Source organism: Paramisgurnus dabryanus, chromosome 10 (genome assembly GCF_030506205.2).
Source record: "Paramisgurnus dabryanus chromosome 10, PD_genome_1.1, whole genome shotgun sequence".
NCBI classification, from domain to species: Eukaryota; Metazoa; Chordata; class Actinopteri; order Cypriniformes; family Cobitidae; genus Paramisgurnus; species Paramisgurnus dabryanus.
This window is the reverse complement of record NC_133346.1, coordinates 13,617,652-13,674,201: the sequence shown is the minus strand read 5'-3', so window position 1 is coordinate 13,674,201 and position 56,550 is coordinate 13,617,652. Positions and strand designations below refer to the sequence as shown.

The 56,550-nt window shown below is 36.7% G+C and overlaps 1 protein-coding gene and 1 long non-coding RNA gene across 2 annotated transcripts; both read right to left on the bottom strand.

Moving 5' to 3' along the window:
- Window positions 1–6,180: 6,180 nt before the first annotated feature.
- On the bottom strand, window positions 6,181–23,949 carry trpc4a (transient receptor potential cation channel, subfamily C, member 4a). The gene is made up of 11 exons (XM_065257818.1): window positions 23,495–23,949; window positions 18,460–18,863; window positions 15,192–15,710; window positions 13,121–13,457; window positions 12,782–12,921; window positions 11,014–11,339; window positions 10,724–10,919; window positions 10,404–10,598; window positions 7,809–7,850; window positions 7,599–7,688; window positions 6,181–7,507 (listed from the first exon to the last, which is right to left on the bottom strand). Exons 2-11 carry the CDS (start codon window positions 18,835–18,837, stop codon window positions 6,965–6,967), a joined length of 2,766 nt encoding a protein of 921 aa, XP_065113890.1. The 5' UTR covers window positions 18,838–18,863; window positions 23,495–23,949; the 3' UTR covers window positions 6,181–6,964.
- A 22,861-nt stretch (window positions 23,950–46,810) lies between these two features.
- Window positions 46,811–48,087, bottom strand: LOC135738304 (uncharacterized). The gene is made up of 4 exons (XR_012337679.1): window positions 47,581–48,087; window positions 47,351–47,498; window positions 47,196–47,261; window positions 46,811–47,120 (listed from the first exon to the last, which is right to left on the bottom strand). It is a non-coding gene; the product is annotated as an uncharacterized lncRNA (long non-coding RNA).
- Between the last annotated feature and the right edge of the window lie 8,463 nt (window positions 48,088–56,550).

Here is a 56,550-nt window from a genome sequence, read left to right as displayed (position 1 = left end):
CCTAGTGTTACTCGTAATATATAAAAAAGATAAGTATAAAGTAGATGGCCACCAGTAATAAAATATTAAACCATTAAATCTATATTATTCACACATTATACACAACTCATTAAAATATAAAAATTTTACTAGTTATTATTAACGAAAATCATTACCTACAGCAGAGTTCATAAAATATCACTGTTGACTATATTAATGAAATGTCCGAAAATGTCAAGAGAAACGGTAATTTCATCGATTTACCAGCAGGTGCCATTGAAATGAATGGGCTTCAGTGCTGCGTTTGGAACTATGCGTCACTACCGGTCACTACATGAAACGCTGTTACTTCCGCATTCCATTCTTACAACGGACGTCTATGTGAGTGTCGTAACTCTATTATTATACGACTCTGGCTAAAACCAGAGAACGCTTCGTTGTCATGGAACCATTATGACATCACACACAGTGTCTATATAATGGGCTTGTTACGCCTGAAATTGTTAACCCTGGGTTATTCTAAACCCCCTGGTTTAAGTCTCCTGGGATGTAATTTTTACTGGTATTCAGGTGTTTTCAGTACAAAGGTGGTGATGAGGTAACGTGTGCTTCAGTTTCTGAAGTCATGCTTGGCTGTCCGTTGCTAAGCATCGAGTCAACATTCTAACCTTTCTTCGTTTCACACTGCATGCGTTTGGGTTCATTTCAGGGATAACCCTGCTTCTATATTACAAGTGTGAAACGCACCTATGGGGCCCTATTTAACGATCTAAGCGCATTGTCTGAAGCGCACAGCGTTGCGCTTAGATCGTCTAAATGGGCGTGTCTGAATCCACTTTTGCTAATTTAACGACGGGAAAAATAGTTTGTGCGCCGATGGTCGAAAAGGGTTGGTCCTATTTTTTAATGAGTAATGGGTGTGTTTTGAGCGTAACGTGCAAAAAAACAATGAGAGTCTCAGCTTTCATCCCCTTTAAAAGCCAGTTGCGCTATGTCTAATACCTATTTAGATGACGGACTTTGTAAATTGAAAAACTAAGCCGAGGAAGAAGATCCCCAGTTTAAGATTAATGTTAAATAATTGTGTTGTTTTTCAATTGAAATTGTTATTTTTTTATTAAAACGTTTAAAACCCGTTTTCTTTTAGTCATAGAAGTAAAAAAGCAGGCTTTTAATTTCTTTAAATGTATGTCTATCCAATATCATCAAAAAATAATTTACAAGTAAGTATGTAAGAAAAGTTTTGTACTCTAAAAATACTTTATTTGTAACAAACAGGAGATAAAGAATTTACAAACGGCTCCCCGCACGTTTCAGCACTTGAACAGCGTCATGAGTTTTTTTTAAGCATTACTTAAAAATGTTTCTCATTTCACCATATCCACAGGTACAGAGTCATCATATACAATAAATCTATGAGGTAGCATTTAAAAAAAAGACATTTAAAAACAGATGCATTTGTTTAAAGCAAAGCATTTATTTACTTACCAGGCTGCAGGTGAAGCAGCTCTTATTGTGCCTTTTAACGTCTCATAATCGGTCCTCATTTATGTCTAAGAGACTCAGTAATAATCGTTTACATTCAATCCTTTAATCTTTCATATCTAAAAGCGTTTTTGTGCTGCTGCGCATTCATGTGTGTGATAAGCAAACCCGCGTTGTCCTCCCGTTTAAAGGCGAATTTTACTAATGCGCTTTTTAAATAACAAAAAAAAAACATATTGCGCCATTGACATTAGACTTTAGACCAGGTTTTTGTTGGTCAATGGCGTAGTCTATTTTAGTTGCCTCAAAATAGCAATGCGCCAACAATGCGCCTGAACACACCTCATTTTCAGACCAGAACGCCCATGGGCGCAATAGGGGGCGCAAATGCATTTGCTATTTAAACAACATGGCGCGAAACATGAAAATGATAATTGCGCAGGGTGAAAACTAGCAAAAGACACTTACGTCGCGCATTGCGCTGCATAGACCTTTCTCACAGTAACCGGAAATACGTAATCGTCGTGTAAGCGGAGTTCCTGTCAAGCGTCAACACACTAGAAAAACATAAACCCGGGCAAGTTTAAAATGGATCAAAGAGTCTACACAACTTCGTTAACGGATTTGCCAAATATTACATTTGCTGATGTGACACGACTAATGGAGGAAAACTTTTTCCATGAAGAATTTAAATTTCTAGGTAAGTAGAGAGCGAGTCTAACTGTTACTGAACTGTTAACTAAAATGACACATTATAAGTCTCGCCGGATAGCCTGGATCCACTTCTGTCTAACTTCACCATCAACAGGGAATTGATGGAACAGATACGGCTTTTTACATTGCCTTGACTGCGGAGGAAATAGATTTCCGCGACGATTGCGTATTTCCGGTCATAAATACGGAAGTTGTGAGAAAGGTCTATTGCGCAGGGTATAAGATAGAGCCCGTAGGGTTAAAAGCGGGGTTTAGAACGAAGATAATAAGATTCGAATTGCTGTACATTTTTTCCATGCATATCACTATCTGCAAGACAGCGGTTTCTGCTGCTTTTAGATGAAACTGCTCACAGCTGTTGGTCAAAATAGTTTTCTCCGTCCCAAAATCCAAACAATGGCCGTTTCTTAAACAGAAGGCTGTATCCTCCGGAGGTCGCATATGCGTCACCAAGCTTGGTTTATTTCAGTTAACTGAGCATTACATCTACATGTCATAAGCATATTACAGCAATTTTGATAAATTACTTTGCTAAAGTATTACCTTAAAGGTATAGCGGAAGATTTTCCCGAATTATTTAAAAGAACCGCCCCTCGATATTTTTTAAAAAATGCTCCCGAGAGGGAACGCCTGTTAAACGCGTGCACGAGACAGAGAGAGAGCGTGCAGGAGCTCAGTTCTTCTCTTCGCTCTGTTTACAAGTTTCTGTTGGCATGTTTACAGTATCTGTGCGGTTCGTGACTTGTGCCAGGGCTAGCATCGCAAATCATAGCTTACATCAACTTTTACCAGCAGTGATTTTAAATGGATTTCTCCAAATAGCATGACAAAATGTACCTTTCCAGTAGAAACTTCGTGTGGGAAGCCCAACCTGTCCTTTTAGCTCACGCCAGCGTGTGAAATAGTCTCCCATAAACATCTGGTCTTGTTTCTTTATTTATAGTCCTTTCTCTTCTTGTCATACAATTCGTAGAGACTTTTTCTCTTGCGACCCTCAGACATTTTGAAAAAAACACAGTGAGAACGCGACCTTCAATGAATGGTTGAAACCGTAGCACAACACACATACACGTGAAAGTGCGCATGTGCAGAAAGCGAACGTAGAGGCGAGCACGTGCGACGGTTATACGTCAACATATAATCAGAATGATTGACATCTGGGATGACCAATAACAGTGGTGATCCACCCGGAAAACGAAAATCTTCCGCTATACCTTTAAGTTCTGCTATGCGTTGCTACAAAGTCCAGCATTTTTCCCCCCTTAAAAACCTAAGGGACTATAACAGGTCCCTTAACGTCACACGATGGCTGTTTTTATGGTTATTTAAGAAAAGTACCAACGCCCATTTCTAACAATCGATCCCTTAGAAAACAGTTATGCGCATTTATTAGGAGAATAGGGTTTGATAGTCAGTCAATCTAAAGTTTGAATTACTTCGAGGTTTTATACATGCGGTACTTTACAGTCACTTGCGACATTTCATTGTATACAAATCCGCCGTCTGTTGACCGGTGTGCGTTGATTTGTTTATCCTACGCTGTGAGATTTTGTAACGATAGCAACCACTTCTCTGTTACTGTGTTTTGTCAGAGACTACTGTAAAATACTTAAGCCCGGGTGACAGTTAAGACCTTTGTTGCAAATCTCTTACCTCAGTTATTTTTTTTCCATCAGGGAAACCCACACTTAAAGGAGCAGTGAATCAAAAAATCTATTTTAACTTGATAATGTTAATTTAATTTGTAGCTCATAATCTGGACCATTAAAGGTATCACTACCTGCTCTTAAAGTTGTTGGATCAATTCAGAATATTTATCTCCTTAGCCAAGAGAGCTATATATGCTAATAAAAGTGTCTGACTAAACATTCACTGGACGAGTGTTGGCCAGACACCCAAGTGAGATTTCAAATTTTCTCATGATTTATTTGATCCACATACTTATAATTGATTACAATCCATTATAGGTACTTTACAGTACACAATCAATACAGAGAGAGAATCAACCTGTTTCCATTGAACCGCCCCCTCTGTGGGAACCCTGCACGCCTAATAGGAACTTTTCCTTTAAGAGAACATAAAGGCCCGTAGAATGGATTTACCACTATGCTTTATTTTATAGTATAGTTTACTTTATCATAAATATTTTTAAATATGTGGAAACAACGCACTTTCATTTGGTGTCCAAGCCGTGAGGTGCTACATCCGCTATTAAAACACAGGCTTTACAACATAAACCACACCTTTATTTAATTTGTCAGAAAAAGCTTTGTTATACATTCACAAAAATACTATCACTTACCACAGGATGTTTAATATCTGGACAGTGCTGAAAGACATAATTTTATAGATAGTGTACCAACAGGACTGTAATTGCTCCATCTCCAGCCATTTTCTTCAGAACCAGGCTGCTGTCTATATCTGGAAACATGTGGTTTAGAGCGAGCTCATGGATTAGGCCTCGAGCGGCCCTTTGGACAAGATGAAGCCAGATGGTAAAGCTTTATAAGCTCCCAAGAATCTTCTCTCCGTTTATCTCATACTCTCTGGCATGGAAAGGTGTGTGGGGAGTGAAAGTGAACTAAGGATAGGACAACTAATGTCAAAGGGATTTGAATAAGGGTGAAATATGACTTAAAGAGTGATGTTCTGATTTAACCCTGTGTGTACATCTACCTCTAGTGGTGCAGGCTTAGCAGTACACAGGGATGCGAATACACAACATCAGGAGCAGAACTCAGTTTCATTTCAGTTTCAATTTATTGAAAAGTTATCGAAGCAAAAAAAGAGCTCTTGGCTAAATATATTTCGTTTTGGGAAGACATCTAAAAGTGAGAAATAAAGGTAGGGAGGGATGAAAACTCATCAATGTCATTTTGTAAAAATTATAGCCTGTCATGCTGTATTATGAGCATACACATATTAAATGACATTTTATTATTTGTCCTATAACTTCACACCTGGTTCAGGTCAACCACGAAGTGATGTGCTAAAGTAGGGGTCATTATATTTTATACTATTATTAGCATACACAGGGCTATCCATTCTTTGTTTTGAGTTAAATAAGAATTAAAATAGGTTAAAATTTAAATAAAATGAAAATCTGTTGCAAAAAAGTTTTTAAGCATTTCGTTTTCTCTCTCTGCAGTGACAGTCTTTAAAATCCCTGTGAGGTCATTTCTGGATTTTAGCATGCATAAAGCAGAGCACGTTAACACAGTGGCTTTGCTGCAGTGCAAATGAGAACGGCTCCTCTTTAAACTTCATTCAAGTGCCCTTGGGCTGCACAATGAAATCTCTGGGGTGCTAATTCAAATAAATTATAGACAAGTCTTTGTACCACGATGAAGGACAGAGAATGTGAAACAGATTAGATGAATAAATCTGCCACAGTTTACAGTCCACACACCACAGTCTGAGCCGTCTTAAAATATTCAATGTCCTAAAAATTCATAGTGGATCACCTGCTGAATATTCTTTATAAAATATATTTACTGTGTGTACACAAAGATACTTTTTTTTATAAATGCAGAAGAGGTCCATTGTTAATTTCATACAGTAAGGATTTCAAAACACACATGCAATGTCTTTAAAGGCTATTTGTTTACATAAACACCAACCAGTGTTATGGATGACCACACAGCGTTGTTAAATTTTTGGGCAAATCTGTTGACTTCCTAGAAAGACATATGTGTTTAATATTTAATAAGTAAAAGTGTATTTACACTATTGTTTTCATACATATGCAGTTCATCTTTTAAAATTATTAATGCCTTCACGAGCTTTGAGAAAATATTATTCTCTGCCTTGCATTTATTGTTACAGTGATTATGTTTTGCAGTATGGAAATTTAAGCACGCCCTCACCATTTAAATTATTGGATTTTGTCATTTATTATTAACAATTATATATTAACTTCTTTGTGTCTTGCTTTGCAGTCAGTTTCAGATTCCTAAAAAAACTTGGAAGATCACAACAGTACTCAATCATAGTACAGCATTAACTCATTTATTTATATTTGTGCATGAATTCATGATCAGTTATATGAGCCAGTAACCTTTTATATAAATGTAGCTTTCAACTAAAATTTTCCTGTACCACAGACTAACAGATTAATAAATGAGTATCTATTGATGCTGTGCAAACTGTACTAATACTGTGCTCACCAAACCTTTATAATCTTCAAAATGAGTACATGTATTATGTTTTACATGGTTACCATAATTTTTTAATATATCGTACTGTAATGATTTTTAGTTGACCATGTGGACCGGATTCCACTATGAAACAACGTATTAACTTTATAAAAACTCGGTCTGCATGTTGTTCGTTCTATCATTATACAATCGCCTCATGCACAATGCAAAACATAGACTAAAAAGTTTAAAAAATTGTAAATATTTGCATAGTAACCTTTATTCAAGGTTGCGTGACAGTAATGACATCTCATATGGTACATGTATAACACACGTACAGCAAAAAATGCTTAATCTGACTGAGTAAGGCAGAATTAAAGTACTAGCAGGGGGTCAGCTATTGCTCCTTCATATACAGGGAGAGGAGAGCAGAGCAATAATAAACACTTGTTATAGTATTAATAGCTGTGAATGACAACATTGGACCCCATATTCATCCTGAAGGGGACAATCATCCCTGAGACTCCAGTACTGCACTTCATGATCGGATGACACAGACAAAGTGCCAGATGCTGGACCTTAAACACATCTGCTACTGGGTTAGAGATATCCGGATCTATGTGTTTTGCTGCATCCATTGTAATACGCTGCTATAAACTGCATCCTTCACATTCCTTGTCTGTCTCATAAATTTGATCACACATACAATGCATTTTTGAGATTTCCTCATCCTTTTCCACTGGCTCCTTTTCGTCTACCCTCTCTGGATCAGGTTTTGTATTTTGAATCTCTGTTGTTTTACAATTGGGGCTCTGTACAACATCATTATTTTGTTCTGTCTCCGATTCATCAGCTTCCTCCGACAAAGAGTAAATCTCACATGGGTTGTTTGTCCCTATGTTGTTCATTTGATGGCACAGTCCGGTGGCCACAGATCCATCAGCTAGGCAATTAAAGCCACCAGACTTCCAAGTACTGGTGCCACCCTCCTGAATGATAGAGGTGGTGACACTCTTCAGGCTTTTTTTCCTAAGTTGACTTCCAGATGAAGAAGGTTTGCACTTTAGAGCACTATCAGGGTATACCAGATTTGAGCCTCCTGCAGTCACTTTTGAGGCTGGCATGCCATGTTTGACACCTTTCATCATTCCCAACACCTCATAACGGAAGCTTGAGATGTCCTGCTTCAGTTCCTGTTGATAATATTAACACGCTGCTCACAAAATATATTTAGGATGCACATCATTGCACTGTAACATTAAAATAGAGCCATTTATAATTTACCTTAAAGTTGTCTTCTGTTAGCCCCTCCTCTTTTTTGGCATCCCTGATCATTGCTGCTACATACCGCTTAACCAGGTTTCTGAGCACTTCCTTAAATTCAGATTCATTTATTTACCATTAGACTAATAACCAGAGTGCCATCAAAAATAACACTAAGCAAAGCAGTAAAAGTGTGTCAGGATGTAAAGTGCACTTTGTAGACAGCATTACCTGGTATTGCCGGCTTATGCGGACGTTTTCAGCTGCTCGCATCTGGAAAAACAGATAAAATAGCTGTATTGATTTTTCAATAAACTTAATTGGCTATATTACAAGGTAACTCCCAGCAGCCGCAATTACTTTGATCATTAAAAAAAAACTTAATTTAAATACGCCATTCATAAGGTTTTTTTGCCAATGACTTACACTCACTTAAAGGATTATTAGGAACACCATACTAATACTGTGTTTGACCCCCTTTCGCCTTCAGAACTGCCTTAATTCTACGTGGCATTAATTCAACAAGGTGCTGAAAGCATTCTTTAGAAATGTTGGCCCATATTGTTAGGATAGCATCTTTCAGTTGATGGAGATTTGTGGGATGCACATCCAGGGCACGAAGCTTCCGTTCCACCACATCCAAAAGATGCTCTATTGGGTTGAGATCTGGTGACTGTGGGGGCCATTTTAGTACAGTGAACTCATTGTCATGTTCAAGAAACCAATTTGAAATGATTCAAGCTTTGTGACATGGTGCATTATCCTGCTGAAAGTAGCCATCAGATGATGGGTACATGGTGGTCATAAACATGGACATGGTCAGAAACAATGCTCAGGTAGGCCGTGGCATTTAAACGATGCCCCAGTGGCACTAAGGGGCCTAAAGTGTGCCAAGAAAACATCCCCCACACCATTACACCACCAAGCCTGCGTAACAAGGCATGATGGATCCATGTTCTCATTCTGTTTATGCCAAATTCTGACTCTACTATGGGTGATCGGGCTTTTACTTGTGTGGCTCCTAAATTGTGGAATTCCTTGCCCTCAGAGATTAGGAATGCAGAATCCCTGGGTATTTTTAAATCCCACTTTAAAACTTAATTTTTTAGAGTAGCTTTTATGTGATTGTTTGTTGTTAATTGGCTTTTACCTTTGTATGTTTAGTTTTAATACGTGTCATGTTATGTGCTCTTTTATTTCCTCTCTTTTTATGTGAAGCGCTTTGAGATGCTGCTTTTAAAGGCACTATATAAAATAAAGTTATTATTATTATTATTATTACTATCTGAATGTCTCAACAGAAATCGAGACTCATCAGACCAGGCAACATTTTTCCAGTCTTCAACTGTCAAATTTTGGTGAGCTCGTGTAAATTGTAGCCTCTTTTTCCTATTTGTAGTGGAGATGAGTAGTACCCGGTGGGGTCTTCTGCTGTTGTAGCCCATCCGCCTCAAGGTTGTGCGTGTTGTGGCTTCACAAATGCTTTGCTGCATACCTGCTTTGCTGCGTAACGAGTGGTTATTTCAGTCAAAGTTGCTCTTCTATCAGCTTGAATCAGTCAGCCCATTCTCCTCTGACCTCTAGAATCAACAAGACATTTTCGCCCACAGGACTGCCGCATACCATTCTTTGTAAACCCTAAAAATGGCTGTGTGTGAAAATCCCAGTAACTGAGCAGATTGTGAAATACTCAAATTTAAATTACCTTTCTTTCCCATTCTGACATTCAGTTTGGAGTTCAGGAGATTGTCTTGACCAGGACCACAACCCTAAATGCATTAAAGCAACTGCCATGTGATTGGTTGATTAGATAATTGCATAAATGAGAAATTGAACAGGGGTGGCTCAGTGGGTAGCACTGTTGCCTCACAGCAAGAAGGTTTCCGGTTCGAGCCCCGGCTAGGGCAGGTGGCCTTTCTGTGTGGAGTTTCTGAATGTTCTCCCTGTGTCAGCGTGGGTTTACTCCGGGTACTCCGGTCTCCTCTCACAGGCCAAAAACACGCAAATTGGAGATACCAAATTGTCCCTCCCCCAACTTATGTATAAATCAACTTGTCTGAATAAACTTGTGTATGGATTACATGGTTCTCGCCATGAATATAGCCGTAGATGCTGGAATGGGGTAAAGAAATAAAGGAAGAAGAAGAACTTGAACAGGTGTTCCTAATAATCCTTTTGGTGGGTGTAAATCGTTCGATTATTACTTAATATTAATTGTAATAAAACATGTGCCATATGCAATGTAATATAAATCTTTTTTGTTTATCCACAAGGTCTGTCTGGATATTCACATAAAAACATATTTAGTGTTTCATGAAAGCACCCACACAGGTTTGAATATTAATAAACATTTTAAAAATAGTTTTTGATATAAAAAATCTGTGTAACACATTATTATGAAGATCTATTCTCACTTTTAACAAGTTGGTTTCCCGCATGGAGTTTTTGAGTTGCCCGCCAAAGCACATTGTTTTAATAGCTTTAGTTGTATTATTATTATTTATTTATGTATTACTTTTTATATTAGCTTGGCTTCTTTTATATATGTTGACATTTTAAACAGTGATAGAACATAAATAAATAAATAAAAACAACAAGTAATAGAAAAAAGTAGACTTTATTAAAAAAGTAACCCTCCAGATTGTTTTATCCATTGTGGTAGCCCTTGCTTACAAAAAGGTTGGAGACCCATACTCTACAACAACTGATACTAAGTATTAATAAGCAGTAAATTAGGAATGTATTGATGCGTAGTTAATTGTGAATATGTGTTCCACATACTGAAGTGTTACAAAATAAGATTGGTAGTGTGTAGTGGATTATTACCCCAAGAGATCCAAATGTTTCAGTTCTTTTTCTGATTTGAACTTTAAAGCAGTGGCTCCTGATCCAGCAGAAGAGGTACCACAATGACTTTGGGCTGGGAATGATGTTGAAGGGAGAGGGCAGTGTGGCACCTTCCTCAAAGTAGCTTATCCATAGTTTAGTCCTGGCAAACTTCCACTCAATGTCAGCATGATCCTATGGACCAACCACAGAGAAGACTGAATATGTTTACATATAATACATAATGTACATCTGAACCCAAAGTGTTATTGTTAATAAATGAAATACTCAAAAGATGAAACATAATTAATAACACTTACAGCAATATGTTGGTAGGAATTGTTCATCATAGCAATCAGCATATTGAGAAGCACCACCAGAGAAATTATGTTGTAGGTACCAAACATTGTAGCTCCAACAAACTCAGTGAACTGGTGATCGGGGGTAACGTTGGTCACGTACAGGGAAACGAGACCAAATATGGACCAGAACAATGACTGCAATGTCTCAAACATACTGGAAAAAACATTTAAAACATAATTATACTATTTTGTAATGCAAGCAAAATTAAGGATTTGCTTATAGATTTGAGATAACTATTGCTTCTTACGTGGTGAATGCATTGTTTTGCGTTTGACACCGAATGCCCTTGCACGGGTCAGTTGCGTTACGTGGAATTTTTTCATCATAATAGAAATACAGCTGATTGAGTCCGTTTGCAAAGGCGAGCAGCACCAAGCAGTAAATGAAGAGAAATTTGAGGATGTCCAGCAGCATTCGGCCAAGAGAGATCTGTAGAGGGCCAAGATGCGAGTTCGCTGTGAAGAGTGAAATCAGCCGTAGAGAGCTGAATATGTTAGCAATGGCAAACAACGCCTCAGCCAGCAAGGTGGGGTGCCACATTTCCCAGTCCTTTCGATCCACACATCCAGTGTACTGCAGAAAGACAGGTGCTGAGTATTAAGTAAGTCATATTTTAATTTAAATCTCATCTGGACATAAATTCTGTTGTGATTGAGCCAAGACTAGACTAGACAGAAGAACAGTAATATATAGAACATTTTAATTTTGGTTATTTACAGCTACAACTTGATGTCAGTCCAACATTGGTTCAAGATGTCAACCCGACGTTACACCTGGACGCCAGGCTGACGTTGGTTTTTGACTAAAACCCGTCATTACAGCTTAATGTCAACTTGATGCTGGTTTTTGACGTCAACCCGACATAACATCTGGATGCCAGGCCGACGCTCGTTTTTGACATCAACCCAAAGTTACAGCTTGACATTGGTTTTTTACGTCAACCAGGCTTGACGTCTGCACGACATTGGTTTTTGATGTCAATCCGATGTTACAGCTTGACTTCAGGCCGACATTGGGTTTTGACATCAACCCGACATAACATCTGGATGTCAGTTCGACGTTGTTTTTTGCTGTCAACCTGACATTACAGTTTGGCATCAACCTGACACTGTTTTTTGACGTCAATGCGGCGTTTCCACTTGACGTCAGACGAGCGTTAGTTTTTGATGGCAACCAGACGTTACAGCTTGACGTCAGGCGGACGTTGGTTTTTGACAAATTTTTGATCAATATCTGGTTGTCAATCCAACATAGTTTTTTGACGTCAACCCAATGTTACAGCTTGACATTAACCTGATCCTGGTTTTTGGCGTCAACCTGGCATTACCACTTGACCTCAGGCCGACGTTGGTTTTTGACATCAACCCAAAGTTACAGCTTGACATCAACCTGACGCTAGTTTTTGACATCAACTCGGCATTACCAGTTGACGTCAGGCCGAAATTGTTTTTTGATGGCAACCAGACGTTACAGCTTGACGTCAGGTGGACGTTGGTATTTGACAAATTTTTGACCAATATCTGGACGTCAATCCGACATTGTTTTTTGACGTCAACCCAGTGTTACAGCTTGACATTAACCTGATGCTGTTTTTTGCCGTCAACCCGGCGTTACCACCTGACCTCAGGCCGACGTTGGTTTTTGACATCAAACCGACTTGACAGCTTGACATCAACCTTTTGCTAGTTTTTGACGTCAACTCGGTTTTACCACTTGACGTCAGGCCGACATTGGTTTTTGATGGCAACCCGACATTACAGCTTGACCTCAGGCCGACATTGGTTTTTGATGTCAGGCCGACATTGGTTTTTGACGTCAACCCAACATTACGGCTTGATATCAGGCCGACGTTGGATTTGATGTCAACTCGATGTTACAGCTTGACATCAGGCCGACATATTTTTTTTTGACATCCACCCGCCGTTGGTTTTTGACATCATATAGAAGATTTAAATTTTGATAATAAAAACCCTGAAGGCAAATTTAAATGCATATAAGCAAAATCATTGTGTTACCTTAATGTAAGCTATAATCTTTAACGAAATGGTGGCCAAATACAGAGAATTCATGACAAAGTCCATGAGATTCCACCAGTCATGAATGTAATCCTGAAACCCACCATCCCACATCTGTTTGATCTCAGCCCATACAAAGCCTGTAAAGAACAAATATATAAAGGAAAATGTATAGCCAGTTAGTCATTATGGTAAAATAAACATGACATTTGAGAAACTACTTTACTTTTAGATCTTAAAAGCTTCTACTACAAAAAATAAATAGCTCAACGAAGACCTTAAAACGCCATTTAAATGTTTAGTGTTTATCCTCTATCATTGCAGCTAATGATATATTACCTAAAACCCAGGGTAGGATCATCCACTCCACAGTGGTGGGCGGTGGGCCTTGCTGTTGAGGCTTATTGGACACCACGTGTTGAGAGGCCAAGAGCAGGAGAAAGAGGAAGGTCAGGTATGAAGCAGTGTGGCATATAAATTTGATGAAGGGTTTTCGAATGAAGAGGCCGTAGGTGCTCTTGGGGGCGATCAGGTAGAACAAAGACAAGAAAGGGAAGAGGAATCCTATAAACATGCAGGTTGTGAACTTGCTGGCCCAGTGTCGACGCCTCCAGCCTGGGAACTCATCATACCAGCGGGATGCCAGCAGCTGCTGACAGTTTGGCTGTGCTACAAACTAACCACAGAAAAAAAAAGAGACAAATTTGGTGCTAAATGAAGTTTGAGTGACAGACAAATTCAATGAGTTTTTTAAGGGGCATGCACACTGTAGATGGTTTTACTAAACTGTATTAGACAACATATTCCCGTCTGTATTATGTGTTATATATTCCTGTGTTGTAGCTCTGCACAATTTTCATTCAATAACAATCACTCATGTTCATAAGGTCACATTCTCTAAAAATGAATAACTTTGTGTGGCTTTGTTATTGCAAATCACTGTCAGTGTGAACACCCCTTATGGGTGCAAGATGACCGCAATACACTCGACACAGTATAAATAAATACCATACACTTTAAAGTTGCTGAGATCATCTGTCGTTTGTCATTTGTCAGTGAAATTAGCAGCACAGCAAAACAATTTGCAGCTTTCTACCATATGAGAAGACTTCTTATGCAGTTGCATAAAAAATGCTGCTGTAGAAAGCAAATAACAGAGCCATGCAATAATAAAAAACAAGTGAAATTTCAAAAGAGCAAACACAAAGACTTGCAGTGTTGTTTGGTTCTCATCATATTTGGCTTAAATCCTTTGAGATGTTGAAAAAGGAGCTTTCTGCACTTCTTTTGAAACCATCTGCATTGCACATGAAAATTAGCAAGCCAAGCAATGACTCATGTGTGAAACACAATTAAATGCCAATTTTGCCAAGAAATGTGGAGAAATTTAATATACAAAAACAAAGATAAGTTGGTTAAGATTGTGAATCTTGCTTTTAGGTTTCATGTCTTAATTTTCTGTTCATACATTAATAATTTTACTTTTATAGCTTGGCTTACTTTAAGATATTGCTTCTGTTAAACCATAAAAGATGCAACAGGTGACTGACAGTCCAAAGGCTTCCACAGTTCAATAACAATAGTTGGGTTTCCATCCACGTATTTTGACACTGAAACTCGGTTTGGAAACACATAAAAGCTATGACTAAGACTACAATGGAAAATACATTGAAAAAGTTTCCTGAAAAAGTCTAGGCATAGCAATTTTGCCAAATTTAAATATTTAATGCATGTGGCCTATATTTTTTTTTTTGTCGTAACTGGTGGGCAATGGGTCTGCATAACTGGACTAAGTGGCAGACATTTTCATTCGGAAGAGACATTTTTGGGTGGACATGGGTTTGTTGTTTATTTATTTACCCATTTACATTTACGTTTTTTGCAATGTATTGATTTTTTAATATAAATTTTATTTGCAACTCACAACACACACACGCACGCACGCACGCACGCACGCACGCACGCACGCACGCACGCACGCACGCACGCACGCACACACACACACACACACACACACACACACACACACACACACACACACACACAAACACATCTGCTATAATGGACAGGCCTTGTAATGTTTATTGTGCACAGAAGGGGGCAACACAAATCCATAAACTGCCTTCTTGCTGTGCTCAGCTGTACAGGTCCCAATTTGTTTAATGTCTAAAACCATTTAATCATCTGACATATACACACTGTGCAAAATACACCACATTGCTTATGTAGCAGGGCAGCAGTCCAAACAGTTAAAAACTGCAGAAACTGCATACAGTGTTTAATATCAGTAATACATCCCTATACTAGAGTGCTGTTCTTATCTGAAGATGTGTTTTAGGCTAATGGCTTACCAGAGATTGCAGAATCCCCTTTTAACTGATATGTGTCAACTGAAAAGCCTTAAACTCACCTCTTTCTGATGGTACTTGATAGCCAGCTTCAGCCTTGCGAGATCATTATTGCCTTCATCCTCTAGTAGATTTAAATCGTCCTTATAGTTGAGAATCAGCTCAAGCTCTCTGGAGCTACGCGTTTGGTCGAGAAGATCTTTGGCAAACTGCTTACACAGTTGAGAGAGCTCTTCGTACTCTGACTTGAATTCATTTTCCACCTTACTGAGCTCCTGAAGCTCCCAGCTAAGCTGGAAGGCGGTCAGGAACGGGTCCTCGCTGGAGAGCGCGATGAGTGAGGGGCTTGCCAGTGCCCGGTAGATGTTTAGACGGGACCGGGAGTGTCGCAGGCTGTCGACGTCCGAGCCGGACACACACTCCATACAGTTACAGCGCACCTGGTGGGGCTGGGGTACGGAAACACCCTTCTGCACCAGCATCTTGATGATTTCATAGTTGTTGGTGTGCGCAGCCAAGATGATTGGTGTTATGTCAGGTGTGAAGTCTGAAAACTGCTTGTTTAGCAGGATAGGAGGAACCTAGAAAGAGATGGTACAACAACATAAGTCTCAGAGGTATTACAGTATGCATTCATGCAAATATACATATATTGCGTACTCATTCACTATGTTTTACATAACCACTGCAACAGTTGACTATATGAAGGGAGTTAGTAAAAGTGATTGCATTCGTTTAAAGCTGTGAATGGTAATGCAAAACATGATAAACAACATAAGTGTAACATGGTAGAAACAAGTGGTGGACCAGCCTGATCTCACGGGAATTCGTATATGTATTTTATAAGTTCGCTAATTTGTTTACTGTAAAAAAAATGCAGCATTAAAGGGGACATGTCATGAAAATCAGACTTTTTCCATGTTAAAGTGCTATAATTGTGTCCCCAGTGCTTCTATCAACCTAGAAAATGTGAAAAAGATCAACCCAGTAGCTTTGTTTTGGTAAACCATTCTCTTGAAAGCATGTGAAAAAATAGGTAATTGAAAATTGGCTCCCCTTGTGATGTCAGAAGGGGATAATACTGCCCTCTTATCTGCACTATCCAACCACAGCACTCCCATTAAGTGCATTTGCATTTAAAAGGACACCCCCAAAATGGCACATTTTTGCTCAAACCTACAAAGTGATAATTTTAACATGCTATAAAAAGTTATCTATGTGATATTTTGAGCTAAAACTTCACATACGCACTCCAGGGACACCAAATATTTACTTGACATCTTAAAAAGTCTTGTGAAATGTACCCTTTAAGTTAAAACTATTTTAAGTTTTGGCCATGTCATAAGTTAACATACATGTTGAAATCAAGTTGAAATAACATAAAAATTAAATTTTTTACAGTGAATGAATTCATACGAAGTAAATCCTACAAAAAAAACAAACCATTATCATCATAAACAATAATCAAACCCTAGTGATGGGGACAAGACCACCTATGCCAAGTCTGAGTCAAGACAGAGTCTTTGAAGGGTCGAAACTAAGTCCGTTGGTTTTCAAATAGAGTCGAGTCCGAGTCAAGACCGAGTCTCTGAGGAAGCATGTCCGAATCGAGACCGAGTCCTTTAGGAGTTGAGACCGAGTCGAGATCAAGACCATAAATACATGTCAGTTTTCATATTCATGATTTAATATCACCCCAGTTAATAATCAACAGTTCGGCCTACAGACTAAGCTAGATTGGGAATTGTTTAGAGGAGCAGTCTTAATGTCTTAATATGGACTATGCTTTTACTATCATTAAAAAAATCCCTACCACATGCATCATCTTCAGAAATCGGTCCAAGACCGGACTCGAGTACTACATCACTATCAAACCCCCCCAAAGTCACAGAGGCAAAAGCAAATTGCACAAAAATGTACGAGTGTGGTCGTACAAATTAATTTAAATAAGCCACCTTTTAAAATAAATATAAATTGCCATTGGGTGGACTAACATGTTTTTTATGGCCGATGCAAAAAAAATTTATTTTGTTCATAAGATATTTGTATAGCTAAAGCTACTGCTGGGGCTGCAAATTTAACACCTCACAATACTGTTTAAATAATACAGCGCACCTGCTGGAGTGATGTTGTGTATAACATAACATCATGTAAAAAAGAGAATAATAATTGGTCATTTAACTCTCCGTTTTACACTGGCTTTAAATCTAAGTGGCATTTTTCAAGAAACAATGAATTTAAGAAGCAGAAAGATTTTTCGAATAAAGTCTGAAAATAAAAAAAATGGGTCACAATAATATGTCAGTCTATCACCACTAGTACTGTATAATATGGTAAAACCACATACAGTAAGTGTCACATTCATGCACATACTGCATCTCGTATGCGGATTCACTATACTTCCAGATAAATAGCTTACTACCAAGCAAGCAAAAACAGAGACAGTGATATGACAGCTAACTATACTGGTGAAATAAACTGGTGAAAGAGTTCAAAAAATAAATGAATTTGGACACAGCTAAAGTGTTGACATTGAATCCCAAACATGAAACTCGGATCTGACAGTTCCTACCAAAACGCTTTATTTAAAATCTGATTTTAATATAGATTGTTAAGAATAATGTTTTTTGCAGGTCTGTTTCCAAAGATAAAAAGGTTGGTTTTTTTGCCTGTCTAAATACGGCTTTCAAACGGCTCAACAATGATTGCATTTTGCTGTCCCACTGTGTTAATATACCTTCTTAAAAGCCCAAGTATATTTAATTCTGCGTTTTACAGTTCTAACGAGATAAATATATATTCTCAACCAGTTAATCTGACAAAACACCTCATTTGCATGTGACTTGATGGTTAGTTTGCTCCACCACACTATGTGGGACTGAAGTCATTAGCAGTCATTATCTGTAGCAGGGGTAATAGCACAGGTCGTGACGCTCTATAAAGTTAAACATTTCCTTCTCTAAAGCACCAAGACGGTAAGAGGGATAATGCAATCCGTCTTTACGCAAAGGCAGGAGAACACTCGCTTTAGGCGCACAGCGCTACTTTCCAAACTTTTAATTAATCAACAAAGTCTACTGGGAAACGTCTCTTTTAAAAGAGGATTAGTATGCGGTGCAATTCTATGTAACATAGTCTGGAACAAGGTAAAGCAGTTTGTACACGTTGCACAAATATGCGGTCATTTAACAAAAGACAAGATTATAAGGAGAACTGGGAATTTCTGCATGTACCGTCAAAGTGAGATAAAGGAAGAATTTGACACATTTAAGAGTGCTAAGGGAGACAAAGTAAACTCTGAAATAAATTGGTCAGTAATTGCTGCCTTACCTGCATGCCCCCGCTGGGCTTCTTATGGTTCAAAAGCAGCTCCACGGCCCCCACCACTTCCTTTCGGATGGCGTGTAGGAGCGCATCCCCCACGTACACGTTAAAACTGAGAAGCAGCTCGATGATTTCCAGGTTTTCATTTTCAATAGCAATAAGCAAAGCCGTACGTCCCAGGGGGTCGATGCAGTTGATGTTGATTTTGAAGTAGATCTCGGCTTCTATCAGAGATTGTTTGACGCTGGCGTAGTCGCCCTTTTCCACAGCGCACAGGTAGGCCTTTTCCTGGGGTGAAAGCTCAGACTCAGCCCGAACTATCCGTAGCGGGATCCGGTCCCGGTATGTGAAGTTGTCTTTTCTGCGAAAGTAGTGCTGTGACATTGCTGCTACACCTTCATGCGAGACGACTGGGGTGGAAGAGATGCGAAAGAGACAGAGAAGAGGGACAAACAGATACTCAGTACAGGCAAATTGAAAGGATGTTGGTTAATGAGGGTAGGAGTCATGCATTACGGAGGAAATGGCCCTAAGTATTGTAAACTGTCATCTCCACACCCAGCATCCCATTAGCATGACACTCAGCTTGCATTTACTGTAGCCTACTTGGTTTTCTCTTGACTCAAAGAACTTTCTAGTTATTAGGTTATTAGATTTGAGCGCTTTGTTGAAGGCCACAATGAAAACCACAAATGCTGAGGTTAAGACACATCAGGAATCTAATGGCCTTCAAAGTCAAAGCGGATGATAGTACAGATGATATACTGTACATTTTTAATCAACCTACTGTATATAATAGTACCCATATACATCAAATAAATACTATTATTAATGCTATCATTGAATATCTACAGGTAGCTGTTATCTGCTGGTGTCTACCACAGTAAAAACAGTCAATGTTAAAATTATAAGACTGAAAAAGTATGTGAATGGTGATGATGCTGAATATGTTTAGTTTTCACGGTTGTGTGAGGAATTACGCCTTTCCTTACTTCACAAATTACCATTTCAATATGCCCTTTAGTAAAATTTGATGTGGGTCAATGTAGATCACATCAGATCACAGGTCATCTACATCAGATCACAGGTCAATCAAGGCAATTACTTATAACTGATGAAATTCGAATGCATGTCCTCTGGTTATAAGCTGAATGTTTGCCATATGGCATGACAAAGATAGTCCATAATATAAAACCATACATAACAAGCCACTATAAAGATGGAGACAACTTGGAGGATTACATTAATGGTTTAAGGACAATGCTTTCTGTTGTAGAAAAAACAGACTTTATTCTTAGGGGTTCTTCACAAAATAATATTGTTTTTGTGTGGTAATATATGGATCAAACCAACTTATGGGTCAATGACGTGACATGCATATAATTGTCTCCAGGGGCATTATTTGGTGTGAGAGACCTGGGTTCGAATCCACTGTGACACTTAACCCCTAGTAAATACATTTTCATTATTTCATTCTTTTAAAACTATTAATATTATGTCTTGCAAACGCAAACTTGCAAAATGGCAGGTGGGGAAATTGTCCTTACCAATTAACCTTTTAGGACAACTATTTCACTTATATCAGTAGCTGTTGGGATGTTGGGAAAATTGAAATATTTCTATCCAACGATTTGGATGTTTCAGCGTGTACAATAATCAAAGGCCCTTTATTAAGAAGTAAACAAGTATAAACAGTAAACATGATATTACATCATCCAATGGACCCTTAAGTGATCCTTATTGCTAAATTAAAGATTTCTCTAAAATAGCTACTTTAAATGTCCAGTGGTACATTTTTTAATTGTAATTAGCAATTATTTATGAACTTGGGATGAGAGGCAAAAATTCCAAGCAGAAGCCTGTTCAATTTAAATGAGTTGCAAAAGGCAGATGGAGCAACCAGGACGTGAAAGGAAGCAATTGCAATAAATGACCCTATGAAATAATAACTAAGATAAATAATAAATAAAGCTAATAAGTTTTTCATTTTTAGAATTGCCCTATAAAACCCGACAAGTTCGGATTACTTTTTTGCGGCAACCGATTACCTAGAAACATTTATGCCAACCAACTTAACATTTTTAAGTAAATTATATTTATAAATTACAATAAACACAAACTTTAATATTTAAGTACACTTAAAAACTATACCCTTAGTTGTGTTTACCATTTGTTTTTTGTTCACAAGTCACACAAACAGACAATGTGACTCATGTGTACGTGCAACCCAATCTCACAGTAAGTCGTGTTATAGTCACAAAATATTTGATTAATTTATTTGTGTTCATGGACACAATTTTCCACTGTTTTCATTGAGCGCAAATGTCTTTTTCATGTCAGTCAACACCAATTTCTATAAATAGTTTTTCGTGGCATGGCTTTCTTTTTCGCGTCATTTTATGTATTGTTTTCTCATTGTTTTTTCCTATTACCATTGTCGCTTGGGGTTGGGGTTAGAATTACTTTTTGTTACATTTCAGTAGTAATGCACCGATACCGATACTGGTATCGGCCTCAAATCCACATTTTCTAAAATACTCGTACTCGTTAAAAGTCCCCCGATACCTGAAATCGATACCACGGTCTGAGAAATGTCTATGTTTGAGCGGCTTGTAAGGGGTTAATGGCTCTTGTGTTGTCCAAAGAGGCAGAGTTTACAACAAACTGGAAAACTAGTCCTTTGTTTTTTTGTTAAATTATATGACTAAAGCTGTTACCTGTAAATTTAAATCATGTTTTTTTATTAAGTACTCGGTATCGGTATTGGCAAGTTATGAAATGCAAGAACTCGTACTCGTACTCCAAAAAAGTGGTATCGGTGCATCCCTACATTTCAGACATCTTAACCCAAACTCCAACTCTAACCCCAACCCCAGCGAAAACAGTTTAAAAATAGGAAGAAAAACATATAGAAACCAATACATAAAATTACATCCTAACCCAAACCCCAATCTAACCCCATGCAACAATGATTTAAAAATATGAAAAACAATGAAGAACACAATACATGAAACGACGAAAAGAAAGTCGTGCCACGAACACTAAAAAACTATTTACAGAAATTGGTGTTGACTGATACGTAAAAGACATTCGTGCTCAATGGCACTAAAATCGTGTCCATGAACATGAATAAATTAATAAACATTTTTTGTGACTATAACATGATTCAAAGCCTAAGCATACTTTTAAACAATGCCAACCACAAAATAAAAAATAGGAAACTCTTCTAAATTTCCTAAAAAAAAATATGAATGTTTAATCATGCTATTGAGTCTTTCTCTATCCTGAAAATCACATAAAATATGACTTAATTTTAAAATAAATGCTCACGTAATGCAGGCTCATGCAAAGCATGCTGGGAACTGGAAATGGTCCTCAACCAATTGTGTTGATTTAATGTTAAAATGAAGTAAATTTGCAGTGCCACACCTATTTTTAGCTTAACTGGCAGATTGAATGCCAAAAAACTCATCACAACCCATAGTTTGTAATTATTTGTTTGTTAAAATGAGGCTGTGGTATTGGCATGACTTATATATAAAATGTTTGAGTTAGCCAAGTTATTTGACTCATTTTATTTGAGTTTGTGGAACTGAAAGCGGTGAAATCGTTGAACACACATAAAACTTTTAAGTTGAATAAACTTTTTTCACATGTTTGAGTACAGTTTACTCATTTTAAATGAGTACATTGTACTGGTCGAGTTTACAGTGGATAATTTTAAATGTCTCTATCAAGTAAACAAATGATCAGTACAATACAGGGAGCGCATATAGACAATAATTGGTTGTAACATCTGATATTTTAGTGCAATCAAAAATACTGTGAAAATGCATTTAAATGCATTGAAATATTGTTTATTTATCTTTCAAAGAACATTATTCCTGACTCAAAAAATATACATATGTAGGCTTATTTTAGCTTGTTTCCTCAGTGACCTTTATACCAGTGTGGACCTCTCACAATTTATTTTGTTAAACTAATGGTAATGACTACACCCTTGCAGACTCATTTTAATTTTACATTAATGCCTGTGGCAGATGCTTTTATATAAAGTGATAAAGTGACATAGAGTGCACTCAATGGGTATACCTGTTAACTGGGAATTGAACCCTTAACTCTTGTGGTATGTGCTCTACCACAGAAACATTTGAATGCCCTACATCCTCTGTATTGCAGTTCAAAGCTAAACATAAACAGTGATTACCCGAAAACTTCATTAATTATCATTACAGCATTTCTGTTATCAATATATTATGTCTGCTGGTGGCTTTAACCTAATGGCATTGCCCAAAGTAAAAATTTCAAAAATGTTTATGATATGCAATTCTCACATTATTATAAGAAGGACACATACCTTTTTGATCTCACAAACTTTATTTTAAAATACTATACTGCAATCGTTTTTGTTTTGGCCTTCCAAAGACTTTTTTAATAAACCAATAAAATTTTACTCAAATATTTGAATAATTATTAAAATAGGATTAATTATTAAATTTAACATATAAATCAAGTGAAATGGATTTTACAGTAATAGGTTCTGATATACGACATTTTCTTAATGTTTTAGAAATGGTGATGGTTGATGAGAACATTACAGACCAGTGCGCACTGCGCTTGTCACTAAAGACAAACAGAGGATGTGTCCTAAAAATCTAGAGAGCTGCCTACCTAGACACACTTCATAAACACTGTTGTCAGATTAGCATTTTGCCCTAATGCGCGTGACACGTAAAAGTGCCTACTGTAAAACGCTGCACGCGCCTGTTATGTCCAAAAGCTGCAGCATGCGCCTACGATTACCAAAACTGCCAACCAGGTAGGGACCTTGTTGTAGTTTTGCGACACATCCTACATTTCCAGCGGCAGTGCTGTAGTTTATGCAAAGCAGTATTCAGAGGTAAATTATTGGAGATCAACGGGTTGTTAGTGAACAGTCCTCCAGTAGGAAACTACAGCAATTCGTTAACTGCGTGGGGAGAAAGCGTGTACAAAACAGACACTGAAACACAGTCACTTTAAAGAAATAACATAATCTCACCTGTTGGTTTTAAACGTTGCACTGACTCGTGACTGATTCCTGTTAACTAACGCACTGTACAACAGGTGCCAGCGCTAAGGGAGACACAGAACCGTTACACTCCAGTCGCCTCCACAGAGGAAAAAGCGCGAAAATGCGCAATGGTCGAAACGGAAAGCAGAAAAATAACATCCGTTATTAGGCACTTTGACCAACGCTTGATCAAAATTAGCGTTCGCGGCGAGTCTCATTGATCCTCTCATTTCGCATTCAAGATGGAGCTAATCTGCAGAGTTTGTCGAACAGAAACATGTTTTTACCTCCGGAAAGTACATCTCTGGGATCAACAATTGCTTATCGACTCGCATATTCTGCGTCCTTTGAAGGTTTCATTGCACTTTGGTGCGTCGTTCTTTCATCTTTTGTTAAGAGTTAAGATTTTTTGCTTACTTGCTTGGAGAGCAGAGCAGAGGATACAAGGTCCTACCTGCATCTCTCTCTCTCTCTCTCTCTCTCTCTCTCTCTCTCTCTCTCTCTCTCTCTCTCTCTCTCTCTCTCTCTCTCTCCATCTCTTCTCCCTCCTTCCTGAAGGAGTATTTGTACATGCTTTGGTGCTATCACAGTTAAATATACAGATGCTTAAGGATTCAGGTCAATCCTAAACTCATTTTGCAAAATTTCAAGTCACACAAACATTGTAGTTGTGCTGTTTTGATCTAAAATCACCCTATAACCATAGTTTTTGGTTTTAAGTTTAATTTGTAATAAAACATTTAAACCACACATTTAACATGCTGACGACACAAATAGTAATTATAATACAATTGGTAATCAATCTGTAATCAAAAAACAGTGTTATTTTATTTTTTTTATAATAAAACCATAGTTAATTTTCCTAAGGGCACTAATAAAGCCTTCTCACACTAATTATTAGCTTACTGTATTAGTTAAAGGGATAGTTCACCCAAGAATAAAAATCCTGTCATCATTTTCTCACCCTCATGTTGTTACAAATCTGTAAAAATTCTTTGTTCTGATGAACAAAAAGGAAGACATTTTGAGAAATGTTTGTAACCAAACCGTTCGTGGACCCCATTCACTTCCATACAAGAATACCATGGAAGTAAATGGGGTCCACAAACGGTTTGGTTACAAACATTTTTCAAAATATCTTCCTTTGTGTTCATCAGAACAACGAAATTTATGTAAATGGTGACACAAATATAAATTTTTGGGTGAACTATCCCTTTAAGGCAATAGTTTCAACAAAAACGCCATTTTATATTAAAGAACTAGTCCATTTTTTTTTTTAAATCCAGATAATTTACTCACCACCATGTCATCAAAAGTGTTGATGTCTTTCTTTGTTCAGTCGTGAAGATTTTTCTCATTTTAATGGACTTTAATGGACCCCAAAACAGTTTTTTTTAACGGAGTTTCAAAGGACTCCAAACGATCCCAAATGAGGCATAAGGGTCTTATCTAGCAAATCGATTGTCATTACTGACAAAAAAATTAAAATATGCACTTTTAAACCACGACTTTTCTTCCTCCGGCTGTGTGACGAAGCAGCGCGACCTTACGTAATTGCGTAGTGACGTAGAAAGATCATGTGTTACATATATGAAACGCACATTTGTGGACCATTTTAAACAATAAACTGACACAAAGACATTAATTATTATCATTTGACATACAACAACGTTGGAAAGGTCCTCTTTCTCCACACTTGTAAACACTGGGGCGTAGTTTCGCATACATCATCCGTGACCTCTTGACGTGATGACGTTTTGCATGAAAAAAACTGTTAAGTGTTGATTTAAGTGTTAAGTGTTGGGGTCCAATAAAGTCCTTTAAAATTTGAAAAATCCTGGAATGACAAAAAACATAATGTCTTCATGACTGAACAAAGAAAGACATCAACATTTTGGATGACATGGTGGTGATTAAATTATCTGCATTTAAAAGGAATAGTTCACATTCATGTCATTACAGATATATGACTTACTTCTTCAGTTGAAGAAAAGTTAAAAAGGATAGGACAGTGGTTCTCAAACTTTCCCCCAAGAGGTTTCATGACGTTAAACAGAATTTGAACAGAATTTGAATTAAACAAAACATATTAAATTATAAAATGTAGTGCTGTTGGTTAGTTGCCTTATTTTTTATGAAGTTTAATTATACAGAAATTTTATTAAAATGAATTGTATTTTATAAAATGCCATAAAACTGGGGCCCCCTGGCACCATCTCGCTAGAACATCAATTAAATAGGCTAGAATTGTTTTCATAAGAATCCAGTAGTTTTTTTACAAATGTCTTCTAAAGCAAAATCATGGGTTATATATAGAAGAATATTTATATTTCACATTTTTTAAACTATAAACATAGGCTTTTAATAAACATACTTTTATGATGGATAGGCTATGTGATTTTTACAGCTTCATTCAATGTCATAACAAAGCTAAAAGAGTAAGGATATTATGTAAAACAACTATTTCTGTTTTCAGCTAATGAAAGAAAGTCAATAAATAATGAGAGAATGTTCATTTTTAGTTAAACAATTTCTTTAAGCTGAAAATGTTAAAGCAAATAATTTGTTTTATCTGGACACAGTAACAAATCAACAGATTTATCTGACTGAAAGGGGGATTTGCCAGTTTGTCTGTTAGAACAGATTGCCGCTTTGGACACCCAGTCTGTGAACCTCTAAGCTCTTGTGCCATTTATTCACACACTCCACCATCAAAACAGCACGAATGAAATATGCACAGACGCTGAGACGATTTTTATCTCTCCGGAGCTACACTGCTCTTTATCAAACTTGTGAAACTGAGTCATAGATCTGGGTTTGAAGCTCTGGATGTAAAGACACCTGCCCTAATACCTCACATCTTTCCTACAATATGTCAGTTTAACAGGTTTAAGCATCACAAAGCAGGCAAATCAGACTGCAATGAGAAGTGAAGCCATTCCTCTGAAAGACCTTTATGTTATCTCAGCGGTCTGGAAGGCAGACTGTTACCTACAAATCAAAGCAGAGCCATAAAGCAGAGTATTACATAACATCGCTGTTATAGCACAAGCGTCACTCACATGTCATGTTCAATCTTCTCCAAGAAACTCTTAGAGCCAAACTTAAAAACAGTTTCTGGTAGTGGTTTATTATTTAAGTTATTCATATTGTATTCACAATAAAGACCTGTCTTTTCTTAACAGAATAGAAGCCTGATGTTGTGAATAATGGCTTGATTTCTATTTCTTTAGGATGTTTTGAAAGCTCACTGGATGATGATGTCTACATGTGAGATAAATAGACTCTCTCAGATGAATTAGGCTGCTTCAATGAGACTATAAGGTAATAAATACAATTTATCTTCATTATGTCTATATGCAAGATATAAGATAACACACCGAAATAAAGTTAAACCTGCTTAAATGTTTAAGCTAAATAAAGCCATCCAGTTTAGTAACAGCAAACCAAATGATGTTAAAAGACTCACCAACAAAGAGAGATACTGCACTGCTTCCCTTTTAGTGATTTTGAAAACTCTATTATTATTTCCTCTGGCTATAATTGCTTTAAATTATGTAACATTAGTGTGAGTAAATCAAACAGTGTCTGTATTGTTCAACCCACTGCAAATTTGTTGTATTGAAAATAAATGTGGTGCAATAAGAGGCAGGACGATGAGAAAACAAACGGTTGAATTAGCCCATTTTTTTGTTACTTGATTTCCTTATGCGAGAGCTTAAAGACCTTTGCAGAAGTTGTAAGGAATAACAAGAAGAGCTCAGATGCAAAACCCTCTAAGTGCATCTGACAGGTTTTCTTGTAAATTAGCAGGCTCTTATGTTAAGGATAAGTAATTACACTTTATAAGGTTATTAGTCAGTAATTGAAATGCCTTATTTTCACAAATGTCTCTGTCATTTCATTGGTACTTAACAAGTGACTGTCTTTTGTTGCAAAACCCTCTAAGTACACGAATATATATATATATATATATATATATATATATATATATATATATATATATATATATATATATATATATATATATAGACAATTTATTATTTCAAATTTATATAAATGTATTATTTATTTATTTGTTTATTTATTTATATATGCTTATGCTTACAAATATGGAAACATGATACAAAGAAGGAATCATTTAAATAAGCAATATTATAATTTACGCATTTGGCAGACACTTTTATCCAAAGCGACTTCAAGCTACACATTTTTATCAGTATGTGTAGGGAGTTAAAAGCCATGAGGTGTTGCACTGCTCATGCAATGATCTTCCAGTTGAGCTAAATGAACAATCCAGTTCCATTTTATTGTAATCAATATCGAATATTCTGTTTATTCTGATCTTAAGTCTTCGAATCGGAGCACTAAAGCATTTAGGGCATGTAATGACACATGGAATTACTATTAAATTGGATATTCTAGCAGTATGTCGGTATTGATTTGCAGGGCAGAACATAAATGTAATGTCTCCCGTTCTTCATTAAAGAAAATATTAGGTGCTTTTATTGAGATAGGGGTAAAAAGGCTTTTTTCAGGCTTCTACAGTATATTCACTGCATCTGTTTAACCCCTATTAGTGCCACAAAGACCTGGGTAATTAAATTTGATTGGCTTTTATCCACAGAGGCCAGACTTTGGTGGCTGCAGTGAACAACATCTTTGGCCAAGCGAGTACTTCTAAGGCAAGCTTTTAAAGCACTCAAAGAGGATGTGCTTTTCAACAAACGGACGCAAATTTTCCCATGATTCGATTATTAAAAGATGGCAGCATTTCGCTTTCATTTCAGCCATCTCACTGAGCTTAATTCCCAGATTTGTCTACCATTTGAAGACTTCTATTATTAAAGTACGACTAATAAATGCTGCACTCGGTGTGCCGGTTGAATATGTTCCTCTCTGTGCTAACTTAAATTTATTTGGCTCTTCTGATTTGAATAGAGCGTTATACAGGCTTTCCCCCCTCTAACTTCACACTGGCAAGCTTGATCTGTCACAAAGAAAAAGTCTGGAAGATCTGAACTGTCAACGCTTAGGGCATTGCCTTGCTTTTCTTGAAAGTAGAAAGAGGTTGACAGTGTACATTCACCTGAACAATAGGGATTCATATCCGAAACGTCCAGTGTAGAATAAATGAGGAAATATATGAGAAAATGGGGATTGGGGAAGAAATAAACCCTCCTGTTGCCTAGGCTACGGTTCTCTAGAGATGGCGTGATGAGGGCCCGTCATACTGCATCCCTTTGAATAAACATGTCATTAGCATGTGGATTAAGGGTGTTTGGAGGGGAGTATTTAGTTGTCGCCCATCAATAAGCCCACATTGAAGACATCAGTAATGCGTCATTTTGTCAATTCTCTAAAGAGAGAGTCTATTCATGTTGTTGTTCATTAACCATATGTCATTTGTGTGTTTATAGTGGAACACAAAATGAAAAGTTTTACAGATCCCAATGTCCATGTAAATAGGCTACAATCAGTGTCTTAAGATGCATTTATTCTTTTATTCACCTCTATTTAGAAAGGACACTTAAAGTGAATGAAGAGACATAGGCTGGGATTGGGAAACGACTGTGGATCAAAATCAAACTTGGTGGGTCTCAAATGGACCTGAAAACAACACAAATGTGGCAGCCACATGCATCACTGCCCCAACCCCCAAATGTAAGTTTAGTTTCTTAATTTTTACATTGTTAATTCTGGCTTTTATAACTTGCAATGTTTCTTGTTGCATCCTTAGTGACTTGTTGTTTACTATGTATTGTCCAAGGCAGTGGATATAGTGGTTTTTGCAAAAAAACTTGCATGCACTTAGAGGGTTTTGTGGTGAAATACATTCAAATATGATAAATAATAATATAATGACTAAAGTGACATTTGTAAAACTAAGGCATGTTAGTAGCCTACTGACTAGCAAGTCATAGGGGCAGTTGTAGTCTAGTGGTTACAGAGACGGGCTTGTAACCCGAGAGTTGTCGGTTTAAGTCTCATGGCCGGCGGGTTGTGACTGTGGTGCCCTTAAGCAAGGCACCTTACCTTAATTGCTCCTCGGGCGCTGGGAGAGCTGACCCACTGCTCCAGGTGTGTGTGTGTTCATGACTTGCAGTGCGTGTGTTCACTACCCACTGGGATACTACAATGAACAATGAAGTTTTATATATGTTTTGATGCCTGAAGAAGAACGAATTATGACTTTTTTCAAGGGCGCTCGATGCAAACTTCGTCACAACATGTATGTAACTCGTCATGTGTGTGGTTCCTTTTTTCAAAATATGTGTTCTGCGCATTGATAGATCCTGTGTGCATCACGTGTCTTGTCAAAATAAATGCCTGCTGCAGACGCATCTAAAGAGTTTATGATAAAAGAGACGATCGCGTTTGCCAGATACTCGTATAATCTCATGCGTAATCACAGTTTACTTTTAAGGGAGTGTGTTGCGTGTATTTTGTGAACGTGAGCGTCTCTTTTATCATAAACAGTTGTGATGCGTATGCAGCAGGCACTTATTTTGACAAAACATGTAATGCACATTGTTCACATGATGCAACAAACACATATTTTGAAAACACGAGCAACACACATGACACTCCGAACACTTATTTTGAATTAGCGCCCCTCGGATGAGCAGTCACGAGCCACTACTACGAAATGTTGCATAAAACTTATTTATTTGCAATTGGTGTGCGGGACTTCTCTTATTTTGGGTTTTTTATACAACCATGGGTTATAGAAACTCAGCAGTTGGATTAAAACAAACCACCATTGGTCAATTTTAACCCAGCAATGTATTTTGTCCAATATTTACCCAACATGTCTTTAAAAAAACTGCCGTTTTCAGAGTGTAAGAGCCTGATAAAAAAATGCTAATTTATAAGAAAACATGTCAGATCCACTTGGAGCGTTTTTCATCTAAACTCCACATTTCAACAGCTCCAAAAACACTACAAACGTCTCATAAAAGCAATTCATACAGCTCATTTGCAAGTCTTCAGAAAGCCTTCGAGCTTTTTGACAAAGATGCAAATTTATAAGGTAATCGCATATAATCTTTCTCTGCAGCACTTAAATTGGTTGAACATCAATAAAATATGAAACATTATTGATTTTCATGGGTCTCATCGCATAATTGATGGAGCTGCTTCAGAGTGAAAGGTTATCAGTAATGACTTAAAGTTCAAGAACTGTTCATCACATTAAACTAATGTATCATAAGACTACAGCAGCTTTAGTATATAGAGTGTGAAGTGTATTGACTATGGTGTTAAGGCTTTTTAAAACCTGGCAGCTGGTCATAATAAATGTTACTATATAAAATTGCATATGGGTTAGGAATGTTAATCATAAAAATAAATCTACAAAACTGATCACAGTTCAGCCTTGTTGTTAACCATCAACCACAGCTGTCATTCACATTGTGGCCTTACCGCCACAGGAGGTGTACTACTCAGGGAAACAGTTTGATAAGCTGTCACGCAAAGATCAGCTTGGGGTGTATGAAAGAAATGATTGAAGGATCTGAGAGGGCAACAAAGAACAGAAGAGAGGTGTGACAGACGTATACTGCCCACTCAGGTCTGGACTCCATCACAGAGAAGAAGGTTGTTGTTGGCAGCAGCAGGAACCGCATAAAATAAGATTTACTCAGAAGGAGCTTGTTGGTATCGGATGGCTTTGGGAAGCCTTTGTGAAAAGGATGCTTAGGGCGCTGTGGGGTTTAGGAGAGTGTTAATGAAATGGATTGGCAGTTTGGCACAGCTGGAGTCTAGTCTGGTCAAGATTTCTAAATTGCACACTCCAAACAAAATACAACTGGAAATATGATTACAATTAAAAGATACCACCAAATCAGAATAAATTATCTGAACTACTCTATCCAAATTCATTTTCAATTCTCATTTTTGTACATTTGTACTGTATGGTTGGAAAGACTTTAAAATGTTAATTTGCATCCCTCTGTCTCTCTGTCTTCTGTCTCTTGCATGTTCTGAGCTCAAAATTTTCGAAAAAGTCCCTTTTCCTTTACCCCAAGAGACACCCACACTCTTAAACTTTGAAATCCACAGACTTAATAATGTTGGGTTAAAAATAAGCTGAGTTTCTCTGGTATCCCGCACGGCACTGCTGTAACAAGCACAAGTTCAGACCACTGGACCATGGTTGGTAACAACTAGATTTCAATACCAGATTTCATACAGATTTCAGTGACGGCAGGCAGATTCACATGCATATATAACGTGTTTAACGCGACGTGTAGGTGTTTATCGACACAAGTCACATATTTCAGGTTCATTTTGAACAAAGGATATGTTTGTATCATTTAAAAAGCAGAAAAACAAAAAACAAAATCAAAGCTGATAAAGGTTGCGTTACTTTTAATAACAGTTTGGGGGTGTGCACACCAAAGTTTATAAAAGCCTGGTGGATGCCGAAAACCAGCTTTTTTCAGCCGACTGCCAGCTTTCTACAGCTGAGCGCTTTGGTGTTGTGACACTTCTGCTTTGTTTATCAGTCGTTGTACAATATGCTGGTTGGTTGTTGTGATATTTGTCCTGCTCCTCCTTCACTGTGATTGGACGGCCGTGTGAGAACTGATATGACCAGCTGAGCTTTTCACTCAAAATTGAATATCTTTCAATTCTTCGTGCTCAGCGCTGAGTGCGGAAAAAACACAGAGCCGGCTTTAAGCCAAAAAAAGCCAGCTGCTGGAGAAGAAACGCTGCGATTCAACTGAAATCAATTGAAAACATACGCCGGCTACAGTCTTGTCATAGTAACTCATAGCTGTTCATAGTCATGTGGCTAGATCGTGGCGTTCCCATGTTCTGTGTGGGAGCACATGGCCTTTGTTTGGGCCGTGTGCTTCCGTGTCTCGTTTATGCCCTCACCTACCTCGTCTCCCCGTTAGATCATCCCATCATTGTTTGATTCGTTTCCACTGTTCCCCTTGGATTGGTTCTCGTATATAATGCCCTGTTGTGGTATTATTGTATATGTATATTTTCCCCGATCATGTGCTTCATGTTATCTGTCAGGTCTCCCCGGATCGCGTCGATCTGCTTGAGTCCAGTTTGTGTTGAGACCAGTCCGTGTTCTTGCCAAGTCCTTGTTTCAGTTCTGTTTGTGATGAGTCAGTCCTGTCTAGTCTGTTTTTTTCTAGTACTGTTTTCCCCATCATGGGTTTTCGCTTTGTGTTTGTACTATAATAAAAGTATTGTCTCGTGTCCCTCAACCTCGTCTGCAATTAGGTTCGTTCCCCTCGCTTCCTAGCTCGATTGTGACAGAGTGACCGGGTGGGCCGTTCCAGATATATTCAGCACACTTTTGCCCAAGCAACAATAGATGATAAAATAAAAACATTGATACAGACCTTGTTTCTCCAAATAAATTCAACAATTTGTCCTTGCTGAAACCGAATCTTCCACATACGACTCAAAACATTGTTTCAACCGTCAGTGAGCTGGGTAATCCAACACTGAAGAAAATAACCGCAAATAATTATCCAATCAGCCTAACCCACCTATTGGGTTGAAAAAATAACACAACGTTTTTACAGTGCACACTTTGAGGTAGACAAGAGTGATGAATCTAAACAAAAAAAATTCGAAAACAGAGCTGACTAAAGCTATAATTTGACATAAAGTTCATGAGATGCCTTAGGACCTCTATGAATGCCATTTGTATCACTCATTCACCTTACAAGTGTGATGACCCTCTTTCAGAGACCCTCACCGCAGGCTTCTGTGAAGGGTTTTTATTTAATTAAAGATTGATCCATCACAGATAGACAAACATCTGGAGATGGTCTTTAAATTTTGTTCTAATGACATTCAGACTGATAAATTGTAAATGTCGTATAGAAAAAGAGATAAATTATTACTGTATAGCTAGAGCAATCTAAAAGAGGGCTAAAAATGACTTTGATGGGTTTAATTGGGTCATAAAATGAGGATGTGGTTTTAGGTTAGTGACTCAAATGCCTTATGTTTCCACAATGCATAACATTTCAAAGACTTTTAGTTAAAAAATTCAGTTAAAAAATTCAGTTAAAAAAAATCTAAATCCTTTTTTGTTTATACGTTTCCACCGTAAAATGGGGTGGCAAAAGCAGGTGATAAAAAGATCATGAGTCAGGTTTATACGGGTTGTCTTTATGCTGGAGGTGGTTTTATTTTCAATGTTTGGATTCTTGTGAAGCGAGTGGGTGGAGACAGAAGATGAAACATATTTCCCACTGTCTGGAGCTCAATATGAGACACGAGCAAGCAGCTAATAAAATTCACTCCAAGCACAGCCGGGGAACAGCTACTGTATTACCACAATCCTGAATTGTTATTTTCAATGCATCTGCAGAATTTAAAATACAAACAAACAAAACCCTACCAGTATTATAATATTGTTAACTCACTGTTAAGCTTAATATGAATTTGCTACCTCAAATGCATTTAAAAAACGAATGGATGAACTTACAGTATGTTTTAACAAATAGGGTCAATTTGCTTACAACAGAAAAGATAATCAATGCAAGTTTCAAGATGGTTCAGCAGTGTCTGGGGTTCAAGTTAAGTCAACAAAACGGATTTGTTCCAATCCAGGGGTCCAGATAATTACTTATTTTCATCAGGACAGTGGAATTTGTATAGCTGAAGGTTATCTGTAGTGGTATGTAATTTGTCAGCCAAATTTCTACTTGGGCTGTTTAGTCCACAATGAGGCATCTTAAAATCGTAATGAATCTGCAGAGACTGAGAAAAAGCTTTAAAGGGGACCTTTTGTGCAAAATTCATTTTAGAATCTTAATATATTTCTGCAATGCTTGTAAACAACCAGCGTATTATGGTAAAAATCCACTCCTTTTTTATTAATTTGCATAATTCAACACCTGTGTGGTAAAACAGGCTAAGATTAAGATTCTCCCCATTGATGATGTCATCAGAGGCAAAGCCCCATCCAACAGCATTGATGATCTGCCCTATTTGCAGACACAACCTTAAACCCCCTATCTTTGGTTATCAATTGAAAGTCGCTCATCATTTGCATAAAGTTGAACTTTTCCCAACTTTGTCGTGTCGCTGCACAGGCCTCTGTCGCCAACAGTCACTGTCGCTTACTCTACGTTCACACCACCACCGACTTGAGCTTCCAAAGAAGCTCAGGCCGCCTGGTCAAGGACGCTTGTCAAAAAGTACAGGGAAGCTTGTTGATGCTTTGGCCGCTCTGAAGTCTGTTTTCTCTGAACTAATGTTTCAGTAGGAACGAAAGTTTACATTATATGTTAAGATTCTTTTAACTTTCTGATTGATGCTCTGGTCGCTCAAAACGCGGCTTTGATGGATTAGACGCTCCTTGCAGCTGAGAGAAGCCAGCTTCCATTGTAAATTAATGACTTCTGGTAACTTTGAAAACTCAAGTCGGCTGCGGTGTGAACATACAGTTAGGATTTCCAAAAGACCCCAAGCTTCCACTGAAATGAATGAGATGATGTCGCTTTTCTACTGCTAGTCGCTGCCAGTGTGATCAAGGTGTAAAGAGGTCATCATATATGTATAGTTGTGCGTAAGTCGTCGGTTTTCATATATACTCTCCGTCTCTATCGTCCACGCTGACGTGCAAACACACATGCAGACCGCTAGTAGGCAGTATCTACGCGTGTAACTTCAGTAGCAATGAAATACCCAAAGAAGCAGCAGCTTGGCCAGTAAACCCACAAACGAAAAAGACAGCGACTTTCTGAAATAGACAGCGACTTTTGTTGCAGTTTTAGTTAAATCACTAGTTAAAAAACTTGGCCCATCTTCGTTCTCACTGTTGCAAGAGGAAATGCCTATGAATAAATGTGACTTTTGGGATGTTTTTTACCTGACGGGAGGGGTTCTAGTGGACCAATCACATTGTTTGTGGCCTCCATAGAATAGGCGCGCTGTAAAAATTTTGGTGAGGTGCGCATTAGGCTACACACAGCCTATGGATAACCTACGGCGTAGCTACGTAGCACGACTATAACTTGCACTTGAGTGAGAAGCATACATGTAGTCCACCATTTTTCATTGTTCAGTATCTTCACCAGGTGTGCATCATAAGTCTTGAAAACTGAAGCCGCTGGGTCTTTGATCGCCCCCTGGTTGCTGGCTGCAGTACAAGTCATAAATCCCCCCCTCTCCATTCAAACGAATGGGACTCTGCTCTAAATAAAAACAAGTATTTACACTTCCACTAAAAGTTTCCGAAAGATGGTTTTGGTCTTTTCAGGTAGTTGATATCACGCTGATATATGTTCAATTGTTTTTTTTGTGATACGTTTTATTTTAGCTAGTAATTTGATGCTATAGAAACGGGGCGTGTCGTTATGATTGGCGTGGTTGAATTGGGCGCGCGAGCGTTTGGGCGGAAGCCACGGCGACCATGGTCAGACATTTTTGGCTTCAATTCATTAAAATAGAGGGAGGCGACGTTGCGTCGTCCATCTTTTTTTACAGTCTATGATCTTCACTGTAGAAGGTGGAGTAACAATGTTTGTGCCATTTGAGTGCTTAATGCAACATGAAATAAAACTTATGATCAAGATTGTCTTAGAAAATGCATGAAAAATTACATTGTGAATGACTTATTAGCTTATTATTACTGAAGAGACCACTAGCAGTGATGATTCAAAACAGAAATGCACTCCTGTTATAGATCTCTTTCGATTAGCCATACATTGCCGGCAAATTGAAACGCGATATCAATGCTAAATGTTTCATTGTAAATGGATCTATAATATAAACGTACCTTAAGGAAAGAAACCATTCTCTCTGACTTTTTTAGAGATAATAAAATTTGTGGGTTAGGGAGAGCTTCTCCATTGAAAGGCAACAGTTTACTCCTGTCAAACAGGCTAACAATGAAGTGCATGTTGTGCTGGTAAGTGAGGAGATGAAACCTAATGGAGCCCAGAGGGCTGGGGAGTATTTCTCTCAGAGTGAGATTATGACTGTAACCTCTGTTTCTGCCCCATCTGCCAGCTCAGGCTGAAAAACCGCTCAAACCAACTGAAGGAGAAACTACCAGGCTTTTGGACGCCAGACAGCAACCCGGGTGAGTATTATGAAGTGCTTTGTGAGTGTGTTTTAAATAAAGAGAGAGGATGAAGAGGATGCACTGATGGGTAGGAGATAAGAAATAAATGAAGATTTGAATAAAATCCAGTCAGATGTTTAAAACAGGCATGCGGATCACATAACTCGCAAATGCTTTGAAGAACCCTTGCATTGCAGTACTTATGACATGGACTTTGTTATTAACTATCTGACAGGCCTTTGAAAAGGTCGATAACTCATTAAACACACCTATAAATGAGGAATTACAGTATAGAAGTTGTAATGAAAAATGTAGCAAATGATTTAAAAACCTGCAATGTGCCTCTACACGGTTCACAGATCTCATCAAAGGTTCCTCAGCCAGTAGTGTCACATGCTTGGCTCAGAAGGAGATATTACCTTTAAGGGGTAATCTGAAAATAGCAGGTTTTGCTCAGGGGCCAGTATGCTTTTTGATGTTTATACTGTTGACTCTGTAGCATTTACATGCTTTGAAAGGCATTTATAAGGCATTTTACATTCAGTGTGCCAAATGTTACTAAATAAATATATTGAGTTTAAAATGATAGGATTGCTCAGGGTACTGAAACGGTTCTGTCAAATGCAATACATTGTAATTTACTGATAAGGACTGAAATCAGCGAGTGATTTCTCAGATGATTAACAGAGGTATAGCAATAAGATATTAAACCACTTTGAGCTTCAAGCAAACCACTCTGTGCTGTTTAACTGAAACATTCACACCATTTTACAACAAGAGACACTTAATCATTTAATTAAAAGATTTAGACTTGATTTTAAAGGTATTAATACTGTACTTATAAGACATAAGCACTATGGGATTCGTTTTCCAAACATTTGAGTTTCAACGTGTCCCGCACGACGTCTGTGATTTTATGTACCAATTTGGACGGGACTAAAATTCTGTTCCATGCTTTCAGGCATTGCAGAGGATTATGTGCTCTGGATACACGTGTTTGTGATGTTTGAAAATTTGCTTTACATTTTGTAATGTAATTTAATTTTAACAATGCATCAAAATAACTTACAAATCCTACGTAGCCTACGTGTTTTTTATAACTACACTCAAAAAACAAACAGTGCTAAATAGCACTTAAAGTGGTTCTTGGCTCGTAATCAAGAACCATTTTAGGTGCCATATAGCACCGATGAAGTACCTGTGTAGAACCGGTGTAGAACCATATTGTGCTATGTAGAACCAGATGTGGTGATAGTGGTGCTATATGGCCCCCGTATGGTTCTTCATAGGTGCTTCAAAGGTGCTATATAGCAGTGGTTCTCAAACTGGGGTCCGGGGCCCCCAGGGGGGCCACGAGATGGTGCCAGGGGGGCCCCAGTTTTATGACATTTTATAAAATACATTCATTTATCATGAATTCTGTGTAATTAAACCTAGGACAAAGCAGTTCAGTAACCAATACGTGATAATCACATGAAAACAGGAATTCGTTATACGGTCACGAAAAATGCGTGAAAGTTACGTGACTATTTCTGTCCATTCAAAAGTTTAGATTACGAAATTAAAATCCTACCAGCATTTACTTACCCTAGGATTGCATCAAACTGTTATTTTTTGGTCTGGGGAATACAAAACAAAAATTTTGGTAGATTTGTGGTTTTATAAGTCTAATGACTCACAAAACTAGATAATAACTCACAAAATGAAAAAAATTAAAGATTTGTAATATTACTATTTGTAATAATCTTTCACAAAACTTTAACAAGTGTTAAATGTGTACAAAATGCTGTAAGAAATAGTAAACATTTTATGAGATGGGAAGATGCTTGCCACAAGTACCATAAATGTTCGGTGTCTCTCTCTCTCTCTCTCTCTCATTCTCTCTCTCTCTCTCTCTCTCTCTCTCTGTGATTATCTTCAGTGAACAGTGTGTATGGCTTTTTTGAGGAGTGGCAATTAAATTACTTTCTCTTTTCTTTTCTCTGAACACATTAAAACCCCCTTTAAGCTGTTTTAATGTGCATTCAAATGCAAAATGCAAACGAATCCCTGTGGACACAAAACCATCTCAAACCACAAAGACAAAAACCTCATGATCAGTCGAGAGCTGATATGTTTTAAAGTCATCTATGAGTAATATATTATGACTAATATGATATTCATGGTCTACAGCTACAATACCTGCGGTCTACCATAATCAATAATACACATTAAAACATGTCTAAAATGACTAGTAATGGACCCTGTTGTTTCATGGATGGGAAAAACTCTTTACCACACAAAAAATAATAAAACGAGATAGATAGATAGATAGATAGATAGATAGATAGATAGATAGATAGATAGATAGATAGATAGATAGATAGATAGATAGATAGATAGATAGATAGATCATATATTTGAAGGGTTGTATGTATAGTGTGTCTCTTTATTTAGCTAAAACTGTTCTTAGACATTCATTAAAATTCAATGACTTCTGTTCAATCTGCCTACATGATTACTTAAAAAAACATGCATTATTATGTACTCATGATGAGACTTAAAGAGCAGGACTTGTGGCGTGAGACAATCTCACACTGTGATTTACAGTAATTGCTTTGCAGCTGTGCCTTGGGTAATAACCGCATACATTTCTCTTACTGGTATATGACTGGGCCATATGTGATTGACTCCCAGAAAGTATGTGAGTGTGTTAATCAGTGATATAGTTATAAGTAGTTGTATGGGGCCACCATTCGTCAAACTTTTTATGACCCCCTCCCCCACCCGCTGACAGGTCGTGTTTTATGACCCCTTGACAGATGGCGTTTTATGACCCCTTGACAGATGGCGTTTTATGACCCCATGACAGATGGTGTTTTGACAGGTTGTGTTTTATGACCCTTAACAGATGGTTTTATGACAGTTTGTGTTTTATGACTCCTTAACAGATGGTGTTTTGACAGTTTGTGTTTTATGACTTCTTTGACAGATCGTGTTTGGCAGGGGGCGGGACCATCAATCAAAATCTGTACAAGTTGTCAACTTTAGACAGAAAGTATTTAATGGTTTTATTGCCGGTCATTTAGAGTGATTGTTTTTCCTGAGTGTGTTTTATGTCAAGCGTATGGTGTCATGTTTAATGACGGCTCGTGTTTAGACATTTGCTGTTTATTGACATTTGATGTCAGATCTCAACCATCCTCCCACCTTTGCTCGCCCCGTGCGCTTCTCAATACTGACTTTCACACCGCGGGTGTGTTGTTGAATCTAAAGTTTTGCAACAGTATAAGTTTATTTAAAGGCAATCACTAATCATATATATATATATATATATATTAGATGTACCTGGCTACGCTTAAAGCCGATGTTTTCTATCGAGCTATAGTTTCTGATCAGACACAAAGTCTGAACTAAATAAAATTTTAAACGGTTCACAAAGTCCGGGAATCTTTTCATGACCTGCTCTATAGATTCACACGTATTAAAGATCCGACGGTGCCTGACAAAGCGCCGGGTGAGTGTTCATATATGCCGTTTTAAAATAACCTTAATAAATGTAATTCTGTCCACTATGACAAAATAGGATTTTATTTTAGATTTAGGGGAGTCTTTAACCAAGTCTCTGACTAAGACATGTGTATACGTGCACAGATGGTGACAGAGAAACTTACATATGACGTTAATAAACTTTTAAATGTTTTTAAGACGTATTCACCCCATTTTGGGGTTTTATTTTTAATTAAAGGCTTCTTAAAACATGTGTTAATATGTGTATATTATACAAAGAGTCTTATAGTGTCTGCTCTGACAAAAATAAATTATTATTTTAGATTTTAGGACAAATGACTGCGTCTATCTTATAAATACAACTTGATATATATACGTTTGTTTTGTCAATAGACTTCTTTAAAGTCACGCAAGAATAAAATATTTTAGTTGTAACTGGTTAAACTTAAATGTACTATTATCTATTTAACTATAAGCTATATTTTCTGAGCAGATATTTTTCTGTTTCTGATGCTGGTCTTATAACAGTGTGTGGGAGATGATGGCTGTTCACAGCAGGTGGCGGGTTGTAAACTAGGGTCTTTTTAAAACTGTAGTGGTAAAAAATGTAATAGCACATTGACAAAAATAAAGCATTTGGTTGTAACAAATTATTTAATGAAATATTCAGTATGTGTATAGCGATGAACGGTGTCAAAATCACCGGGGTCCCAACAATACTATAGTCTTTAGACTAAAGGGTATTTATTTTAATATAAATAAAATCTTAATCTTTTCGTGCACAATATTCTGATCACGCCATTAGATTGTGTACCAGCGTTTACAATAGAGAACATACGCGGATGAGTGTTCATATACACCGTTAAGAAACTTTTTTTTAAACGATTAAAGACATTTTCAAATCATCTTATGGGGTTTGTTTTAAATTAATGACATCTTAAAACCAACAGGGAATATGTGTTTATTACACAATAAAATGTAATTCTGGCCGCTCTGACAAAATAAGGGTTTAATTTTAGATTTAGTGAATTCTTTAATCAAGGCTCTGATTAAAACACATGAATGCGCGAACCACAGTTGCCAGAGAACGTACGCTGAGGCGCTCTTATGGCGTTAAGAACCTTTTTATTGTTTAAGACATTTTGACCCCATTTCCTGGTTTTGTGTCCGCTGTGGATCCCAACCTCTATGTGTTTATTATACAACAAATGCAATTCTGTCAGCATTTCTAATTTAGAACGCCTTTGATTTAAACATGAGGGTTTTAAAATGAAACGTCCATGTGACTTTTATGACAAAAGCTATTCGATCTTAATTTTTTGTTTTAACATCCAAAAGTTTTATACACAGTCCATAATTAAACAACTAGGTGTGTATGAGTAAGATTATATCTAATGTCACACGAGCAGCACCAAATCACGCATGTGTCTGTGTGTGTGTGTGTGCAACCAGGCTGTTTATGTGTGGGCGTGTTTATGAGCCTGTGTCTTTGCAAGGTGTGTGTGCGTGTGTGTGTGTGTGTGTGTGTGTGTGTGTGTGTGTGTGTGTGTGTGTGTGTGTTTGCATGGGGGGTCTATGATGTCTCTGTTTGTTACTAAAGTTTTGATATTAAGTCTGTGTCCTCATTGACAATAAGTAAGGGTTTTTAGATGTAGGCATTATTACACAGATACTGATTAAATCATGTTATGCATTATTTGCGATTTAAAGAAACTTAAAAGGTTTAAGACATTTTATCTCACATTGTGGTGTTGTTTTTTAATTAATGTAACCTTAAAACCCTCTGTTATCCATTTAGGGAACAATAAAATGTTAGCAAATATTATTTATCAAAGTTGACGATGTTATAAGCCAGGATGTCACTAACGTGACAACAAACATTTATTTAAAGACAAAACATTTTAACAAAATTGCCATGGCTTACAGAGACACACTAGACTTAATAATAAAAATAAAAATATACTATTCGAACATCCTAACCTGGTATTAGGTTAGATTAGGTTTTAAGGTCAATCAGCGTCTTTAGCTTTACAACTTACAGCACAAAACCCCCAATGACAGGATTTTTATGAAGTGGAGCAGACCCTTGGTATGCCTGTGGGGTTAGGTACAACTAAGGTCAACATCTATCAGTGCATAATAAGCAAACATGAAATTATATTTTAACTATGGTTTGTTAATGATGTTGCTAGGTTCGCGTATTTTTTCTGAAACAAACTTTTCTTTTCAAACTTAGTTAGGATACACACGTTTGTCGCCTCAAACACCTGATCAAAGTTTTTCTTCGCTAGCGACAACTAATGTCTGAGATTTTGTAAATTCATCAGATGTTTCTTACTTGTGTATTTTCTTAAACAAACTTTTTCTTTTCAATCTTAGACAGTCTTCATACGTTTGTCTTTCGATAAGTTGTTCATAGTTTTTCTTCGCTAGTGTCAACTCATGTATGAGATTTGTAAATTTCATCATATGTTCTTACATGTGTATTTTCTGAAACAAATTTATGCTTTTCAAACTCAGGTAGTCATCATACTTTTGTCTCTACATACATTTGTTCAAAGTTTCTTGTAGCTAGTGTCAACTGATGTCTGAGATTTTGTAAATTCAACAGATGGTCTTACGTGTGTATTTCTTAAACAAACATGTTGCTGTTCAAACTTAGGCAGTGTTCATACGTTTGTCTTTTCATAAGTTGTTCATAGTTTTTATTTGTTAGCGTCAACTAATGACAGAGATTTTGTAAACTCATCAGATTCAAACAAAACTCATTCATTTCTGTAGTTTATGTAACACCTTGTCAAACTCTTAAAGGTAGTACTATCTGTTTAAAACAACAATGCAAAGTATTTTAGATTTACTTGATAAATCTTTTACATCAAAACAAACTAGGATAGCAATATGTTTGAATCTGTAACAGGTGATACCACCAATAGCGTGATGTACATAACAAAGTCTGTAAAATAATAAAGATTGATTAGGTTTTTATTTAGTAAACCTTTTAACACAAAGTGTAGAGTCTTTTGTATGTAACAACAAAGATGCGATGAAACAACGCAAAACAAGAGAGGATGCGTTTGTTAAAACACATATAAATTAAGATGCATACATCTACAAATGGGGCAATGTTTGAAATAGTTTGGCCGTATAGCCTCTAAATTCGGGACCAATAGATTAAAGACATTGCCCCATTTGTAGATGTATGCATCTTAATTTATATGTGTTTTAACAAACGCATCCTCTCTTGTTTTGCGTTGTTTCATCGCATCTTTGTTGTTACATACAAAAGACTCTACACTTTGTGTTAAAAGGTTTACTAAATAAAAACCTAATCAATCTTTATTATTTTACAGACTTTGTTATGTACATCACGCTATTGGTGGTATCACCTGTTACAGATTCAAACATATTGCTATCCTAGTTTGTTTTGATGTAAAAGATTTATCAAGTAAATCTAAAATACTTTGCATTGTTGTTTTAAACAGATAGTACTACCTTTAAGAGTTTGACAAGGTGTTACATAAACTACAGAAATGAATGAGTTTTGTTTGAATCTGATGAGTTTACAAAATCTCTGTCATTAGTTGACGCTAACAAATAAAAACTATGAACAACTTATGAAAAGACAAACGTATGAACACTGCCTAAGTTTGAACAGCAACATGTTTGTTTAAGAAATACACACGTAAGACCATCTGTTGAATTTACAAAATCTCAGACATCAGTTGACACTAGCTACAAGAAACTTTGAACAAATGTATGTAGAGACAAAAGTATGATGACTACCTGAGTTTGAAAAGCATAAATTTGTTTCAGAAAATACACATGTAAGAACATATGATGAAATTTACAAATCTCATACATGAGTTGACACTAGCGAAGAAAAACTATGAACAACTTATCGAAAGACAAACGTATGAAGACTGTCTAAGATTGAAAAGAAAAAGTTTGTTTAAGAAAATACACAAGTAAGAAACATCTGATGAATTTACAAAATCTCAGACATTAGTTGTCGCTAGCGAAGAAAAACTTTGATCAGGTGTTTGAGGCGACAAACGTGTGTATCCTAACTAAGTTTGAAAAGAAAAGTTTGTTTCAGAAAAAATACGCGAACCTAGCAACATCATTAACAAACCATAGTTAAAATATAATTTCATGTTTGCTTATTATGCACTGATAGATGTTGACCTTAGTTGTACCTAACCCCACAGGCATACCAAGGGTCTGCTCCACTTCATAAAAATCCTGTCATTGGGGGTTTTGTGCTGTAAGTTGTAAAGCTAAAGACGCTGATTGACCTTAAAACCTAATCTAACCTAATACCAGGTTAGGATGTTCGAATAGTATATTTTTATTTTTATTATTAAGTCTAGTGTGTCTCTGTAAGCCATGGCAATTTTGTTAAAATGTTTTGTCTTTAAATAAATGTTTGTTGTCACGTTAGTGACATCCTGGCTTATAACATCGTCAACTTTGATAAATAATATTTGCTAACATTTTATTGTTCCCTAAATGGATAACAGAGGGTTTTAAGGTTACATTAATTAAAAAACAACACCACAATGTGAGATAAAATGTCTTAAACCTTTTAAGTTTCTTTAAATCGCAAATAATGCATAACATGATTTAATCAGTATCTGTGTAATAAAGCCTACATCTAAAAACCCTTACTTATTGTCAATGAGGACACAGACTTAATATCAAAACTTTAGTAACAAACAGAGACATCATAGACCCCCCATGCAAACACACACACACACACACACACACACACACACACGCACACACACCTTGCAAAGACACAGGCTCATAAACACGCCCACACATAAACAGCCTGGTTGCACACACACACACACAGACACATGCGTGATTTGGTGCTGCTCGTGTGACATTAGATATAATCTTACTCATACACACCTAGTTGTTTAATTATGGACTGTGTATAAAACTTTTGGATGTTAAAACAAAAAATTAAGATCGAATAGCTTTTGTCATAAAAGTCACATGGACGTTTCATTTTAAAACCCTCATGTTTAAATCAAAGGCGTTCTAAATTAGAAATGCTGACAGAATTGCATTTGTTGTATAATAAACACATAGAGGTTGGGATCCACAGCGGACACAAAACCAGGAAATGGGGTCAAAATGTCTTAAACAATAAAAAGGTTCTTAACGCCATAAGAGCGCCTCAGCGTACGTTCTCTGGCAACTGTGGTTCGCGCATTCATGTGTTTTAATCAGAGCCTTGATTAAAGAATTCACTAAATCTAAAATTAAACCCTTATTTTGTCAGAGCGGCCAGAATTACATTTTATTGTGTAATAAACACATATTCCCTGTTGGTTTTAAGATGTCATTCATTTAAAACAAACCCCATAAGATGATTTGAAAATGTCTTTAATCGTTTAAAAAAAAGTTTCTTAACGGTGTATATGAACACTCATCCGCGTATGTTCTCTATTGTAAACGCTGGTACACAATCTAATGGCGTGATCAGAATATTGTGCACGAAAAGATTAAGATTTTATTTATATTAAAATAAATACCCTTTAGTCTAAAGACTATAGTATTGTTGGGACCCCGGTGATTTTGACACCGTTCATCGCTATACACATACTGAATATTTCATTAAATAATTTGTTACAACCAAATGCTTTATTTTTGTCAATGTGCTATTACATTTTTTACCACTACAGTTTTAAAAAGACCCTAGTTTACAACCCGCCACCTGCTGTGAACAGCCATCATCTCCCACACACTGTTATAAGACCAGCATCAGAAACAGAAAAATATCTGCTCAGAAAATATAGCTTATAGTTAAATAGATAATAGTACATTTAAGTTTAACCAGTTACAACTAAAATATTTTATTCTTGCGTGACTTTAAAGAAGTCTATTGACAAAACAAACGTATATATATCAAGTTGTATTTATAAGATAGACGCAGTCATTTGTCCTAAAATCTAAAATAATAATTTATTTTTGTCAGAGCAGACACTATAAGACTCTTTGTATAATATACACATATTAACACATGTTTTAAGAAGCCTTTAATTAAAAATAAAACCCCAAAATGGGGTGAATACGTCTTAAAAACATTTAAAAGTTTATTAACGTCATATGTAAGTTTCTCTGTCACCATCTGTGCACGTATACACATGTCTTAGTCAGAGACTTGGTTAAAGACTCCCCTAAATCTAAAATAAAATCCTATTTTGTCATAGTGGACAGAATTACATTTATTAAGGTTATTTTAAAACGGCATATATGAACACTCACCCGGCGCTTTGTCAGGCACCGTCGGATCTTTAATACGTGTGAATCTATAGAGCAGGTCATGAAAAGATTCACGGAACTCATGAATCGTTTAAAATTTTATTTAGTTTAGACTTTCGTCTAAAGATTATAGTATTGCCGGCTCCGAAGGTTATGGCTCAGATCATTGCTTAAACTATACACGTATACGGAATATTTCATTAAATAACTTGTGATGTTACAAACAAATGTTTTAATCGTAGCATTGTTCATGATTTGTCTAAATCTAAAATAAACATTTTACTTTTTTGACACCGTAATGGGGGATTGTTTTACCAACATTGAGTTTTAGAAATCTTTAATCGCTTTACAACACGCACCCCTCTGAAAGAATGCAGGTCTTGTGCGAAAGGAGGGAGGAAGGGTGATATCTGACATCAAATGCCTAAACACAAGCTGTCACACGAGCCGTCATTAAACATAACAGCATACGCTTGACATAAAACACACACAGTCAATTGATCTAAAATCTAATATAAAAATTTATTTATGTCAGAGCAGACAATATAAGACTCATTGTATAATATACACATTTTCACACATGTTTTAAGAAGCCTTTGATTAAAAATAAACCCTAAAATGCGGTGAAAACGTCTTAAACAAGCTCTGTGGACAAATCAAACTAGGTATCCAGTATCCGAAATGTTTTAAATCCAATTTGCCACAAAATGTTTAAAATGTCCCCAGACAAATCCAAAAAGTCTCTGATTTTAATCTTTTTTAAAGATACGTCCAAAGCGTTGTGGTCTGTATCCTAACCTGTAAACAGATAAAAACAAAGTTATTAGGACAAATATCTAAATAAAACAATTTTCTTATGCAAGATAAACGTACCGTGGAGATCCGCTATATATTTTGCAATAGTACACACAACGTTCGCTTTGCCTCTGATATCCAAACCTTTAAAACAGATAACACATGTTATTAGAAAATATTAAACCAAACCAGTTTGTTTAAATCTATTGTAACAGGATTAAATAAAAACACACCGGACAACACGAGCCAGTCGGCGTCTCTTTTGTTCCAAGATTTCCGTGTTACGCTGCGGGAGGTTCTAGTCTCGGTCTGACTTTTTTGTTCAGGCCACTCTTCTCCGCGATTTACCAGGAATAGTTAATACCAGTTTAGACAATTTCGCTGCAATACCAGAGATCGAATTTTTAGTTTTTAAATAAATCATACAAAATACTGGCACGAACACAGCGAAACACATACATACCAATAGACTTGAGTATAACAGCTCTGCTCCATCCAAACTGATTCCGGGAGATCTCTTGTCGCTCCCCAATAAAGGTTCGGTCATAAACTTTCAAAGATTACATCACACGACCCCCACACAAACACACACTGACATAATATCAGCATCAGAAAACTTTGTGTCTGAACAGAAAATAGACTAGTTCGATAGAAAATATCGGCTTTAAGTTTAACCAGTTACAACTAAAATATTTTATTCTTGCGTGACTTTAAAGAAGTCTCTTTACAAAACAAACGTATTATCAAGTTGTATTTATAAGACACACGCAGTCAATTCCCCTAAACCTAAAAAATACTTTATTTTTGTCAGAGCAGACAATATAAGACTCTTTGTATAATATACACATATTCACACATGTTTTAAGAAGCCTTTAATTAAAAATAAAACCCCAAAATGGGGTGAATACGTCTTAAAAACATTTAAAAGTTTATTAACGTCATATGTAAGTTTCTCTGTCACCATCTGTGCACGTATACACGTGTCTTAGTCAGAGACTTGGTTAAAGACTCCCCTAAATCTAAAATAAAATCCTATTTTGCCATAGTGGACAGAATTACATTTATTAACATTATTTTAAAATGGCAGATATGAACACTCACCCGGCGCTTTGTCAGGCACCGCCGGATCTTTAATACGCGTGAAACTGTAGACCAGGTCATGAAAAGATTCCCGGACTTTGTGAACCGTTTAAAATTTTATTTAGTTCAGACTTTGTGTCTGATCAGAAACTATAGCTCGATAGAAAACATCGGCTTTAAGCGTAGCCAGGTACATCTAATATATATATATATATATATATGATTAGTGATTGCCTTTAAATAAACTTATACTGTTGCAAAACTTTAGATTCAACAACACACCCGCGGTGTGAAAGTCAGTATTGAGAAGCGCACGGGGCGAGCAAAGGTGGGAGGATGGTTGAGATCTGACATCAAATGTCAATAAACAGCAAATGTCTAAACACGAGCCGTCATTAAACATGACACCATACGCTTGACATAAAACACACTCAGGAAAAACAATCACTCTAAATGACCGGCAATAAAACCATTAAATACTTTCTGTCTAAAGTTGACAACTTGTACAGATTTTGATTGATGGTCCCGCCCCCTGCCAAACACGATCTGTCAAAGAAGTCATAAAACACAAACTGTCAAAACACCATCTGTTAAGGAGTCATAAAACACAAACTGTCATAAAACCATCTGTTAAGGGTCATAAAACACAACCTGTCAAAACACCATCTGTCATGGGGTCATAAAACGCCATCTGTCAAGGGGTCATAAAACGCCATCTGTCAAGGGGTCATAAAACACGACCTGTCAGCGGGTGGGGGAGGGGGTCATAAAAAGTTTGACGAATGGTGGCCCCATACAACTACTGTTATATTTACATTGTGTGCAGATTGTGTGCAAAAAGGAACACACATGTTATCACTTTGAGACCACATATGCTTGAACACAAGCAAATGGAGTTTTTGAGATTAGACACAAATGCATCATGTAGATAATTTATCAGCTGTTACATAAACAAACAGGTGCAAACCATCGCTGCTGGCACCGTTTTAATCAAATAAATCAAGTCACTGCAAATGGAGCTCAATAATTTGTGAAAGCATAAACAAAAAAGGGAAAATTGCCAAAATAAAGTAATAAGGTAAACATATTTGTACATATTTGATTGAAACATGAGTAATTTTATTTTTCAAATAAAAGAAAGCAAAGTTTAAACAGCCGCTACAGATTTTTAAAGTATTAACAGAATGTTTTTATTATAGAAAGTTTATGTGGCCATAGAAATGAATACTGTATAAATACAGTAAAGCTGTAAATGAGCAAAATAAAATTATTTTATAGTGTTAATTTTACATTATGTAGACCAACAGGTCTAGTTTTTTTTCTTAAGAAAAATCATTTAATACATTGTAATTATTGTGAACTTGTGTGTTATTCTGCAGGTTTGGGATAAGGGTTAGATTTAGGGTTTGAGCTAGGGTCAAGAGTATACATTAAGATAATGTTAAGTCCAGTTTGGGCGTATTGCAACCAACTTCAATTTCAAAACACAAAGAGAAGCTACGGTAGTATATGGACAAACCCAACAGCTGGGTTAATTTTAACCCAAATACTGGGTTGTTTCAGCCATAGTTGAGTACAACACAATTTCCGTGGGATAGTCACAGAATTTTTTGCTATTTTTTCCGTGGCATTCTCACCGATCTCCGAATTTCTTTCTTTCTTTTTATTGGTTTCTCAACTGTTTTGTCCTATTTTCTTACCATTGTCACTTCGGTTTAGGGTTAGATTTACATAAATTAACATTCTTACCCAAACCCAACTCTGACCCCAACGCCCGATGACAATGGTTTAAAGTATAGGAAATATAAAAGAATAAATCAGAAAAAATAGTATAAACCAATACTTAAAGGAACAGTATGTAGGATTGTGGCCAAAACTGGTATTGCCATCACAAAACTTGTGGCTAAAACTGGTACTGCAATCACACAACTGGTGGCCAATACACAAAATGACAACATAAACATCAGTTGAGGGTTGCAACTCCACTTTTTAAATGGCAATGTTCTGGCCGGAATACTGTTGTGCGTGATATAAGTATTTGAATTCAAAATGATTTCTTAATGTCTAATGACATATCAGGGCCATTTTATGATTAATTTATATAAATTTCTTACATACTGTTCCTTTAAAGTGACATACTAACGCAAACACCAAATCTAACCCTAAACCGACGCGAAAAAAGTTTGAAAATAGGAAAAAGCAGTTGAGTAACCAATCCGTGAGAATGCCACGGAAAAGAAAGTCGTGGTAGGGCCACAGAAAAATTCGGAGATCCGTGAGAATGCCACGGAAAAATTAGCAAAAAATTCAGTGACTATCCCACGGAACTTTGTGAGATCATGTTGCACAACCTTGCATAGGGTTATTTATAACCCAACAATTGGTTATGTCCATAGTTGACCCAACTTAAAACAACCCAACATTTTTCTTATACAGTAAGTAGACTCTAAAAATGCTGGTTTGTTTTCAAACCAGCGTTGGGTCAAAAGATACAAATATATAGATACAAACCCAGGATTTTGAGTTGAAACAACCCCGCATTGGTTAAATTACAACCCAATGGGTTAGGTTTGTCCCTTTTTGACCAAACTCTGGGTTGAAATTAACCCTGCATTTGTTAGAGTGTATATAGTAGTTAAAGACACTTATAATACAAAGTGTTACTTATAAACCCACCTCACATTATCTTTGGTTTAATCCGAAACGGACATGTTGAACTATCTCACAAACCAATCTTTGTTGAAAGCGCCACAAACCATATGTGTTTACACTCTTTGTAGAAATCAACATACAAATGGCTTACATTTGTCTTTACAAATGAAACTGGGACAAGAAAATACATTTTCTATTTAACATGAAAAAAAAGGAATTCGTCTTAAAAAAAAGTCTGTGGCAATGTGTGGAGTTTTTGACGACATTCAGACCAACTGCAGTGCAATAAAAGTTAAATGTGGATTCTGAATCGAATATAATAAAAAAATAATGTTTTCTGTCTACAGGTGTGATTTATTATCAATCAATAACTGCTGAAATGAGTCCCCTCTGCAATGCTACATAAATATTCAGATGATTCACTTTTCCTTTCGTAAAGTGCAAATTCAACTCTCAGCATGAGCTTGTTCTAATTTTAGCACCTCTCTGTCTCGATGCCTATGACTCTCTCTCACTCTCTCTCTCTCTCTCTCACACACAAACAGATGCAGACACAATTTTCAGTGAACCATTTATCAAATTTAGCTTCTCTATTTAGGCACTGTTCATCAAACCTGACAAAAGCTGTATGTTATCACTGTCAAGAATCTCTGTAGACTGCAGTTGAGCCTACAGGTGTTGCCATGGGAGAGATTAATGATTTGGAACAGGTGCTGTTTCTAGCCAATATTGAGTGCAAGAGGTGACGAGAAAGGGTTTTTGCACATCAATGCAGCCTGAGAGCTTTCCCTCATACCACATTGATATCTCGCCCATATCTCAGTATCTGGTGTGGGTTGGTGTTATTGCGTTAGTTCTCCGCATAACTGAAAACTATTTTCCTCTAGTACCATACTCAGTAGTTTTCAACTGTTTTATTCTGATAAGTTTGTGGACATGTAAGGCAGCAGAGAAAAATAATTACCAAATGCATATAAGTATCTTGTTACCAATCAGCATTTGGTCCTATTATGAATTATGCTATTATTTATAATAATTACATTTAGGCAATTGGTATACACTTTTATCTAAAGCGACTGACATTGGATTTAGAGCATACATATTTATTGCATATTTGTTTATCAGTATGTTTGTTCCCTTGTATGGAATCTGACCCATAACCTTTGCGCTGCTAATTCAGTACTACCAACTGAGCTAGAAGAACTTACAATTGAGCTACAGGAACTTACATTTGAGCTACAGGAGCTTGCATTTGAGCCACATGAACTTACAATTGAGCTACAGGAACTTACATTTGAGCTACAGGAACTTGCATTTGACCCACATGAACTTACAACTGAGCTAAAGGAACTTACAATTAAGTCATATGAACTTAGATTTAAGCTACAGGAACTTGAATTTAAGCCACATGAATTACAATTTAGCCAGGGGATCTTAAAATTAAGCTACAGGAACTTACATTTGAGCTACAGGAAGTTACAATTAAGTTGTAGGAACTTAGATTTTAGCTACAGGAACTGACAATTAAACTACAGGAACTTTCAATTAAGCCACAGGAACTGACAATTAAGCTACAAGAACTGAAAATTAAACTACAGGAACTTTCCATTAAGCTACAGGAACTTGCAATTAAGCTACAGGAATGTACATTTGAGCTACAGGAACTTACAATTAAGCTACAGGAACTGACTATTAAGCTACAAGAACTGACAATTAGGCCACAGGAACCAACAATTAAGCTACAGGAACTGACAATTAAGCTACAGGAACTGACAATTAAGCTACAGGAACTGACAATTAAACTACAGGAACTTTCAATTAAGCTACAGGAACAGACAATTAACCTACAGGAACTGACAATTAAGCTACAGGAACTGACAATTAAGCTACAAGAACTGACAATTAAACTACAGGAATTTTTAATTAAGCTACAGGAACTTGCAATTAAGCTGCAGAACCTTACAAATGAGCTACAGGAACTGACAATTGAGCTGCAGGAACTTAGAACTGAGCTACAGGAATTTACAACTGAGCTACAGGAACTTACAACTGAGCTACAGGAACTGACAATTGAGCTGCACGACCTTACAACTGAGCTACTGGAACTTACAACTGAGTTACAGGAACTGACAATTGAGCTGAACGACCTTACAACTGAGCTACTGGAACTTACAACTGAGCTACAGGAACTGACAATTGAGCTGCACGACCTTACAACTGAGCTACTGGAACTTACAACTGAGTTACAGGAACTGACAATTAAGCTACAGGAACAGACTTTTATTTGAGCCACATAAAATTGAGCTGCAGGAACTTATAACTGATCTACAGGAACTTACAACTGAGCTACAGGAACTTACAACCGAGGTACAGGAACTTATAACTGAGCTGCAGGAACTTACAACTGAGCTATACGAACTTACAACTGAGCTACATGTTATGGGTCATTGGAACACTTATTCGAAATATTTACAATAGCAGAATGTTTATCCATGTCAGTGTTTGTCCCTACAAAATGTATTTTATAGATCAGTGATTGTTGTAATGAAATACTATGCCTTCATCAAAATCTGCATTATTTGTGCACTTATGTATCAGTCACTTGTTGTATTCTATAGCAAAATGTATGCGCTGTTTCTAAAACCCACATCAAACAGTGAAGTACAATTTCAAGTAAAAGAGCAGAGATGTGTAGCTGTAATGAGACTTTTCGCTCTCAAAATAAACCGTACAGCTGCCTTCATTATCACCACGAGACAAGAGAAATGTATTTCATTCTTTCTGTGTTCTGGCAGTGGTGACATTAAAAAAGAATAATTTAGTTCATGTTGTACCCGATGAGTGTGACCTCATAGTGTGGGTCTTTTATGTCTTTGCCTGTTTGACATCTGCTAATGGGGCAGGCGCCAGTGTCACACACACACACTGTGGGCAGTTGTAGGTATAAAAGCAGAGAGAAAAGATAGTTTTCTAGTAAGAAAGGCAACAATACTGGATGACGCAAGGCCTGGTGTATGTTTCCAGCTGCATGTTTCATTAAAAGGTTACTGGGGAAAGTTTGGAAATGTAAGGAAGAGGGTGGACGTTTTTGCAAGTTACAAAGTAGATCTTCAGGTTACTTACTAGACAGATAAACTTAGTTTTTTTGCCTGTTAATGCTTTATGTTTTTATTATAAACTAATTCTATTACTATTTTGTAAATATACTTTTTTTAGTGAAATATAATAATATACCATGTAAAAACGAGATTATGTAAATATACATTGGCCCCAAAAAGTATTTAGACACATACACTACTGTTCAAAGTTTGGAAACACCTCATTCATTATTTATAATTTTTGACATTTAGGAATAATAGCCAACTTATCAGAACGGTTATTTTATCATCTTCAGTGTAGTCACTCTTTGTGTAGAATTGGATAAACCGTGGAAAGTTTAAAAAATATAATATATTACCATATTATGGTTGGAAAATGTCCATCTATTCTGGTCTCTTATTTAGTCATCGATTCCCCCCCCCCATAAAAATAAATTAAGTTTCTGATGTAAAAACTAATTATGTTGCCACAATCAAATTTTGTCTACAAAGTAATTTCAATAATTTAAAGCATACACCTTTAGTTCAAAAGATTTTCATTTCAGTCAAATGTTTCTAATGCATTAAATGAAAAGGAATTTTGCACATTTTTTTTTTAATAATCATGATTCTGAAAATAAAAAATATTTCAATTGCACAGAAAAATGTAAAATATTTAAGTTGCCCAGGAAGCAAAATGAAGTGCATTTGGTTTTGAAAGTCATATAAATCTCCTGTATATAAAAGTATATTCTGATAATCATGTGAACATAGTAAAAGTAACCACATTCTGGTTGTACAACAATATGGAATATTATATGTCCATAATTAAAATGATGACAAATAGGCTACTGTATACTAGTGTGCACATGCTTATTATCACTCCACTGCAATAAAAATAAATAGATATTTTTAAATCCAATATCCATTAATATTTAATTATTTATCGTTTTTGGTCTTTGCCACAATCACATTTCAAATCACTTCAAATTGAACTTCATAATAAGTGCAAAGTCAGCTAGATAGTCAATTACGGTACTATAATGTAAAACTGTAATGGCATTGATCATTTTTATTTATTTTTTTGCAGTAAGGCCAGCTGTACCTCTCTCTGTTATTTCTGCGAGAGTCTGAGCTGCCCACGCGCTAAATGAAGCTCAAGGCGCTAATTAGTGAATCTGTGATTGTGGTTCAGGCCTCTGACTCCTTGTCATCACAGCCTGAACATGAAAGCTAAATATAGCGCTATTAAAGAAAAAGCATAGCATGATTCTCTGTGTATGAAATCAAGTAGAAGTACCCCAAGTATCACAGTGTCAGAATGAAAATGCATGTATGAACGTGAGTACATGTGATAATGAGAATTCTCTGAGCTTTAAATATTTATACAGAACATTAAACAGTTCATTTAGTTAACCTCATTAAGCAATATCCATTAGTAAGAAAATGTTATAAAAAAAAAAAACACGAATCAGGTCAAAATGTCACGTTGATGACATACAATGATCCACAAGCTTGGACCTACCTACCAGTTAACATGTTTTTTTAAAGCAACACATATTCAATACTTTCGCTTCAAATCTGCTTTAATCCCCACCTCAAGCCATTTAGAAAACCAGTTTGTTGTCAAAATCCATTAAGAGTCTGACAAAAAATAATGCTAATTTACAAGAAAACATGTCAGATGCATGTCAGAGGGTTTTGCATCTGGCATCTTTTTTCAGATAATTGATTTGCATATTGATACAATATCAACAAAAACAGTCAATTAAATGGACCCTAGCTGTTCCAAAATATTGGAACTTTTTGGTTATTTTTAAGCGCGATGCTAAAGGTCTAATCAGATTCAATGGATTATGCTAAGCTATGCTAAAAGTGGTGCCGCCAGACCCGGAGATCAGCTGAATGGATTCCAAAACAGTAAGAATCAAGTGTTTAACTCTAGGGAAGCTGGAAAATGAGCATATTTTTTTTAAAAAGTGGCCCTTTAAACATTACTGCCACCTTTGGCTTGATCACTGGGAGACTGCTGCTTGTTAATGTCGCTTTTACAGACTTACAAATATCAGACACTACTTCTATTTTTATGTTCTTTGCCTGTTCTGCAATATTCTGTAAACCTCATTTGCAACAATGTAAATTGTGAAAAAGGCTTCATAAATAAACTTGAATTTAATTATGAGTCCCCAAAGAGTTAATGAAACAAGTAAACATATGCCAAGTTTTTAAGAAAGAAAAATATTTCAATTGCCCAGAAAGCAAAAACAAAACAGATATAAAATAAATATGCATTTGCATTTGAAAGTCATTTGAATATCCACCTGTATATAAAAGTGGGTCTGCTGCCATGACTACATGTATATTTAGATTACTCTGATTGTGTGTGGCATGAAACATGCGGACAGCAGACAGCCGTCTGAAGCAAGCGGACACGCAGATGGTTGACATCACATGCAAATCAATTAAACCTGCATGAAGGATGAAATGGAGACATCCACACCACATAATTCCTTCACAAACCAGAAATAATCCACTCACTCACTGCAAACCGCTGTATTTTTATACAGTATAGCTATATCAATAGAAATGTGCTAAATTAATTTTAACAAGGTTTTAAATAGACT

Bases quoted from the DNA above. Each gene is read 5' to 3' on its own strand.
- trpc4a (XM_065257818.1), bottom strand. From the start codon at position 18,837: ATGTCACAGCACTACTTTCGCAGAAAAGACAACTTCACATACCGGGAC. The intron at 7,851-10,403 runs GTAATAATCCAC...CTGTTTTTCCAG, and splicing joins AAACATTTGGATCTCTTGGG to ATGCGAGCAGCTGAAAACGT. The intron at 7,508-7,598 runs GTAAATTATAAA...TATTATCAACAG, and splicing joins TAACAGAAGACAACTTTAAG to GAACTGAAGCAGGACATCTC.